This window comes from Heptranchias perlo, chromosome 20 (genome assembly GCF_035084215.1).
Source record: "Heptranchias perlo isolate sHepPer1 chromosome 20, sHepPer1.hap1, whole genome shotgun sequence".
Taxonomy (NCBI): domain Eukaryota; kingdom Metazoa; phylum Chordata; class Chondrichthyes; order Hexanchiformes; family Hexanchidae; genus Heptranchias; species Heptranchias perlo.
In genome coordinates this window covers 3,661,655-3,733,119 of record NC_090344.1, presented here as the reverse complement: position 1 = coordinate 3,733,119, position 71,465 = coordinate 3,661,655, and the positions used below count along the sequence as shown (strand labels likewise).

Below are 71,465 nucleotides of genomic sequence, written 5' to 3'. Positions count from 1 at the left end.
GGGCAGGATAAACACGTCTTTCTTTTCATTTGTCTTTCTCCAATTTGCAGATAAACGTTTAACTCGCGGCCTGTTCCCATTAATGATCATCAGCAGCAACAGACAGACAGAGCGGGTCTGACCGCCCCGAGATGTGGAAAACGGATCAGTTTCGGACAAATCAAATAGTCACCTGGCAGCGAGAGAGACAAAACCAAGAGAAAAAGGCAGCAGGTAACAGTGAAATAACAGCCAAATACAAACGATATAAATATTTCCCATCCTTGATGCCTCTCTATTCGATACCCAACCCTTCAGTGGCGGGAATTAAATTTCACTGGAAATAAATCCGAGAATCGAAGCAAGGAAGAAGAAAGGAAACAACCAAAAACTGCCGAAACTCGGGATCGAACCAAGGACCTCCAGATCTTCAGTCTAACGCTCTCCCAACTGAGCTATTTCGGCTCTACACCCATCAGTTACTTTGTGTTATTGTCGTGGAAGAAAATATAACCCGAGGAGGAATTGCCCCTCCTGTTCATTCCACACTTCATATATAAATATCACACTCATAGAGATACACCCACAGTTCATATATAAACATCGCACTCATAGAGATACACCCACAGTTCATATATAAACATCGCTGTCATACGTAAACTACCAAAGTTTACAAATCAACAGCGCACTCATGCATCCACACCCAGTTTATCGGAGGAAGATCGGTACCGACCGCCGAGAGAGCTCTCAGAGGCGGAAGCAGCAGCGACCGATCAAACTCTGGATCTCATCTCTCACACAGACCGGTAGATCCACCTGTGAAATTACACCGCACTTTGTTAGCAGGGACGGTAATGGGTTCTGAGAAGGCCTCAGGGCGTCTAATCGCTTCTCAGTGGCGATCCATTGGGGCAAGGGCATCTCAGAGAGGGGAAGGTACTATCAGAGGGCATCAGAGAGTGTAACGGGGCTCAGAGAGGGGAGCGGGCAGTCAGAGGGTATCAGAGAGTATATTGAGATCTCACAGAGTGGAAGGACTGCCAGAGGGTATCAGAGAGTGTAAGGTCTCTCAGGGCATATCAGTGGGTGAGGACTGCGGGTATCAGAGAGTGTAAAGGGCGCTGACAAGGTTCAAAGAGGATAACGGACTCTCTGAGGGTATCAGAGAAGATAAGGAGATCAGGGAGAATCAAAGAGGGTAAGTGGGTATCAGGAGGTATCAGAGAGGCGAATGGATCCAGAGTTGGCATCTTCTAAATATTACACTTCCTAATCATCAACATTTTTAATAACAGCAAAAATGAAACCTGTTGAAACGGTATCGGCCGTGTCCCATGTGGAGGGAATGGGAAGATAGTATCGGGAGGGACTGGGCATTTGGCAACGCTCACGGTTTTCTTTCACACAGCTCAGTGTTGTGTCTGTTAAAATAACTGGATTTCATGAACTGGAGATAAGAGGTTGAACTTTCAACCTTTCATCACCGTGAAAAATAGAACTCAAAACCCCCAATATGTGCTTTAAACCCAAGACCCTGAGGTTAGCAATTTCGTGCTTTACCGACTGAGCTAGCCGGGCCAGCGGCAGGGCTCCTTCTCATCCTATTATTGCAGAGAGGCAGGTGGTGACGTTGCTGTCGGAGTTCAGTTTGTTCGACAATCCCAAGGTGGCTGAATCTGAACACCCGATTTACATTCTGGAGTCAAGTCTGATGCCTCTTACCAGTCGTCCAGCCCCGCACTGAGCAGGAGTGTAACATCGGCACAGAAGAAGACCATTCAGCCCCTCGAGCCTGCTGTCCCATTCAATTAGATCATGAGGTGATCAGTAATTCATCTCTGTTTCCCCACCTTGGACTCATATCCCTTTGTAACCGAACCGGAAAAAGATCTATCAATATCAGACTTGAAAATTTGAATTGAGCCTCAATCCACATCCTTTGGGATGAGAGAGTTCCAGCTTCCGGCCGTATTTTGTTTGCGAAAGTGATTCCTGATTTCGTGCCTGATCAGTCCAGCTCCAATTTCATTTTGGATTCTGCCAACAGAGAGAGGTAACAAGGCCGCCTTAACCAGAGATTGATCCTTGAAAGATCTCTCACAAATCAACTGAAACCTGTCGGAATGTGAATGCCATTTTACTTTTCCAAAATAACGGGAGTGTCATTCATTGTGGAAACAAGAAGTAATCCGAATTCTTTCAAGCCAATCGCGTTTTTTTAAAATATTTTTCAGACAGCAGATTAAATGGTGGAAAATCAGACGCACTCAGCTGGCAATGTTCACGTTATGGGACCATAGAAGTTTACAACATGGAAACAGGCCCTTCGGCCCAACATGTCCATGTCGCCCAGTTTATACCAGGAAGCTCGTCCCAATTGCCTGCACTTGGCCCATATCCCTCTCTACCCATCTTACCCATGTAACTGTCCAAATGCTTTTTAAAAGACAAAATTGTACCCGCCTCTCCTACTGCCTCTGGCAGCTCGTTCCAGACACTCATCACACTTTGAGTGAAAATATTGCCCCTCTGGATCCTTTTGTATCTCTCCCCTCTCACCTTAAATCTATGCCCCCTCGTCATAGACTCCCCTACCTTTGGGAAAAGATTTTGACTATCGACCTTATCTATGCCCCTCATTATTTTATAGACTTCGATAAGATCACCCCTAAACCTCCTACTCTCCAGGGAAAAAAGTCTCAGTCTATCCAACCTCTCCCTATAAGTCAAACCATCAAGTCCCGGTAGCATCCTAGTAAATCTTTTCTGCACTCTTTCTAGTTTAATAATATCCTTTCTATAATAGGGTGACCAGAACTGTACACAGTATTCCAAGTGTGGCCTCACTAATGTCTTGTACAACTTCAACAAGACATCCCAACTCCTGTATTCAATGTTCTAACCAATGAAACCAAGCATGCTGAATGCCTTCTTCACCACCATATCCACCTGTGACTCCACTTTCAAGGAGCTATAAACATGTACTCCTAGATCTCTGTGTTCTATAACTCACCCCAACGCCCTACCATTAACAGAGTAGGTCCTGGCCCGATTCGATCTACCAAAATGCATCACCTCACATTTATCTAAATTAAACTCCATCTGCCATTCATCAGCCCACTGGCCCAATTTATCAAGATCCCGTTGCAATCCTAGATAACCTTCTTCACTGTCCACAATGCCACCAATCTTGGTGTCATCTGCAAACTTATTAACCATGCCTACTAAATTCTCATCCAAATCATTAATATAAATAACAAATAACAGCGGACCCAACACCGATCCCTGAGGCACACCGCTGGTCACAGGCCTCCAGTTTGAAACACAACCCTCAACAACCACCCTCTGTCTTCTGTCGTCAATCCAATTTTGTATCCAATTGGCTACCTCACCTTGGATCCCGTGAGATTTAACCTTATGTAACAACCTACCATGCGGTACCTTGTCAAAGGCTTTGCTAAAGTCCATGTAGACCACGTCTACTGCACAGCCCTCATCTATCTTCTTGGTTACCCCTTCAAAAAGCTCAATCAAATTCGTGAGACATGATTTTCCACTCACAAAACCATGCTGAATGTTCCCAATCAGTCCCTGCCTCTCCAAATGCCTGTAGATCCTGTCTGTCAGAATACCCTCTAACAACTTACCCACAGCAGATGTCAGGCTCACCGGTCTGTAGTTCCAGGCTTTTCCCTGCCGCCCTTCTTAAACAAAGGCACAACATTTGCTGCCCTCCAATCTTCAGGCACCTCACCTGTATATTTTCGTTCAGACAGGACACACATTCGAATGCTGGAAACGCGAGACATTGAATGTTCAGGTGAAAGTTACTACCCAGCGTCCACCGGTTGGAGCTTGAACCAACAACCTTTCAGTTAACAGCCGAACGCGCTAAACAATTGCGCCACAGAAACACAACTTTGTAGTTGCTGAAGGACTAATTCACCGAGCTAAAGCTGCAGCTTGCCGCGATTAATATAACAGCTGTCTGACTATCAGTTTACTTTTCCAAAATAAAGGGTGTGCAGCTTGCATGAGTGAAAATCTGTGCTGTATTATTTCTGCACATGAAGCCAACCTTGCCATTAACCACCGTATGTTGGAAGACTCAGTCCCCTCGTGGTAGAGAGGATTGACCTTTTGAGCTGTGATTCGCCATTCTCTATTCCAGTAATATTCAGGTTTGCTGAAAATGAGATGAGATGAAATGAGCAGGTCCGAGGAGCAGCTCTGTGACACGACACGGTGTCTACAAAGTTGTCTCTTGCACTTACAGTGAAGCGGACCGTAGTCTTCACTATTAAACCAGTAACTATGATGTTAAAAAAAATGTGTTCGAGAAATACTTGATTTCGGCGTGGCGATACTGGGCCGGAGTAAAGTTGTGATTGCCGAGTGGCGAGAGGGTGGATTTGGGACTCCTGTGCGGCTGCGCTGCTCATTGTCCAGATCTGTTTGGAGCGATATTCACTTCAATTCATCACTGACAGGGACAGTTTGATTCGATGTTTCTTTTCCCTGTTGCTTGTTGAGATTTCAAAAATAAAGACGACCCGTGCTCACCCCAAACTCGTCACTTACACGCTGACAGATACAAGGCGGTCACACTCTTCACTTCAGTGAGATGAAAGCCGAGAGGCGAACAAAACTCATTCAATGAAAGTGCAGGTCATTGAGGTGCCTTTAAAGTCCTGATTGTTTGAACTGAACTTCTTCCCAAAGCGTTTCAGATTCACGTGGAGCGATTTGGCGACTTATTTCCCTCTTTGCAAAAGTTTCAACTGCAGGTCAAGATCAAAAGTCAAGGGCAGAATGAGACGCCTTCCTGAAATTTGGGAACCAGGGAAGCAGACTTTAGAGCAAGGTTCTGTTTATTGAGAAAAAGCAGATGAAACATTCATTCAGAAACGATCCAGAATCCGATCAGCTCGAGAAGTAACGGTTACCCCGTGATTTGAACACGCAGCCTTCTGGTAGCGCAATAAGTCATGTGGATCGAAGCAGGACGTTGAAAAGTGGGAATTAATCGATTAAGTGAGTGGGCAAAACTGCGGCAAATAGAGTTCAATGTGGGGGAGAGCGAGGTGATCCTCTTTAAATCTAATAAAGATAAATCAGGCTATTTTCTAAATGGTGAGAAAAAAGGGAACTGTGGAGGAGCAGGGAGATTTCGGGGTCCAATACAGAAATCGCTACCAACCAGCATACAGGTACAACAATTAATTAAACAGCCGTTCGGACCGCCGGTTAGCTCATTTGCAAAGAATATGCCGTAATGTCATGATCACGGATTCCATTCTTGTAATTTACTTTATTTATTTCGGGTTTTTGTAACTTTTAAAATGCAAGCCTGACAAACAGGTCCACAGACAAATTCACGGCGACAGTGTTATTGAATAACATCCATTGTAACTTTGCCCCTGAGCCGGAGAAACACATCTTTCTTTTTATTTGTCTTTCTCCGGTTTGCAGAGAAACGTTTAACTCGCGGCCTGTTCCCATTAATGATCATCAGCAGCAACAGACAGACAGAGCGGGTCTGACCGCCCCGAGATGTGGAAAATGCATCGGTTTCGGACAAATGCATCAAATGAAATTGTCCCCCGGCACCGAGAGAGGGAAAAACAAGAGAAAAAGGCAGAAGGTAACAGAGAAATAAAAACTAAATCAAGACGAAAAAATATTTCCCATCCTTGATGTCTCTCCATTTCATCAGCAATCCTTCAGTGGCGGGTATCAAATTTCACTGTAATTAAATCCGAGAATCGAAGCAAGGAAGAAGAAACTAAACAACCAAAAACTGCCGAAACTCGGGATTAAACCAAGTACCCTTAAACCTTCAGTCCAATGCTTTCCCAACTGAGCGATTTCAGCCGCTTGTCAACACATCCCTTCACATCATTGTCTTAGAAGAAAACAGAAGCCCAGGAGGAATTGCAGCTCCTGTTTATTCCGCAATTCAAATAAAAACATCGCACTCATATATACACACCCGCAATTCAGACATAAACATCACACTCATATAGAAACACCCACAGTTCATATACAAACATCACACTCATATATACATACCCACAGTTCATATATAAATATCACACTCATATATACATACCCACAGTTCATATATAAATATCACACTCATATATACACTCCCACTGTTCATGTATAAATATCACCCTCATATATACACACCCACAGTTCATACATAAACATCGCACTCATATATACACACCCACAGTTCATACATAAACATCGCACTCATATATACACACCCACAGTTCATACATAAACATCGCACTCATATATACACACCCATTGTTCATATTTAAACATCACACTCATATATACACTCCCACTGTTGATGTATAAATATCACCCTCATATATACACACCCACAGTTCATATATAAATATCACACTCATATATAAACACCCACAGTTCATATATAAACATCGCACTCATATATACACACCCATTGTTCATATTTAAACATCACACTCAAAAATACACACCCACAGTTCATATGTGAACATCACACTCATATATGAACTCCCACACTTTATAAAACAACAGCGCACTCTCACTACACGTCCTGTTTTGTATTTTCAGCGTTAAATTTGCTCAAGTCTGGCAAAGGGGGCGAGATGTCGGTCCTGCCGGTGAATGCTACTTCGACGGATGTGTCAGTGTCCAGGGGGTTGGAAAGCTCCTGTGCCGCACGAAGTGTCTGAAAGGCCCGGATACACATGAAGATCATCAGCGCGGTGTCTACACCTCGTGCTGCAATGTTAGTGAGCCTGACATCAACTTAAAAGGCGGCTTGTTGCAAACACCGTGTGGTCTCAGTTTCTTTTTGCACAGAACTGAACCTCAATCGCTCAAAATGCAATGTTTTCTTTGCTGTTTCACAATAAACAATATCTTATAATAAAGTTTCGCTCATTGGTTACTCAGTGTCAGAGGGAGAATTGTCCAAAACTCCTCATTTAATACAATGTTTATTCAGAATCATCCCACGATTGACACAGAGAGATAAACACACCGAGAGATACAGAATATCGGTAAACACAGCAAAAGATACAGAGTATCGGTAAACACAGCGAGAGATACAGAGTATCGGTAAACACAGCGAGAGATACAGAGTATCGGTAAACACAGCGAGATACAGAGTATCGGTAAACACAGCGAGAGATCCATAGTATCGGTAAGCATAGCGAAATGGACAAAAGAAATAGAAAACGACAAACTGCCTCAAACGCTAACAGACAGTGAGAGGTAGCGATCAGGAAGAGGAGGTGGGGTCGTTGCAGCTTAATTTGTATCATCAATTAGCAAAAGCTGGGCAAATTGCCTTGTTCGTCACAAGAGGTCCTCGGTTCGATTCCCAGCAGTGCCTTTTTATTCTGTCTGATATTTACCCCATTTCTGAATTAAACAACAAAGTAACACAGGCCGTATTTGTATTAATTCCGGAGCCAACAAGGAAAGGACTGCTGAACTGTAACGCGGAAGTGCTCGTTCTTTGCACAGACGGACCTCTCACTGAAGTAGCAAACACTTTGAGCTTGACAAATCATAGAATCGTTGGAGTTTGGAAGGATGCCATTCGGCCCATTGAGTCTGTGCCTTCTTTTTGTAAGAGCAATCCAGTTAGTCCCATTCCCTCTCTCTTTCCCCGTAGACCTGCATTTTTTTCCCTTCTACTATTTATCCAATTCCCTTTTGAAAGCCACGATTGAATCTGTTTCCGCCATCCTTTCAGGCAGTGCCTTCCAGATTAGAATTTGTCGCTGCTTTTTTTTTCCTGATGTCGCCTTTGGTTTTTTGCCAATCACCTTAAATCTGTGCTCGCTGGTTCCCGATCCTTCCGCCAATGGGAACAGTTTCTCTCTATTTACTTTATCTAAACCCGTCATGATTTTGAACACTTCCATCAAATCTCCTCTCAAACTTTTCTGTTCTCAGGAGAACATCCCGAGTTTCTACAGTCTATTCGCGGAACTGAAGTCCCTCATCCCTGGATCCATTTCTGCACCTTCTTTTCTGCATCTTTTCTGCAACCTTTCTAAGGCCGTCACATCCTTCCGAAACTGCAGTGCCCCGAATTGGACATAATGCTCAAGTTGTGGCTGAACCAGTGTTTTATAAAGGTTTAACATAACTTCCTTGCTTTTGTGCTCTATGCCTCTATCTATAAAGCCCCAGATTCCGTATCCTTTTTAATCGCTTTCTCAATCTCTCCTGCCACCTTCAAAGATTTGTGCACAGATACCACCAGGTCGCTTTTCCTGCACCCCCTTTAGAATTGTACCATTTAGTTTATTTTACATCTCTTCGTTCTTCCTTCCAAAATGTATCATTTCGCATTTCTCTGCATTAAATGTTATCTGCTATGTGTCCGTCCATTCCACCAGACTGTCTATGTCATCTAGGAGTCTATTACTGTCCTCCTCACTGTTTACTGCGCTTCTAAGTTTTGTGTTATCTGCAATTTGAAATTGTGCCCTGCACACCCAAGTCCAATTCATTAATATATATCAAAAAAAGCAGCCATCCTAGTACCGACCCCTGGGGAATACCACTGTATACCTTCCTGCAGTCCAAAAAACAACCGTTTACCACTACACTCTGTTTCCCGCCAGTTAGCCAATTCGCATCCATGCTGCCACTGCCCCTGTTTGTTCCACTGGCTTCAATTTTGCTGACAAGCTTATTACTGGACTATTCCAATGGTCTCCTGGCTCATCTCCCATCTTCGACCCTCCATAAAACTGAGCTCATCCAAACCTCTGCTGCCCGTATCCTAACGCTCAACAAGTTCCGTTCTCCCACCTCCCCTGTGATCACTAACCTACATTGGCTCCCAGTCCGGGAAAGCCTCGATTTTAAAATGCTCATCCATGTTTTCAAATCCCTCCATCTCTTCGCCTATCCCTATCTCTGCAACCTCCTCCAGCCCTACAATTCTCATCCTTGTTTTCAAATGCCTCTATGGCCTCGCCCCTCCCTGTCTCTGTCACCTCCTCCAGCCCTGCAACCCTCCGAGATCTTAGCGCTCCTCCTATTCTTCCTTCTTTTGCATCCCCGATTTTAATTGCTCCGCCATTGGCGGCCGTGCCTTCAGCTGCCTCGGCCCTAAGCTCTGGAATTCCCTCCCTAAAGCTCTCCACCTCTTTACCTCTCTCTCCTCGTTTAAGATGCTCCTTAAAACCTACCTCTTTAACCAAGCTTTTGTTCATCTGTCCTCATACCTCCTTATGTGGCTCAGTGTGAAATTTTGTTTGATAATCTCACCTGTGAGTCGCCTTGGGTCGTTTCGCTACGTAAAAGGCCCGAAATAAAGTTGTTGTTGTTGTCGTCGTTGCCCTCATAGACACTCTCTATTACCTCACCAAAAAACTTGATCAAGTTCGTTAAACACGATTTTCCTTTAACAAGTCCATGCTGGCTTTCCTTTATTAATCCACACTTGCCCAAGTGACTATTCATTTTGGCCCGGATCATCGTTTATAAAAGCTTCCCCACCACCGAGTTTAATGTTACGAGCCTGCAGTTGTTGGGTTTATCCTTACACCCTTTCTGAACAAGGATCTAACATCTGTAATCATCCAGTCCTCTGGCATCACCCCCGCATCTAAGGCAGATTGGAAGATTATGAACAGGACCTCTGAAATTTCCACCCTTCCACTCCCTCAGCAACCTTGAAAGCATCCCATCCGGACCGGGTGACTTATCAACTTTAAGCATAGCCAGCCTTTCAAGTGCCTCCTCTGTATCAATTTTCACCACATCCAGTGTCTCAACTACCTCCCTTTTTTACTGTGACTTTGGCAGCATCTTTCTTCCTTGGTAGAGACAGATACAAAGTACTCTTTTAGTGCCTCAGTCACGCTTTCTGCCTCCATGCGGAGATCTCCTTTTTGGTCCCTAATCGGCCACACCCCTCCTCTTATGAACCTTTCATTATTTAAATGCCTGTCGAAGACTTTTGAATTAACTTTTATGTTAGCCGCCAAACTATGTACATACTCTCTCTTTGCCCCTCTTTCTTACTTTTTCACGGTACTTCCTATATTCAGTCTGGTTCTCACTTGTATTGTCAAACTGATATCTATCATAAACCCCCTTTATCTGCTTCATTTTACCCCTTATCGCTTTCGTCATCCAGCGATCTCAGGCACTACCTTCGCCCCTCTTGGGAATCTACCTAGTCTGTACCCGAAACATCTCCTCCACCCATTGTTCGATTCTATTTTAGCCTGCCAATCTTTGATTCCAATTTACACGGGCCAGGTACGTTCTCAACCCATTAAAATTGACGCTTCTCCTGTTAAGTACTTCACTCGAGATAGCTCCTTCTCCTTTTCCATAACCAATCTAAATCTTATGATACTATGATCACCGTTCCCTAAATATGACACTAACACTTTCTCCACTTGACCCACCTCATTCTCCAGAACCAGATGCACCAATGCCTCCTTCCTCGTATCATTATGTGTTAATCTTAACACCTGTGACGTATTTGTATATTTGTTATATTTAATGTAAGATATTTGAGCTGCGAATGTGTCCAAAACACGTTTTCAGGATAATGCACTCGTGGGCTTATTTTACAAACTCCTTTAACTGCAACCAGCAAACAATCTCCATTAAAGGTTGCGAAGCAAAGCTGGTTTCAGAGCAGTTTTCGGCGTTCAGCTTTTCTCCGCAATGTGTAATTAGTAGAAACTCATTTAAAGCACATCTTAGTATCAATGAGAATGTCAGGCACAGGACAGTTGGGTGGAACCGTCTCTTATAATAATTACAAAGTGTAATAGATTATAAAGTGAAAAAGCCAATCCAATCTCTCAGTTTCTCTCTGTCACTTTCTCGGTGAGAGAAAGTAAACCAGCAGAAGAAGCTAAAACAAAGAACTGAGCAGTTTTGTTTGTTTCCTTTTCCTTCGGGTGAGTACAGTTGAAGAGAATGATTTCTGTTTCCTGCTGGACAAATAACTGGAATGAGCAGTGTATCTGGTTCCCATGGTACCCAGTGAAACATCCACGTTTATATCTCACATTTACACTGATACCTTCCTTCCTCACTAATTATAGGAAACTTTTGGTAAGGTTCAATCACACTTCAGAAGTCCAGAAGCAAAAAGAAAGCTGGACACCTCATGCGGACGTAACCTGCAGGCGAGAGAGGTTTGCAGTTTTACCTGGAGCTGTAAATGTATAAACTCCTTCCGATGTACAAACTCCCCTCACCAACAGTAATTCAATTCTAACTGATCTGAGACTTTGGTCATTTATGGTGATTATACTTTGTCGAGTTAAAGCAGCAGTAAAATCCGTTGTGTGTTGTATACATAGTCGTTCAGTCAATATAAAACATTGTCATCCGACCTACCATGAGCAATGCCACACGGGGTATGTTAGGTTACGGACAGTTCTGCCTCCAGCAATTGTTCTCTCGGTCACACATCCGGCATCAACTCTCGGTCTCACATTTCAGAGTCACGCCTGAATATAAACACATTTGTGTTTCAGATTTTTACCTGAAGATCGACAAATCACAAGTCAAGAGGTAGGGAACAAACAAATCAAATATTTAAGAACGTTAACGGATAGAAAATTCACCATAAATGACTGAAAAAAATGAAGCAAACGGATCAAGATCAACAATTATCAAAAGGTAACAATTAAAGAAAGGAGAAGGGGAACCAATCAAATCGCTCCAAATAGTTTTTGAAAAATCCTTTTGATTTTCATCTTAGGTTCTCTGTTAAGTTGGGGACGGACATCTAGAAATATTTTTCGCACCATCATAAAGACAATTATAATACAAATTTCACAAAGTCAGCCTTAATCTTACTTATACGATCGCATGTTATGTGTTTGTAAAACCTGCAATTGTTTTACCATTCTTTAAGTTTAGAGAGATGCTCTGAATATATGTTTTACATTGAAACGTAAGTGGATTAATAAAATAAAATGAGGAAAGTTGTTTAAGAACATGAAGAGCTGCTTTTCCATGTTGGATATCGCGATATATTTATTTACACAACTGTCATTTGTGGAATGATGGAATGTATTTATTTCTATATCTGTACAGATAAGCAAATCCCCACTGATCATTTCCAGGAACCAGGCAAGTAAAAAGTTAGTTTGTCAAACCCAAAACACCCGTTGGGATTTGCTGATTGAAAATTTCAATTGAAACCGAGACCATCACAAAGCATTGGAACAAATATACCCGCTGAGCTTTCGGGGTTGTAACTGATTTATTTATATCACTGAGTAACCTATTTTAAACAGGGTGAAGCTACAAATCTAATGATAAGAGTCTGGGTTAGAGAAGGAACAGATGAAAGTATCAAATTTAATTACACTGATTCCACAAACACTGTACACCACATCCTTTAAACATTGTTAACTGTTTCTACATAAAACTGGAGAGGGTGTAAATAGAAAGTAACAGAAAAAAAGCTAATTAATGTATCAAACTTAATTTTGATATTGTTGCACAAACACTGAACATCCTATCACTAAAACACTGTCCCGATCAAAAATCTATCGGCAGGACCCTGAGCCACAGTGAAAATGCTGTGATTTCAAACTGGTTCAAAACACGCAGCCTTCTGATTTGGAGTCAGACGCGACTGTTCTTGCACCAGGCCCACAACAAGCGGCTGGAGCCGGATCCATTGGAGGGTGATCCGTGCAGACTGCCGCCGCGGCTCTGGGAATGTGAGAAGCGAAAGCAGGAGCAGCCTGACCGCCTCAACCACAGCACAAGATCCCCGCTCTCCCGCATACTACATAACTGACTCTGTGGCGCAATGGATAGCGTGTTGGACTTCTACTGAATGATTGGAGGAGGTATTCAAAGGTTGTGGGTTCGAGTCCCACCAGAGTTGAGTTTTAGTTTCGGGAGCTGGGAAGTGATATTTTGCAGCAAAACCGCAACAGGATCATTGATGTCCGTCAAGGACGGGAAACTGCTCCCTGCACTTCATCTTGCACAAGTGGCTCCAGTCAAACCAGAATTTATGATTCTAAATCCACTCTGAGCTGGATTGGAGAAACACTCTCAAGGAGGAGACTCAACATCATCTCAGACCGAAAGTCAATCTGCTGGACTTCCGGTTCTGTCAGACTGCATGATCCTTCAGACAGGTTTCTAACTGGACACATGCATCCTGCTGCCGTGCGAGCATTGGTGCTTGAGGGGTAGAATTCTTGCTTGTAGTAATTCTATTCCTGTAAAACTAGCTGCAGAAGTGTCGGATGGAAAGTATCCTGGCTGAGCGGTCTAAGGCGCTGATTTAAAGCTCTAGTTAAATCGCACGATTTGTCGATGGATCAAAATCATAGTTTGCGTCTCCAAAACCGCAGCCTCCCTCCGACAAACAAGTAATACTGAACATCTCATCTGCTAATGCAACAGCGTAGTCCGGAGGAACCACGTGGCAATACAAATGAATGGATGCATTTTGGAACACACCAATTGTCCCTTTAACTCCGGTCGAAATGTTCACAAGCAAAATGATTGTTTGATCTCGGTGAGACTGGAATTAACAACCTCGGTATTTCCCGATCCTGTGCTGTCATGTCAGGACCGCGCACTGACCGATTGCGCCGCTCGAACCTGGTCACTCTGATCACCTGTCCCACTCTGCTGGAAAGGATCTTAAGGTGAGAGGCCCTTACCTGTGGAAACGTGTCCAGTCACTGTTTTGAAACTAATATCTGCACTTCCATTTTAAGCTTCTTTCACATCCTCTGCTCCATCGCACTGCAATCGGGTTTTCTGCGAGCAGGTCAAAATGAACATTGCCAGAAATTCTATCAGTGATAGGATTTGAACCCAGCGCCCACGCAGCGATTGGATTTATTATCTTCAAGCAGTGACTTCCGTTCGGACAACGCCTTGCCTTTCTTTCACGTTTTGTTTAATGCCCAAATAAATAAATTGGAGCTGATTGACCGCATTTACGCCGTGCTGGGGTTGTACTCCTGAGAGCAGAGAAGGCTCAGAGGAGATTTGATAGAAGTGTTCAAAGTCACGAAGGGTTCAGATAAAGTTAATAAAGAGAAGCTGTTCCCATTGGCGGAAGTGTCGAGAACCAGAGGACACAGATTTGAGGTGATTGCAAAAGAACCAAAGACGACATGAGGAAAATCTTTTTTACGCAGCAAATGGTTATGATCTGGAATGCGCTGCCTGAAAAGGTGATGGAAGCAGATTCAATCGTGGCTTTCATAAAGGAATTTGATAAATACTTGAAGGGGAAAATGCAGGGCCACGGGGAAAGGGACGGGGAATGGGACCAATGGGATTGTTCTTACAAAAGGCAGGTAAGGAATTGATGGGTCGAATTGCCTCCTTCTGTGGTGTGTTCATTCTATGATCAATATTATTTTCCATGCAGTAAATGGAGCATCCCTGAAAGACTGTCCCGCGATAAAACAGAGTGACGCTGAAACGTGGCGAAAATGCAACAACCCCAACGTAATTCGAACACGCATTTTTTGGATTTAGAATCAGACGCGCTACCGTTGCGCCACGAGGTTCACAACGAACTCTTGGAGCCGGATCCATAAGAGTGAAATCAGTACCGGCCGCCGCAGGGACTCACAGAGGCGGAAGCAGTCGCAGCAACAGCGCAGGAGCCCCGCTCTCTCATCGAGCCGCTGCCCGGTCCCGGCCTGAACCCTGTCTGGGAGCCGCCTGCCGGTCTCTTTTACTGAACGGGACCGATCCAGTTTCAGCTCACACACAGGCTTAGGAATCCAACTCCTGAAAGATTCACTTATTTAAACCTTGTTTCGATTCAGTGAATTGGGATTTAATTAAATCCTCATCTGCACTCCCCTCTGTCAGTTCAGGACTTTATTTAAACCGATACTTGGAGCTCTGTTTTACAGGGTGCAGGCGGTTTAAGCATTTCTCAGTCCCAATACTCACAAAGTTATTGTCACTGCTGCTGCACAGGATTAAAGGAAGAGACGGATACAGAAGCTGTTTAAAATTATTACTGACAAATCAGGATAAAAGGCAAAGGATACGGTCTGCTTCTCTGCCTGTCTGTCTGTCTATCTGCCTGTCTACCTGTATATCCGTCTGAATGCGTCTCTGCCTTATTGTCAGGCTTTTTGATTGTTGGCTGCAGGCATCCTTACCCGACTGAATGACCAAGTACCGGATCATGTTTCAGAATGAATGACTTTGACTAACTGTCTGCCTTTTTATGGACCTGAATGGCCACATTTCTGAGTTCATGTATTCGCTCTGTGTCACAATCCTGTCTCTGCCTCTCAGGAAGACAATACACACACGACATTCACACACCGACTTTGACTGAACGCAACTTTAATCTGCTGCAGTGTGTACCATCCACAAGATGCACTGCACCAACTCGCCAAGGCTTCTTCGACAGCACCTCCCAAGCCTGCGACCTCCAACACCTAGAAAGACAACGGCTGCAGAAACATGGGAAGAGCACGTTCACCTCCAAGTCACACACCATCCCGACTTGGAATGGTGTCATTCGTCATTCATTCATCGTCGCTGGGTCAAAATCCTGAAAGTCCTTATCTAACAGCATTGTGGGAGAACCTTCACCGCACCGACTGCAGCGGTTCAAGAAGGCGGCTCACCACCACATTCTCAAGGGCAATTCGGGATGGGCAATTAATGCTGGCCTTGCCAGCGATGCCTAAATCCCATGAATTAACATCTTAGTTCCTTCTGGAGTTGAATGATTTTGAAATTTTGAAGATTTTTTCCTGTGTAACTTGTGAAGTTTTGATCATTGAGATGCTTGTGAGGGAAAGCGGAAGAGGATTGGCGGCGTTTAGTGTGGGACAGAAGTGATGTTGTCTAACGGAGAAGCGAAACAGTGCTATGAACTGAGCAAAGGTTTCTCCAGTTTAGCGGTCGTCAGGTTCGCCTCACATCCGGTTAGATCCCAGGCGGAAAAGTTATTTGGGAAGTTACTCCTGATGACCCTTCAGGGCTGAGCTTCACCTGTAAAAAGGCGCCGCTAATTGTTTGTTCCTGTTAAATATAACAACGGCTCTATCACAGTCCTGGTGTCATAAACACTGAACATTTTAAACAGACTCTTAAATTATTGTCTGGGAAATGAGAACGGATGAAAGTTCGTAACATGCAAAGCACAAAGTTTCGCTGTCACTCGTTAACTACGTCAGAATTTCCACCGGTCTGCAGCAGAAAGTTATTGGTTCATTAATGACGATTACAATTATTCATCTTTCACAGAGAATCATCGGTTTCGAGTATTAAATTCGTAATGTTCACAATTGGTTTGTTAAAATTATTTCCTTGACCGAGAATCGAACCCTCAGCACAAAGGTGAAACCATTCTCTCGTGAACACCAGCTGCCAGCCAGAAGATCAGTAAAAAATCAGTTAACGCAAAGATTATTGGAGATGGACCCCTGAATTTCTCCGCTCATCGACAGTTCCGAACTTCACTCCATTTAGAAAATACTGTGATCTATTTTCGTTTCTCAGTGGATGATATCACACTTCCCCACATTGAACTCCATCTGTCACAGTTTTGTTCTCTAATTTAATCATCAATGGCCCTTTGCGACTTTCTGCTCCAATCTGCACTATTTACCGTGTCACCTATCTTGCTGGTTTAGTGGTGAAAACTGCCCTCCGCTTCACTGTAAGTGTAAAGAGGCAACTTTGTAGATGCCGTGTAGTGTCACAGAACGGCAGGATGGACCTGCTCGTTTCATCTCATCTCATTTTCTGGTAACGGGAATATTACTGAAATGGAGCCTGGTCAAATAACAGCTCAAGAAACCAATCGTCTCCACCACCAAGAGCTGATCCTTCAAACATACAGGTATTTATGGGGCAAGTTGAGTCTGATGCTCAGAAATAATACAGCACAGATCTTCACTCGTGCAAGCTGCACACCCTTTATTTTATAAAAGTAAAGCGATTGGAGACAGCTGCTGCATTGGTCACTGCAACCACAAGCTTTCGCGCGGTGAATTAATGGTTTAGTATAAAGCACATGGTGTCTCTGTGGTGTAATCGGTCAGCGCGTTCGGCTTTTAATTGTAAGGTTGGTGGTTTAAGCCCGCCCAGGATAACTTTTACCTCAGGATTCATTGACTCACTGCGCCAGGTTTCCAATGTGTGTTTTGTCTGCAAGAAAATGCACGGTCAAAATTGCCAGCGGAGCACGGCTGATATTCCACCGTATTTCGGTCCGATAGCAGGCACATGAAAAATATTTAAAAATCCGAGATTGGCTACACGGCACTCAGAATTCTTTTTCACAGACAGGGTCCGAAGGGAGGACTCAATGGTTGCCGGAGAGCTGGTTCATTCAGATATGGATACTTGTGCAGTGAGCGAGACCAGACTGCTACCGTGTTTTCACAATGAATGTCACTCCTTTATTTTGGAAAAGCAACATGGTTTGCACATTCCGACCGTGTTCAGCTGATTTGTGAGAGATCATTAAAGGCTCCTGCAGCGCTGTCTCGGCGAATAACAACAGTTCTAAGCCGCATTTCAGATGCGACAACAAAGCCATCAGTTTTCCGCTGTTCCCCAGCTCCCGGATTGAGAGAGGCTGCGACAGCAGGATTTATGGAGGACCGGAGAGAGTGAAACTTTATTTGGGCTTTCGTGGGAAATCCAGTCAATGTGAATAAGAGCTCCTGGATTTGAACCAGTGAAACTGCCTGAGCGGGAATCAGATCCAAAGGCAACAGCGCCGTGCAGCCACTGTAAAATTTCGCTGCCACGCAGCCGATCGGTCATCCTTTCGGAACACTGTGCCCATCCAAACTTGCTTTCTTGTACAATGCACGATATACAGCAATATCAGATTCAACACTAATTATTTCAAGTGAACAATATTATCCTCTGTTCACCAATTCGTTTTGAATGCACGACTTGAATTATCATAATCAGTTTGCAGAATAGATTGCTCTGAAGCTCCATAAATGTGGAGACATTGGCTACGAACTCATCAGCTGGGCTGTAACTTTACTTTTTCTACCGTCTCAGCCTGCTGGTGTTGCCGGTTAGATCAGCTTTCACCATTCAAGGAAGCCTGAGAATTCTATCAGGGGACAAAACAGAGAGACAAGAGACAGAGTCAGGGACAAATACAGAGATGCAAGAAAATAAACAAAGGATATAAATGCCAGGTTCTGCACACTAGCAGAATTTAAGATGCTGATTGGGAGATATTCCTTCTCATGTCTTGAAATCTTGAAAGAGAATATTGGGCGCCCGCCACGGTGGAATGTCTCTATTGCTTTGAAAAAGGGAAACCCGGTCAATTAGAGCTAGTTTATTCATTTGTACATTGAACAGATCGTTAAACAGTAACTCACCGAGTAAAATTCAAACCGGTGCAAGAAAACCCCAGTGGGGTATGAGTCTCACGCTTCAAACACTGGGCCATCGCAGCTGCACACAGCAGTTCTTGCACAGCTGTCGGTCATACTGCTTAGGGTTATCACAGTGCCTCCGCCAGACTGCATGTGGTTTCAAACAAGATTCCAAACGGACACATGCAGCAAATGGCCATGCGAGGACTGGTGCAATTGGCGTTGAATTCTCGCCTGTTTATCATGCGACCCGGGTTTGATACCTGGCCAATGCAGGATCGTTTTACATTCTGCACCAATGAGGAACACGGGAACAGGAGTCGGCCATTTCGCCCATCGAGCCTGTTCCGCTATTCAGTCCACAAAAAGCAGGACAATTCGAATCCGGCCAATCGCCGCGCCATTAGTCTGCTCTCAATCATCAGCAAAGTGATGGAAGATGTCGTCGACGGTGCTATCAAGCAGCACGAGCTCACCAATTAATCGATGCTCATTTTGGGTTCCATCAGGACAAATAGGCTCCAGATCTCATGACAGCCTTGGTCCAAACATGGACAAAAGAGCTGAATTCCAGAGGTGAGGTGAGAGTGACTGCCCTTGACATCAAGACAGCATTTGACCGAGTGTGACATCAAGAAGCCCGAGTAAATTTGAAGTCAATGGGAATCAGAGAGAAAACTCTACAGTGGTTGGAGTCATACCGAGCACAAAGGAAGATGGTAGTGGTTGTTGGAGGCCAATCACCTCAGCCCCTGGACATTGCTGGAGGAGTTCCTCAGGGCAGTGTCCTAGGCCCAACTATCTTCAGCTGCTTCATCAATGAACTTCCCTCCATCATAAGGTCAGAAATGGGGATGTTCGCTGATGATCGCACAGTGTTGAGTTCCATTCGCAACCACTCACATAATGAAGCAGTCCGTGCCTGCACACAGCAAGACCTGGACAACATCCAGGATTGGGCTGATGAGTGGCAAGCAACATTCGAGCCAGACAAGTGCCAGTCTGGATACTTTCTAACCAACTCCCCTTGACATTCAACGGCATTACCACTCACTTAATCGAGTAATATCTCTCTGTAATCTTATTCTTCCATCTACACTGCTTACAATTCTGTCTATCTTTGTGTCATCGACAAACTTGGATATGTGGTTCTCGATCCCGTCATCGAATATCAATGAGCCCGCCTAAATTGGGGTAAATTCACATTCAGCTTCAATCTCCCCATCATCTTGAGCCATTTTATTTACACCGCGTGTGTTGCGCCGAGGAAAATACTGCACTCTGTCGTCTGGAGCTCAAATATAATTCAATTCTCACAACTGCAAAGATGTCAGAATCCAATTGGTGACTTTTCACTAAAAAGCACTGAAATGACAGGGCTCGTCCGGGATTTGAACCCGGGACATCTCGCATATTCAATTGGTGAACCACCCAAAGCGAGAATCATCCCCCTGGACCAACGAGCCAGTGACCAAACGATCGTGCAGCCAGTCTAAAATTTCACCACCGTCTTCAGCCGATCGGCCATCCTTTCAAACCGCTTCTGTCCATCCAATCTCGTTTTCTCCCCCAATGCACAGCAATTTGTGGACAAACTATTTCCAGTCCCCAATATTAGCCTCTCTTTACCAAATTCGTTTCCAATGTACGGCTTGTTTTTTTAAAATTAGAATTTTCAGAATTAGTTAATCTGAAGCTACATTGGCATCTGTCTCAGCATCGTCAGAGTATACAAGCTGCCATAAGTATATTTTACTCCCATTGCTGTTTTCTTTCACTGTGAGGGCGAAGAGACAAAAATGTGGAGACATTAGCTACGAATTTATCATCTGGGTTGCACCTTTACTTTTCCTATCGTCTCAGTCTTTTTTTCTTTACCTTTCCCTGCTGATGTTGCAGGTTCGATCAGGCTTTACCGTTCCATGGAAGCCTGAGAAGTCCATCAGGGGACAACATAGAGACAAGAGGCAGGGAAAGATAGAGAGATTCATGTAAATAAAGTCGAGTATAAATGGGTGGTTCTGCAAAGTAGCAGAATTTTAGTTGCAGATTGGGCAAGATTCTTTCTTGTGTATTTGAATTTTGCAAGAGTACATTGGGCACCCAATTAAAAGCGCCGACCGCGCTCGAGTATCTCTCATGCTCTGAGAGAGATAAATGAATTGAATTAGATCCAGTTCATTCATTTGAGCATGGAACGGATCTTTAAACAATAATTCAGTGGGCAGAATTCGAACCTGCGAAGGAAAATTCCATTTGATCTTGAATTTAACGCTTCAACCACTCGGGGATCGTAGCGGCACATGGCCGTTCTTGCATGGCTGTCGATCAGACTGAGTTGGGTTATCACCGGAGCTCTGTCCGACTGCATGTTCTTTCAGATAAGATTCCAAAAGGACACATGCATTTACTGATCATGTAAGTATTGGTGGTTCAGGGGTTGAATTCTCGCTCACCACCTGAAAGGTTTGATTTCCGACCAATGCAGGATCCTTTTGCATTTCAACAGCATCCACCGAAAACCGGACCACGTGAAACTTTCTTGGCGCCTCATTGGGCAAATCAGGGTCAGTAAATCACAGTTTCGGAGTTTGGATCGCCTCGCGGGTCGAAGGCGTTGCTTTTAGGTCTCCACCTCTCCTGGAGGCGTGGGTTGAATTCTGAATTCCGGCATTTAATCCTTTACAATTACGTAGATATTTTTTGTTCCTTTGGCTTTGGTTGATTTTTCTGAGCTGTTGATTTGATCCGTCCAGAAAATCAACCCGATATCCGTCCACGGCAGGTTTATTTTTAAGTAAACCAGCAAGAAATATAAGAACGAATTGTCCTTCACAGCAGCTGCTTCGCACTCGCCTCCAAGTCGCTCCACGACCAGCAGAGAAATCTTGCCTTGGGTTGGCCCGCTCCCTGAATACATTAATTACTTTGCTACAATCGACGGTATCAAATATCAGCAAGTGAACAACAGCAGAACGGGAAACCACAGTAATCATGAATGATGCTGAGAAGAGCCCGAACCTGTGGAAGACAGACCAGGTTACGGGAAAGAAACAGCCGCCCCGAGCTTCAGGAAGCAGGGAAAGTCTGTCTGTCTGTCTGACTGGGAGAAGATTTTTTGCATGAAAGTGAGTGCGGTTTGAAGTGTTGCAGCTCGAAGGCGCTCTCTTCTGGTGAGGAGAGGCAAATGCTCCAGCAAAACAGCCGTGTTCGAGCAGACACAGAAAGCCTTAAGATTTCAGAAAGGAAAAGAGGCGTCCTGATCCACAGCGCCAAAATTTTGAGCTGTCAACTTCCGAGAGCGGCCTTGAGCTAATTGCTGCTTGATCGCTCCTGTGAGACGGAATTGAACCAACGATCGTAAAGATCGACTCCTTTGAAGTGTTCTGTTCGACCAGCAAAGCTGTCGGAGGCCGACGAAAAACGTACTTCTCTTTGGTAATTGTTTAGTGAGCGCCTTTTGATGCTCTCAGACTCGTGGTGTCCCGTGCTCATGACCGAGGCTGACTCGGGACCTGTTCACCTCGCAGCGCTGTGAGAGTGTGAGCTGCTGCTTACTCTCTGCAATCTGATGTGGAGATGCCGGTGATGGACTGGGGTTGACAATTGTAAACAATTTTACAACACCAAGTTATAGTCCAGCAATTTTATTTTAAATTCACAAGCTTTCGGAGATTTTCTCCTTCCTCAGAAAACATTTGCCTGAGGAAGGAGAAAATCTGCAATCTGAGCCAGAGGTGCAGTAAATAACGTATCTTCTAATAGATTTAAAATATTATAGGTTCGACTCTTACTCGGTTTAAAGGCTTCTGATTTTTTTGTATTACTTTATGACTTACAATGTGTAAAATGATAAAAATTCATCACATGCAAAGAGCAAAAATCATATTAAAGTTTTGACTGTCTCCTGATGACCATGTCAGTATCTCCTTCAGTCTGAAATAAAAAGTTACCTGTTGATTAATGCTGATTCAAACAATGATGCAACGATGAACTGCGATTAATTTGCTTCATGCAGTTAATTCAAAAGGTTCTGAATTCTTGTGTAACGTTTATTCCCTGACTGGGAATCGAACCACGTGGCGGTGAAAACACCGAATTCAAACCACCAGCCCACCGGGGAGTTCTCAACATTCCGCACCAAACACTGTGGAACTGATAACATTTATTTCTCTTTCACTCTTTCGTGATTCATTCAGCTCTGTGTTTATTCTCAGGCCTCTGATCTCTCCATTTCTTTCAGCATTTAATTCCGGATATTCTTGTAGTTAAATATGAATAAGATACCATATCTCACAGCCCCGGTATATTTGCTGTTTCTCTCTGCAGTTCTGTACAAAATCAAACTGTTCGCAGATACCGACAGTGTCTCTCTCTCACTCACTCCCCACAGAAGCAGCAGGAGATGCCACTTTAAACTGCCAGTTGCTTCAAACGATGCCCGATAGACCTGCGTTGTCTTGTAGCTTTCCCAGGAGCGACATTTGATTCGGTGCGTCAATTTAGGGAAATTGAATGATTTTCACCGGCAGCTTGTGGTAGTATATTACCTCACTTTCTATTTCGTGTATATGGCTACTTGCACTTGGTGCTGTCATTGCCTGAACATCACCTTTTGTCCCGATCGTAGTTCAAATAGAAAATGCGATTTTGTGCGAGCAGCTTGCCTGGCCCGAAAATGACAAGTGGGAAAGGCCGCGTTGGTCTGCTTGTTCACAGCAAAGAATGTTCAGCGTTACCTTGTGATCTATTGTTTAGCATTGGGCGCTTTCATCGCCACGACAACAGTTCGATTGGTGTCTGTCTCAACATCTGCCGATTATACACTCTACCAAAAGTATACTGGAATCAAATTGCTGATTTTTTCACTGTGAGGGCGAAGAGACATTAGTGAACATGAGTTATGAATTCATCAGCTGGGTTGCAACTTTGCTTTTCCCACCGTCTCAGTCTTCCTATCTTTACACTTCTCTACAGATTCGATCATCCTTGGCCGTTTAATAAAGCCTGAGAAGTCCATGAGGTGAAAACACAGAGAGTCAAGAGACAGATTAAAGTATAGAAACAAATATCAAGTTCTGCGAACGAGCAATAATTTAACATGGAGCTCGGGAGAGATTCCTTCAAATGTTTTGTAAGAGACTGTTGGACACTTGTCTGCTGAAATATCTGTTCGAAGGAGAGAAATATGGTTTGGTAAAATCTGGTTCATATTTATTTGAGCTTCAAACAACATTGAGAAACTGGACCTCGCTCAGAATCAATCGTCAAATATTCGAAAGCGAGAATCACATCCCAAGGCTAACAAGCCACCGGTAACAAACCACGGGTAATAAACCACTGCAGCCACTGCACAATTAAGTACCAGCCGCAGCCGATCGGTTATCCTTTAAGATCTCTTCGATCCATCCAATCACGTTTTCAATTCCGATGAAGAGAAATGTCGAGTTGCACACTAACTATTTCCTCCGTTGTCTTTCGCAAACATATCACTGAACAAAACTTCACAAGTCACCCAGGAAAAATAATTCAGTTCAAAATCATGAGCTTCCGAAGGATCTGCGAGGACAGGCTGAACAAACCTGCGTTCAGTCGTGAAGCTTGTGGGTGTTTTGTCACCCGAAGGGACAGAGGCAGGCCTGTGACAAAGGGCGAAGGCAGGAACTCAGAAATGTGGCCATAAATGGGCAGACAGTCAGTCACAGTCACTGATTCCGACGCACAGCCCGGTAGTTGTTCAGTCAGTCGGGGAGCGAGGCCTGCAGCCAGCAAACAAAAAGACTGGCCTGAGAATAAGTCAGAGGCCCAATCAGACGGATAAACAGATAAACAGATGGACAGACAGACATCTGACTCAACGTCAAAACGCAGCGTGATCGAATAACGTTGCGGTGATATCATTTTCACAGCAGCTCAAGGTCCTGCCCACAGGTTTTATGGCGGGGCAGTGTTTTATGGATGGGCTGTTCATTGTTAGTAAAATAATATTGATCGGAATTTAATTTGTTACATTAAAGTGCTCTTTGTTTGTTAATTTTGATCTACATCCTCGACAATGTATACAGAAACAAGTAACAATGTTTAAGGGATGTGGTTTATTCAATATTCGTTCAAAAACCCTGTCAGCCGGTGTAAAAATAAACACAAACTACCCAACACGCGGGTAAGCCCATAAAGCTAAGATGTCTACATGGCCGGTTAGCTCAGTTGGTTGGAGCGTGGTGCTAATAACGCCAAGGTCGTGGGTTCGATCCCCGTACGGGCCATACGGTTCCTATTGCAATACTTTGGTAACTTTTAAAGTTTGGCAGACTTCAGAAACAAGCGAATCCACACAAAATGTCATAAGGTTAATTTTTTGGAGTAACATCCATTAATATGTTTTCTGATCTATCTTTTTGAGGTCCAAAGTGGACGGCCTCACACTTGCTTACGTTGAAATCCATTTGCCCATTCACTTAATCTAGCAATATCACTCTGTAATCTCATTCTTCCATCGACACTGCCGATAATTCTGTCCATCTTTGTGTCATCGGCAAACTTGGATATGTGGTTCTCGATCCCGTCATCTAATATCAATGAGACCGCCTAAATTGGGGTAAATTCACATTCAGCTTCAATCTCCACATCATCTTGATACATTTTATTTACTCCGTGTGTGTTGCGCCTTGGAAACTTCTGCACTTTGTCCTCTGGAGCTCAAATATAATTCAATTCGAACAACTGCAAAGATGTCAGAATCCAATTGGTGACTTTCAACTAAAAAGCAGTGACATATGAGGGCTCGTCCGGGATTTGAACCCGGGACCTCTCGCATATATCCATGAGATAAACGCCCAAAGCGAGAATCATACCCCTAGACCAACGAGCCGCTTGCTAAAAAGCCATGCAGACGGTCTAAAATTTCACCATAGTCTTCAGCCGATCGGCTATCCTTTCCAACCGCTTCTGTCCACCCAATCTCGTTTTCGATTCCAGTGTCCAGCAATATGAAGTTGTGCACTCACTATTTGCAGTCACCAATATTAGCCTCACTTTACTAAATTCGTTTACAAAGTACGACTTGTTTTTTCAAATAATACTTTTCAGAATTAGTTAATCTGAAGCTGCATTGGCATTTGTCTCGGCATCGTCAGAGTATGCAAGCTACCATAAGGATATTTTACTCACATTGCTGTTTTCTTTCACTGTGAGGGCGAAGAGCCAAAAATGTGGAGATATTAGGTACGAATTTATCAGCTGGGTTGCACCTTTACTTTTCCGACCGTCTCAGTCTTTATTTTCTTTACCTTTCCCTGCTGGTGTTGCAGGTTAGATCAGCCTTTACCGTTCCAGGAAGCCTGAGAAGTCCATCAGGGGACAACATAGAGACAAGAGATAGGGAGAGATAGAGAGATTCATGTAAATAAAGTCGAGTATAAATGGGTGGTTCTGCAAAGTAGCAGAATTTTAGTTGCAGATTGGGCAAGATTCTTTCTTGTGTATTTGAATTTTGCAAGAGGACATTGGGCACCCAATTAAAAGCGCCGGCCACGTTCGAGTATCTCTCATGCTCTGAGAGAGATAAATTAAGTGAGTTCGATCCAGTTCATTCATTTGAGCATTGAACGGATCTTTAAACAATAATTCAGCGAGCAGAAATCAAACCTGCGAAGGAAAACTCCATTTCATCTTGAATTTAACGCTTCAACCACTCCGCGATCGCAGCGGCACATGGCAGTACTTGCATGGCTGTAGATGCTACTTTAAACTGCCAGTTGCTTCAAACGATGCCTGATAGACCGGCGTTGTCTTGTAGCTTTCCCAGGAGCTTCATTTGATTCGGTGGGTCAAGTTTGGGAAATTGAATGATTTGCACCGGCAGCTTGTGGTGGTATATTACCTCATTTTCATTACCGGCAATGAACCACTGCAGCCACTGCAGAATTCGGTGCCACCCACAGCCGATCGGCCATCCTTTCAGACCTCTTCTATCCATCCAATCACGTTTTCTATTCCGATGTCGAGAAATGGCGAATTGCACACTAACTGTTTCCTCCGTTCTCTTTCGCAAACATATCACTGAACAAAACTTCACAAGACACTCAGGAAAAATAATTCAGTTCAAAATCATTAGCTTCCGAAGGACCTGCGAGGACAGACTGACCAAACCTGCGTTCAGTGGTGAAGCTTGTGGGTGTGTTGTGATCCTAAGGGACAGAGACAGGCCTGCGACACAGAGCGAAGGCAGGAACTCAGAAATGTGGCCATAAATGGGCAGACAGTCAGTCACAGTCATTGATTCTGACACACGGCCCGGTCGTTGTTCAGTCAGTCGGGGAGCGAGGCCTGCAGCCAGCAAAGAAAAAGCCTGGCCTGAGAATAAGGCAGAGACCCAATCAGACGGATAAACAGACAGACAGATAGACAGACAGACATCTGACTGAACGCCAAGACGCAGCGTGATCGAATCACGTTGCGGTGATATCATTTTCACAGCAGCTCAGGGTCCTGCCCACAGGTTTTATAGCGGGGCAGTGTTTTATGGATGGGCTGTTCATTGTTAGTAAAATAATATTGATCGGAATTTAATTTGTTACATTAAAGTGCTCTTTGTTTGTTAATTTTGATCTACATCATCGACAATGTATACAGAAACAAGTAACAATGTTTAAGGGATGTGGTTTATTCAATATTCGTTGTAAAACCCTGTCAGCTGGTGTAAAAATAAACACAAACTACCCAACACGTGGGTAAGCCCATAAAGCTAAGATGTATAAATGGCCGGTTAGCTCAGTTGGCTAGAGCGTGGTACTAATAACGATAAGGTCGCGGGTTCGATCCCCATACTGGCCATAAGGTTCCTATTGCAATATTTTGGTAACTTTTAAAAGTTTGGCAGACTTCAGAAACAAGCGAATCCACACAAAATGTCATAAGGTTAATTTTTTGGAGTGACACCCATTAATATGTTTTCTGATCTATCTTTTTGAGGTCCAAAGTGGACGGCCTCACACTTGCTTACGTTGAAATCCATTTGCCGCAGTTTTGCCCATTCACTTAATCTCGTAATATCTCTCTGTAATCTCATTCTTCCATCTACACTGCTTATAATTCTGTCCATCTTTGTGTCATCGGCAAACTTGGATATGTGGTTCTCGATCCCGTCATCTAATATCAATGAGACCGCCTAAATTGGGGTAAATTCACATTCAGCTTCAATCTCCACATCATCTTGAGACATTTTATTTACTCCGTGTGTGTTGCGCCTTGGAAACTTCTGCACTTTGTCCTCTGGAGCTCAAATATAATTCAATTCGAACAACTGCAAAGATGTCAGAATCCAATTGGTGACTTTTCACTAAAAAGCAGTGCGATAACAGTGCTCGTCCGGGATTTGAACCCGGGACCTCTCGCATATTCCATTGGAAAAACGCCCAAAGCGAGAATCATACCCCTAGACCAACGAGCCGCTTGCTAAAAAGTCGTGCAGACGATCTAAAATTTCATCATAGTCTTCAGCCGATCGGCTATCCTTTCCAACCGCTTCTGTCCACCCAATCTCGTTTTCTATTTCAGTGTCCAGCAATATGAAGTTGTGCACTCACTATTTGCAGTCACCAATATTAGCCTCACTTTACTAAATTCGTTTACAAAGTACGACTTGTTTTTTCAAATAATACTTTTCAGAATTAGTTAATCTGAAGCTGCATTGGCATTTGTCTCGGCATCGTCAGAGTATGCAAGCTACCATAAGGATATTTTACTCACATTGCTGTTTTCTTTCACTGTGAGGGCGAAGAGCCAAAAATGTGGAGATATTAGGTACGAATTTATCAGCTGGGTTGCACCTTTACTTTTCCGACCGTCTCAGTCTTTATTTTCTTTACCTTTCCCTGCTGGTGTTGCAGGTTAGATCAGCCTTTACCGTTCCAGGAAGCCTGAGAAGTCCATCAGGGGACAACATAGAGACAAGAGACAGGGAGAGATAGAGAGATTCATGTAAATAAAGTCGAGTATAAATGGGTGGTTCTGCAAAGTAGCAGAATTTTAGTTGCAGATTGGGCAAGATTCCTTCTTGTGTATTTGAATTTTGCAAGAGTACATTGGGCACCCAATTAAAAGCGCCGGCCACGTTCGAGTATCTCTCATGCTCTGAGAGAGATAAATGAAGTGAGTTCGATCCAGTTCATTCATTTGAGCATTGAACGGATCTTTAAACAATAATTCAGCGAGCAGAAATCAAACCTGCGAAGGAAAACTCCATTTCATCTTGAATTTAACGCTTCAACCACTCCGCGATCGCAGCGGCACATGGCAGTACTTGCATGGCTGTAGATGCCACTTTAAACTGCCAGTTGCTTCAAACGATGCCTGATAGACCGGCGTTGTCTTGTAGCTTTCCCAGGAGCTTCATTTGATTCGGTGGGTCAAGTTTGGGAAATTGAATGATTTGCACCGGCAGCTTGTGGTGGTATATTACCTCATTTTCATTACCGGCAATGAACCACTGCAGCCACTGCAGAATTCGGTGCCACCCACAGCCGATCGGCCATCCTTTCAGACCTCTTCTATCCATCCAATCACGTTTTCTATTCCGATGTCGAGAAATGGCGAATTGCACACTAACTGTTTCCTCCGTTCTCTTTCGCAAACATATCACTGAACAAAACTTCACAAGACACTCAGGAAAAATAATTCAGTTCAAAATCATTAGCTTCCGAAGGACCTGCGAGGACAGACTGACCAAACCTGCGTTCAGTGGTGAAGCTTGTGGGTGTGTTGTGATCCTAAGGGACAGAGACAGGCCTGCGACACAGAGCGAAGGCAGGAACTCAGAAATGTGGCCATAAATGGGCAGACAGTCAGTCACAGTCATTGATTCTGACACACGGCCCGGTCGTTGTTCAGTCAGTCGGGGAGCGAGGCCTGCAGCCAGCAAAGAAAAAGCTTGGCCTGAGAATAAGGCAGAGACCTAATCAGACGGATAAACTGACAGACAGACATCTGACTGAACGCCAAGACGCAGCGTGATCGAATCACGTTGCGGTGATATCATTTTCACAGCAGCTCAGGGTCCTGCCCACAGGTTTTATAGCGGGGCAGTGTTTTATGGATGGGCTGTTCATTGTTAGTAAAATAATATTGATCGGAATTTAATTTGTTACATTAAAGTGCTCTTTGTTTGTTAATTTTGATCTACATCATCGACAATGTAGACAGAAACAAGTAACAATGTTTAAGGGATGTGGTGTAATCAACATTCGTCCAAAAACCCTGTCAGCCCGTGTAACAATAAACACAAACTACCCAACACGTGGGTAAGCCCATAAAGCTAAGATGTATAAATGGCCGGTTAGCTCAGTTGGCTAGAGCGTGGTGCTAATAACGACAAGGTCGCGGGTTCGATCCCCATACTGGCCATAAAGTTCCTATTGCAATATTTTGGTAACTTTTAAAAGTTTGGCAGACTTCAGAAACAAGCGAATCCACACAAAATGTCATAAGGTTAATTTTTTGGAGTGACATCCATTAATATGTTTTCTGATCTATCTTTTTGAGGTCCAAAGTGGACGGCCTCACACTTGCTTACGTTGAAATCCATTTGCCGCAGTTTTGCCCATTCACTTAATCTAGTGATATCTCTCTGTAATCTCATTCTTCCATCCACACTGCTTATAATTCTGTCTATCTTTGTGTCATCGGCAAACTTGGATATGTGGTTCTCGATCCCGTCATCTAATATCAATGAGACCGCCTAAATTGGGGTAAATTCACATTCAGCTTCAATCTCCACATCATCTTGAGACATTTTATTTACTCCTTGTGTGTTGCGCCTTGGAAACTTCTGCACTTTGTCCTCTGGAGCTCAAAGAAAATTCAATTCGAACAACTGCAAAGATGTCAGAATCCAATTGGTGACTTTTCACTAAAAAGCAGTGCAATAACAGGGCTCGTCCGGGATTTGAACCCGGGACCTCTCGCATATTCCATTAGAAAAACGACCAAAGCGAGAATCATACCCCTAGACCAACGAGCCGCTTGCTTAAAAGTCGTGCAGCCGGTCTAAAATTTCACCATAGTCTTCAGCCGATCGGCTATCCTTTCCAACCGCTTCTGTCCACCCAATCTCGTTTTCTATTCCGATATGCAGCAATATCAAGTTGTGCACTACCTATTTCCAGTCACCAATATTAGCCTCTCTTTACTAAATTCGTTTACAATGTACGACTTGTTTTTTCAAATAATACTTTTCAGAATTAGTTAATCTGAAGCTGCATTGGCATCTGTCTCGGCATCGTCAGAGTATACAAGCTACCATAAGTATATTTTACTCACATTGCTGTTTTCTTTCACTGTGAGGGCGAAGAGACAAAAATGTGGAGATATTAGCTACGAATTTATTAGCTGGGTTTCACCTTTACTTTTCCGACCGTCTCAGTCTTTATTTTCTTTACATTTCCCTGCTGGTGTTGCAGGTTCGATCAGCCTTTACCGTTCCAGGAAGCCTGAGAAGTCCATCAGGGGACAACATGGAGACAAGAGACAGGGAGAGATCGAGAGATTCATGTGAATAAAGTCGAGTACAAATGGGTGGTTCTGCAAAGTAGCAGAATTTTAGTTGCAGATTGGGCAAGATTCTTTCTTGTGTAATTGAATTTTGCAAATTACATTGGGCACCGAATTAAAAGCGCCGGCCACGCTCGAGTATCTCTCATGCTCTGAGAGAGATAAATGAAGTGAGTTAGATCCAGTTCATTCATTTGAGCATTGAACGGATCTTTAAACAATAATTCAGCGAGCAGAAATCAAACCTGCGAAGGAAAACTCCATTTGATCTTGAATTTAACGCTTCAACCACTCGGCGATCGCAGCGGCACATGGCAGTACTTGCATGGCTGTAGATGCCACTTTAAACTGCCAGTTGCTTCAAACAATGCCCGATAGACCGGTGTTGTCTTGTAGATTTCCCAGGAGCTTAATTTGATTCGGTGGGTCAAGTTTGGGAAATTGAATGATTTTCACCGGCAGCTTGTGGTAGTATTTTACCTCATTTTCATTACCGGTAATGAACCACTGCAGCCACTGCAGAATTCGGTGCCACCCACGGCCGATCGGCCAGCCTTTCAGACCTCTTCTATCCATCCAATCACGTTTTCTATTCCGATGTCGAGAAATGTCGAGTTGCACACGAACTGTTTCCTACGTTCTCTTTCGCAAACATATCACTGAACAAAACTTCACAAGTCACTCAGGAAAAATAATTCAGTTCAAAATCATTAGCTTCCGAAGGACCTGCGAGGACAGACTGACCAAACCTGCGTTCAGTCGTGAAGCTTGTGGGTGTGTTGTCATCCTAAGGGACAGAGACAGGTCTGCGACACAGAGCGAAGGCAGGAACTCAGAAATGTGGCCATAAATGGGCAGTCAGTCACAGTCATTGATTCTGACACACGGCCCGGTAGTTGTTCAGTCAGTCGGGGAGCGAGGCCTGCATCCAGCAAACAAAAAGCCTGGCCTGAGAATAAGGCAGAGACCCAATCAGACGGATAAACAGACAGACAGATAGACAGACAGACATCTGACTCAACGTCAAAACGCAGCGTGATCGAATCACGTTGCGGTGATATAATTTTCACAGTAGCTCAGGGTCCTGCCCACAGGTTTTATAGCGGGGCAGTGTTTTGTGGATGGGCTGTTCATTGTTAGTAAAATAATATTGATCGGAATTTAATTTGTTACATTAAAGTGCTCTTTGTTTGTTAATTTTGATCTACATCCTCGACAATGTATACAGAAACAAGTAACAATGTTTGAGGGATGTGGTTTATTCAATATTAGTTGAAAAACCCTGTCAGCTGGTGTAAAAATAAACACAAACTACCCAACACGTGGGTAAGCCCATAAAGCTAAAACGGTTAAATGGCCGGTTAGCTCAGTTGGTTAGAGCGTGGTGCTAATAACGCCAAGGTCGCGGGTTCGATGCCATAAAGTGCCCATTGCAATATTTTGGTAACTTTTAAAAGTTTGCCAGACTTTCGAAACAAGCGAATCCGCACAAAATGTCAAGAGGTAAATTTTTTGGAGTGACATCCATTAATATGTTTTCTGATCTATCTTTTTGAGGTCCAAAGTGGACGGCCTCACACTTGCTTACGTTGAAATCCATTTGCCGCAGTTTTGCCCATTCACTTAATCTAGTAATATCTCTCTGTCATCTCATTTTTCCATCTACACTGCTTATAATTCTGTCTATCTTTGTGTCATCTCTCTCTATGTTGGCGGAATCCATAATGAGGGGTTTTAATCTTGAAATTGAAGACAGACCAATCAGGCAAGAAATCAGGAATTACTTTAGCAAACAAAATACGGCCGAAAGCTGGAACTCTCTCGGCCAAAAGGATGTGGATTTTGGCTCAATTCAAATTTTCAAGACTGATATTGATCGATCATTTCTCGGTTTGGGTTCCAAGGGATATGTGTCCAAGGCGGGGAAGGAGAGTTGAGTTGCAGATCACGTCATGATCGAATTGAATGGCACAGCAGGAAGAGGGGCTGAATGGCCCTCTCCTGTTCCGATGTTCCTTTTCAGCTCAGCGTGGTGCTGAATGACGTGCAAAAGGCATCAGACTGACTCCAGAATGAAAATCAGGTGCACAGAAGGAGAAACCCTGAGATTGCAGAACGAACTGAACCCCTGCAGCAAAGCCAACAGCTGTCTCTCTACAATAATAGAATGGGAAGAACTTTAGCAACCAGCCCGGCTAGCTCAGTCGGTAGATTATGAGACTCTTAATCTCAGGGTTGTGGGTTCGAGCCCCACGTTGGGCGCATTTGTGTTCTATTTTTCACAATGGGTAATAAAATTTTCAAATTGCAACCTCTTTTCTCGAGTTCATGAAATCCAGTTAAAAAACAGACACAACACTGAGCTGTGTGAAATGAAACCTTGAGCGTTGCCAAATATCCAGTCCCTCCCGATTCTACCTTCTCATTCCCTCCAGATGGGACACGGCAGATTATCGGTTCAATCGGCTTCATTTATTGCTGTTATCAAAAATGTTGAAGGTTTGAAATTGTAATGTTTAGAAGATGACATCTCTGGATCCATTCGCCTCTCTGATACATCCTGAGCCCCCCTTACCCTCTTTGATTCTCGCTGAGCTCCTTAACTTCTCTGATACACTCTGTCTCTGACCTCAGAGAGTCCATGATCATCTTTGAACCTTGTCAGCGTTCTTTACCTTCTCTCATACCCACTGAGTGCCCCTTACACAGACCTGCCCTGAGCCCCCTTACACTCTCTCAGACACGGCAGTCCTTCCCCTCTCTCAGTTCTTAATGTACTCTCCGATGCCCTCTGACAATCCCTTCCATTCTCTGAGCCCCCTGACACTTTCTGATGACATCTGACTTTTCCTTCCCCGCTCTGAGATCCCCTTACACTCTCTGATACCCTCTGACAGTCCCTTCCCCTCTCTGAGATCCCCTTGCCCCGATGGATCGCCACTAAGAAGCCATTAGGCTCCCTGATACATTCTCAGAAACCATTACCCTCCCTGATATCCAAGTGCGATGTAATTTTACAGGTGGATCGACCGGTCTGTGTTGAGGATGAGATTCAGAATTTGTTCGGTCGCTGCTCCTTCGGACACTCGGAATCTGAGAGCTCTATCGGCGATCGGTACCGATCTGCTACTATAAACTGGGTGTGGGTGTATGAGCGCGCTGTTGCTTTATAAACCGAATGAGTTTATATATGAGAGCGATGTTTATATATGAACTGTGGTTGTGTATATATATGAGTGCGATGTTTATATATGAACTGTGGGTGAGTATATATGAATGCGATGTTTATATGTGAACTGTGAGTGAGTATAAATGAGCCACAGCAATGTGGTTGATTCTTAATTGCCCTCTGAAAAGGCCAAGCAAGCCACTCAGTTGTAAAATCTCGCTAATAAAAGTCATAATAAGAATAAAACCGGACGGACCACCCGGCATCGGACCACAAGGCACCGGACACGACAAAGGCAAACCAAGCCCAGTCGACCCTGCAAAGTCCTCCTCACTAACATCTGGGGACTTGTGCCAAAATTGGGAGAGCTGTCCCACTGACTAGTCAAGCAACAGCCTGACATAGCCATACTTACAGAATCATACCTTTCAGCCAACGTCCAAGATTCTTCCATCACCATCCCTGTGCATGTCCTGTCCCACCGGCAGGACAGACCGACCAGAGGTGGCGGTGCAGTGATATACAGTCAGGAGGGAGTGGCCCTGGGAGTCCTCAACATTCACTCTGGACCCCATGAAATCTCATGGCATCAGGTCAAACAAGTGCAAGAAAAGCTCCTGCAGATTACCACCAACCGCCCACCCTCAGCTGATGTATCAATCCTCCTCCATGTTGAACACCACTTGGGGGAAGCACTGAGGGTAGCAAGGGCACAGGATGTACTCTAGATGGAGGACTTCAATGTCCATCACCAAGAGTGGCTCGGTCGTATCACTGCTGACTGAGCTGGCCGAGGCCCGAAGGACATAGCTGCCAGACTGGAACTGCGGCAGATGGTGAGAGAACCAACACGAGGGAAAAAGTTACTTGACCTCGTCGTCACCAATCTACCTGTCGCAAATGCATCTGTCCATGACAGTATTGGTAGGAGTGACCACCGCACCGTCCTCGTGGAGATGAAGTCCTGTCTTCGCACTGAGGATACCATCCAACGTGTTGTGTGACACTACCACCGTGCTAAATGGGATAGATTCAGAACAGGTCTAGCAGCTCAAAACTGGGCATCCATGAGGTGTTGCGGGCCATCAACAGCAGCAGAATCGTATTCCAGCATAATCTGTAATATCTTGGCCCGGCATATTCCTCACTCTACCATTAATAAACAAGCCAGGGGATCAACCCTGGTTCAATGTGGAGTGCATAAGAGCATGCCAGGAACAGCACCAGGCGTACCTAAAAATTAGGTTCCAAACTAGTGAAGCTACAATTCAGGACTACATGCATGCTAAACAGCGGAAGCAACATGCCATAGACAGAGCTCAGCGAATCCACAACCAACGGATCACATTAAAGCTCTGCAGTCCTGCCACATCCAGTCGTGAATGGTGGTAGACAATTAAACAACTAACGGGAGGAGGAGGCTGTGTAAACATCCCCATCCTCAATGATGGCAGAATCCAGCACGTAAGTGCAAAAGACAAGGCTGAAGCGTTTGCAACCATCTTCAGGAAGAAGTGCCGAGTGGATGATCCATCTCAGCTTCCTCCCGATATCTCCACCATCACAGAAGCCAGTCTTCAGCCAATTCGAATCACTCCACGTGATATCAAGAAACGGCTGAGTGCACTGGATACAGCAAAGGCTATGGGCCCCAACAACATCCCAGCTGTAGTGCTGAAGACTTGTGCTCCAGAACGAGCTGCGCCTCTAGCCAAACTGTTCCAGTACAGCTACAACACTGGCATCTACCCGACAACGAGGAAAATTGCCCAGGTATGTCCTGTCCACAAAAAGCAGGACAAATCAAATCCGGCCAATTACCGCCCCATCAGTCTACTATCAATCATCAGCAAAGTGATGGAACGTGTCGTCGACAGTGCTATCAAGCGGCACTTACTCACCAATAACCTGCTCACCGATGCTCTGTTTGGGTTCCGCCAGCACCACTCGGCTGCAGACCTCATTCCAGCCTTGGTCCAAACATGGACAAAAGAGCTGAATTCCAGAGGTGAGGTGAGAGTGACTGCCCTTCATTTCAAGGCAGCATTTGACCGAGTGTGGCACCAAGTAGCTCCAGTAAAATTGAAATCAATGGGAATCAGGGGGTAAACTCTCCAGTGGCTGGTGTCATACTTAGCAAAAAGGAAGATTGTAGTGGTTGTTGGAGGCCAAACATCTCAGCCCCAGGACATTGCTGCAGGAGTTCCTCAGGGCAGTGTCCTCGGCCCAACCATCTTCAGCTGCTTCATCAATGACCTCCCCTCCATCATAAGTTCAGAAATGGGGATGTTCGCTGATGATTGCAAAGTGTTCAGTTCCATTCGAAACCCCTCAAATAACGAAGCAGTCCGAGCCGGCATGCAGCAAGACCTGGACAACACCCAGGCTTGGGCTCATCAGTGGCATGTAACATTGGCGCCAGACAAGGGCCAGGCAATGACCATCTCCTACAAGCGACAGTCTAACCACCTGCCCTTGACATTCAACGGCATTACCATCGCCGAATCACCCACCATCAACATCCTGGGGCTCACCATTGACCAGAAACTTAACTGGACCATCCATATAAATACTGTGGCTGCAAGAGCAGGTCAGAGGCTAGATATTCTGCGGCGAGTGACTCACCTCCTGACCCCCAAAGCCTTTCTACCATCTGCAAGTCACAAGTCAGGAGTGTGATGGAATATTCTCCACTCGCCTGGATGAGTGCAGCTCAACAACACATAAGAAGCTCGACACCATCCAGGACAAAGCAGCCCGCTTGATTGGCACCCCATCCACCACCCTAAACATTCACTCCCTTCACCACCAGCGCACAGTGGCTGCACTGTTTACCATCCACAGGATGCAGTGCAGCAACTCGCCAAGGCTTCTTCGACAGCACCTCCCAAACCCGCGACCTCTACCACCTAGCAGGACAAGGGCAGCAGGCACATGGGAACAAGACCACCTGCACGTTCCCCGCCAAGTCACACACCATCCCGACTTGGAAATATATCGCCGTTCCTTCATCGTCGCTGGTTCAAAATCCTGGAACTCCCTTCCTAACAGCACTGTGGGAGAAGCTTCTCCTCACGGACTGCAGCAGTTCTGGAAGGCCAATTAGGGATGGGCAATAAATGCTGGCCTCGCCAGCGACGCCCACATCGCATGCACGAATAAAAAAAATGCGATTTTAATATATAAGCTGTAGGTGACTATCAATGAATGCGCTATTTATATATGAGCTGTGGGTGAGTGTATATGAATGCAATGTTTAGATATGAACTGTGGGTGTTTATATGTGCGTGCGATGTTTATATATGAAATGTGTGTATGTATATATGAGTGCGATGTTGATCTATGGACTGTGGATTTGTATATGCGGGTGCGATGTTTATATATGAACTGTCGTTGTATATATAGGTGTGCGATGTTTAAATATGAACTGTGGGTGAGTGTATTTGAGTGAGATGTTTATATACGAACAGTGGATGTGTATATATGAGTGCAGTATTGACATATGAACTGTGGGTGTGCATATATGAGTGCGATGTTTATATATGAACTGTGGGTATGTATATATGAGTGCGATGTTTATATATGAACTGTGGGTATGTATATATGAGTGCGATGTTTATATATGAACTGTGGGTGTGTCTATATGAGTGCGATGTTTATATATGAACTGTGGGTGTGTATATATGAGTGCGATGTTTATATATGAACTGTGGGTATGTATATATGAGTGCGATGTTTATATATGAACTGTGGGTGTGTACATATGAGTGCGATGTTTGTATATGAACTGTGGGTATGTATATATGAGTGCGATGTTTAAATATGAACTGTGGGTGAGTGTATTTGAGTGAGATGTTTATATACGAACAGTGGATGTGTATATATGAGTGCAGTATTGACATATGAACTGTGGGAGTGTATATATGAGTGTGATGTTTATCTATGAACTGTGGGTGTGTATATATGAGTGCGATGTTTATATATGAACTGTGGGTATGGATATATGAGTGCGATGTTTATATATGAACTGTGGGTGTGTCTATATGAGTGTGATGTTTATATATGAACTGTGGGAGTGTATATATGAGTGCGATGTTTGTATATGAACTGTGGGTATGTATATATGAGTGCGATGTTTATATATGAACTGTGGGTGTGTACATATGAGTGCGATGTTTATATATGAACTGTGGATGTATATATATGAGTGCAGTATTGACATATGAACTGTGGGTGTGTTTTATGAGTGTGATGTTTATATATGAACTGTGGGAGTGTATATATGAGTGCGATGTTTATATATGAGCTGTGGGACTGTATATATGAGTGTGATGTTTATATATGAACTGTGAGTGTGTATATATAAGTTCGATGTTTATATATGAACTGTTGTGTGTCTGTGAGTGCGGTCTTTATATCTTGAACAGTGGATGTGTAGATATGAGTGTGGTGCTTATCTATGGACTGTGGTTGGTTATTTAGTTTCTTCTTCTTTGGGTCGATTCTCGCATTTATTTGCAGTGAAATTTTATCCCCGCCACTGAAGGATTGGGGATGGAACAGAGAGACATCAAGGATGGGAAATATTTATATCGTCTGCATTTGGTTTTTATTTCTCTGTTACCTTCTGCCTTTTCCTCTTGGTTTTTCCTCTCTCGGTGCCGGGTGACCATTTGATTTGATGCATTTGTTCTAAACTGATCCTTTTTCCACATCTCGGGGCGGTCAGACCCGCTCTGTCTTTCTGTTGTTGCTGATGATCATTAATCGGAACAGGCCGCGAGTTAAACGTTTCTCTGCAAACCGGAGAAAGAAAAAGAAAAAGAAAGACTTGTTTCTCCGGCCCAGGGGTAAAGTTACAATGGATGTTATTCAATAAAATTGTCCCGTGAATTTGTCTGTGGATCTGATTGTAACGCTTGGATTTTAAAATTACGAATACCCAAAACAAAGCCCCTTATCAACCCATACAGGAATCAAACCCGCGATCACGACATTGTGGCATGTTTTACTTTAGCAAGCTGTACAACCAGTCTCCTAAAATGCAGTCTGAAAAGCGTTTCACATACAAAACAAATCATTATTAAACTTGTGACTGTCACTCGGTAACCACGTTGGCGTCCCTTTCAGTCTGCAACAGAATGTTATAGGTTGGTTAATGGTGTTTACAGAAATATTCCTCTTTTCGTCGAGTTTATTTGGTTTCATGTAATTAATTCTATAGGTGTGAACGCCGAATCATAACCACGAGCCCACCAGGCACCTGTACGGACAGTTCACCCAATCCGGTTACTTTGATGATCTGCCCTACTCTGCTAGAAAAACAATAGGATGAACAGCCCTTGTCTGTGAAAAGGTGTCCTCTCCCCTTGATCAAACTAATGTGTGCAATTGATGAACTGGAGTGAATTGCGCTCGAAGCAGATCTGGAAAATGCGCAATGTAGCCGCACAGGAATTCCAAATCCACTCTCCGTGGAGGAAAAGGAGTGACAGAAACAGAAGGAGATGCCACGTGAAAGATTTGGACCCGGACCTGCTGCATGAGACTTTAAATGTTGTCAGCCTTTAACTGCAGCTCACAGTGTGAGAACAGTCATTGTTATCATTTGCCTTTAAGGTATCTTCTTGTAATGCATCTCTTCAATATCCCCGGGTTGTTACAGCACTGCTTTCTTCAAATTAAATCCCATTGTGAAAACATACACGATTTCAAACCAAAGCGATGTGTGTGAGATTGGAAGGAGAGTGTGCGTGGGGATCATGGGCCCGTGCTTGCGTGCATTTTGGAAATGGAAACAGAGACATCCGCTGCTTGTTGGAGTATTTCACCTCACTTTTCCATTTCACGCTCAGGCCTACCCGCACTCGGTACTGTCATGGCCTGAACAAGTCTTTCGTGTTCTCACATAAAATGCCACTTTGTGCGAGCAGTCTGTCCGGACTGGGCTGCAATGAGGTAGGACACTGGGAGCATTCAATTAATGAAATCAGTACTTCAAACAGAAAACATTCTTCACTCACTCATCCTGATACATTAGGGTCTCCATACTTGAATTATTGTTCCATTCATTGGAACTTGGGAACATGAGTAGGCCATTCAGCCCCTCGAGCATCCTTCCTGAGGTGGGTGCCCGGAACTGAATGCAATCCTCCAGATGGGGTCTCACCAGAGCTCTGTGCAGCTGTAACATAACATCCACCCCTTGTTTTCCAGCCCTCTTGAGATAAACGGGGAGAGTCAGAGCTCAAGAGAGAAAGCGAGAGTGAGCAAATGGGAGCGAGAGAGAGGACTATGCATTGCACAAACCGTCCCTGTGTCGATTTCTCAGGAGCGCTGTGAATCCCCACTGAGCTTTTCAATCAGTTGCTGCACCGCAGCAAAAGTTCCAAAGCAGCATATGGGTAACGTCAAATAACCTAATCGACAGCCGATTTGTGGTGCCATGGATAGCACGTGGGACTTCTTCAAATCACTGCAAAGGTTGTGTGTCCGAATCTCACCATCGTTGAATTTTAGTTCAGGGTTCGGTGATTTCGGCGCTGGGAAGTGAAATTTTGCAGCAAAACCGCAAAAGGATCATTAATGCTCGTCAAGGAAGGGAAATAACCCCTACACTTCATCTGATACAAGTGGCTCCAGTCCCACCCGAATTTATAATGCTTAATCCTCTCTGAGCTGGATTGGCGAAACACTCTCAAGATGGAGGCACATCATCTGCTCACCGCAAAAGTCAATCTGCTGGACCTCCGGCTCTGTCAGACTGCATGTTCCTTCAGTCAGGTTTCCAACTGGACACATGCATCCTGCTGTCTGCGAGCATTGGTGCTTGAGGGGTAGAATTCTTGCTTGCAGTCATTCTATTCCTGTGAAAGTAGCTCCTGAAGATCGCAAGATGGAAAGTATCGTGACTGAGCGGTCTAACTCGCTAGTTTAAAGCTCAGGCTAAATTCCATAATTTGTAGATGGATCAAAATCATAGTTTGCGGCTCCAATACCGCAGCCTCCCTCCTGTAAACTAATAACACTAAATATCTCATCTGATATTGCAACAAGAGGAACCACGTGGCGATACAAATAATTGATGCATTTTGGAACACTCAATTATACGTTCAGCTCCGTTCGAAATGTTCACAAGGAAAAGGATTTGTTGACCTAGGTGAGACTCAACTAACAACCTCGCCATTTCCCGACCTTGTACGTTCATATAAGGACCGCGCACTGACTGATTGCGCTGCTCTGGCCCGGTCACTTTGATCACCTGTCCAACTCTGCTGCAAAGAATCTTAAGGTGAGAGACGTGTCCTGTCCCCGTGATGAAAATAATATCTGCACGTTCACTTTCAGCTTCTTTCACATCCTCTGCTCCATCGCACGACAATCGGGTTTTCTGTGAACAGGTCAAAATAAACACTGGCAGAAATTCTAACAGCAATGGGATTCAAACCCACGCCTCTATAGAAATTAAATTTAACACCTTCGACCGCGAGGCCGCGCTACCATAATGTCACAGTAATGTTTAAAGAGCTGTTTAATGCTCCAATAAATGAATTGAAGCTAATTGACCGCATTTAGCCGGTGCTGGGGTTGTTCTCCTTCGAGCAGAGAACGTTAAGAGGAGATTTGATCGAAGTGTTCAAAATCATGAAGGGTTGAGATAAATAAATAAAGAGAAACTGTTCCCATTGGCGGAAGGGTCGAGAACCAGAGGACACAGATTTAAGGTGATTGGCAAAAGAACCAAAGGCGATATGAGGAAACACTTCTTTACCCATCGAGTAGTTATAATCTGGAATGCGCTGATTGAAAGGTGGCTTTCAAAAAGGAATTGGATAAATACTTGAAGGGAAATAAATTCAGGGCAAACGGGAAGGAGCGGGGGAATGGGACTATCTTGATTGCTTTAACAACGAGCCGGTACGAGCTCGATGGGACGAATGGCCTCCTTCTCTGCTGTAACCATTTTATGATTCTATGATTCTGTTTATACTCTTTATTTTCTTTGCATGCATTTCTCTATCTCTCCCTGTCTCTGTCTCTTGTGTTGTCCTCTGATAGACTTCTCAGGCTTCCTTGAACGGCGTTGGCTGATCGATCCTGCAACACCAGCAGAGAAGGTTAAAGAAAGGTTGAGACGGTAGGAAAAGTAAAGGTGCAACCCAGCTGCTGCAGTCAATGTCTAAACATTAGATCTCTTCGCTCTCACAGTGAAACAAAGCACCAATTTGATTGAAGTATACTTATGGGAGAGTGTATATTATCACCATGCCGAGACAGACGGCAATTATATCATAGAATCATAGATTCATTAAAATTTACGTTAGCGGAGGCCATTCGGCCCATCATGTTTGTACCGGTCAGAAAAGAGATATCCAGCATCACCCAACTTACCAGCGTTTAGTCCGTAGTCTTGTCGATTACGGCTCTTCAAGTGCATATTGATGTGCTTTTTAAACCCGATGAGTGTTTCTGCTTCTCCCACCCTCTCAGGCAGTGAGTTCCAGACCCTCACCACCCGCTGGGTGGAAAAAAATTCCCCTCTGCACCACTCTAATCCTTCTACCAATTACCTTAAATCTATGCCCCCTTTTTATTGAACTCTCTGCTCCGTGAATCAGGTCCTTCCTATCCACTCTATCGAGGCCCGTGATAATTTTATACACCTCAATTAAATCTCGCCTCAGCCTCGTCGGTTCCAGAGAAAACAACCTCAGCCTATCCAATCTATCCTCATAGCCAAAATTCTCCACTCTTCGCAACATCGTCTTAAATCTCTGTACCATTTCTAGTGTAGTCCCATCTTTCCTGTAATGTGGTGACCAAAACTGTACGCAATACTCCAGCTGTAGCCGAACTAGTGTTTTATTCAGTTCCAGAATAACCTCCCTGCTCTTACATTCTATGCCTCGGCTAATAAAGCAAAGTATCCTTTATACCTTTTTAACCACCTTAACCACCTCTCCTCTTCCCTTCAGGGATCTGTGGACATGCACTCCAAGGTCTCTCTTTTTAACGACACCTCTCAGTATCCTCCAAAGCAATGTAGTTTCCGAGCAACTAATTCTGAAACATCTTACTTGATAATATAAGTCGTAGAGACGAAACCAATTTAGTAAAGGGAAACTAATATTGGTGACTGGAAATAGTTAGTGTACAACTTGATATTGCTGTATACCGGAATAGAAAACGAGATTGGATGGACAGAAGAGGTCTGAAAGGGTAGCCGATCGGCTATGGGAGACAGCGAAACTTTAAACTGGCTGCATGATGTCAGTAACAGCGTCTGATTGGTCGAGATGTATGATTCTTGTTTCGGGGGCTTTGGTTGATTAATATCTGAGAGTCCCGGGGTAAAATCCCGAATAAGCTCTTGCTGTTCAGCTACGTTGAGTGTAAAATTCACCAATTGGCTTCTGACATCTTTTCAGTGTTCCTGTTGGTCGGATTAAAGTGCATGTTTGAGCTCCAGAGGACAGAGTGCTGAAGTTTCCAAAGTGCAACACATGTGAAGTAAATAAAATGTTTCAAGATGATGCAGAGATTGATGCTGAATGTGAATCTCCCCCTATTCAGGTGGTCTCATTTATATTGGATGACGGGACAGGGAACGACATATGGAAGTTTGCCGATGACACCAAAATGGGCAGCGTTATTAGCAGTGCAGATTATATAGGAAGAGGAACACAGGAACAGGAGGAGACCATTCATCCCCTCGTGCCTGCTCCGCCATTTGATAAGATCATGGCTGATCTGTGATCTAACTCCATATACCTGCCTTTGGCCCATATCCCTTAATACCTTTGGTTGCCAAAAAGCTATCTATCTCAGATTTAAATTTATAAATTGAGCTAGTATCAATTGCCATTTGCGGAAGAGAGTTCCAAACTTCTACAACCTTTTGTGTGTAGAAATGTTTTCTAATCTCGCTCCTGAAAGGTCTGGCTCTAATTTTTAGACATTGCCCCCTACTTCCAAAACCCCCAACCAGCGGAAATAGTTTATCTCTATCCACCCTATCTGTTCTCCTTGATATCTTATAAACTTCGATCAGATCACCCCTTAACCTTCGAAACTCTGGAGAATGCAACCCCAATTTGTGTAATCTCTCTTCGTAACTTAACCCTTGAAGTCCGGGTATCATTCTGGTAAATTCCAGAGAGACATTAATATAATGAATGAATGGGCAAAACTGTGGCAAATGGATTTCAATTTAGGCAAGTGTGAGGTCATCCACTTTGGACCTCAAAAGGATAGATCAGAATACTTTATAAAAGGTGAAAAATTCGAAACTGTGGAGTTCCAAAGGAACTTAGGTGTCCATGGACAGAGATCAATTACATGTCATGGACACGAACAGAATATAATCCAAAAGGCTAATGGAATGGTGGCCTATATGTTTAGAGGATGAGAATAGACATTATGCTACAGCTACACAAAGCTCTGGTTGGACCACACCTGGAGTACTGTGTTCAGTTTTGGGCACCGCACCTTAGGAAGGATATATTGGCCTTGGAGGGAGTGCAGTGTGATTTACTAGAAAGACAACTGGACGCTAGGCAATAAATTATGAGGAGAGATTGCACAAACTACAGTTGTATTCCCTTCAATTTAGTAGATTAAGGGTTGATGTGATCGAAATGTTCAAGATATTAAGAGGAACTGATGGGGTAGATGGACAGAAACTATTTCCGCTCGTTGTGGTGTCTGGGACTTGGGGACATAGGCTAAACATTAGAGTCAGACTTTCAGGAGTGAAGTTAGGAAACACTTCTGCAAGCAAAGTGTTGGAGAAGTTTGGAACTCTCTTCCATAAACAGCAGTTGATGCGAGCTCAATTGTTAATTTCAAACCCGTGATTTATCGATTTTTGTCAACCAAAGATATTTCGAGATATGGGACTAAGGCGGGTACAGGGATTTCGGTCATAACTCAGCCATGATCGTATTGAGTTGCGGAACAGACTCGACGGACCAAATACCACAATCCTGTTCCGAGGTTCCTCATTGGTGCAAATTGCAAAACTATCTTGCATTTGCCGGGAATCGAACCCGGGTCTCCCGCGTGGCAGGCGAGAATTCTACCCCTGAACCACCAATGCTGGCATTTGCAGAAGTTACATGCTCCTATATGGAATGCTGTCTAAATGAACATGCCGTTGACTTGCGATGGCCGAGTGGTTCAAGCGTTGGTCTCAAAACTCCATTGGGGTTTTCCTGCCTTGGTTTGAATTCTGCTCGCAACCCCCAACTGTTTAAAGATCTCTTCAATGCTCAAATAGATTAATTGGAGTTAATTGACTGCATTTACCGCTCTCCCAGCATCAGAGATACTTCAACGTGGCTGGTGCTTTCAATTGAGCGTCCAATCTTCTCTTGCAAGATTTCAAGACCCGAGAAGGAATCTCTCCCAATCTGTAACTTAAATTCTGGTCGTTTGCAAAACTTGACATTTATACTCTTTATTTTCTTTGCATGCATCTCTCTATCTTTCCCTGTCTCTGTCTCTTCTCTCTCTGTTGTGCCCGACGGGCTTCTCAGGCTTCCTTGAACGGCGAAGGCTGATCTCACCTGCAACAGCAGCAGAGAAAGGTAAAAAAAAGGCACTAAGACGGTTGGAAAAGTAACGGTGCAACCCAGCTGCTGCAGCTAATGTCTACACACTTATGTCTCTTCACTCTCACAGTGAAACAAAGCATCAATTTGATTAAATTATACTTCTGGTCGAGTGTATATTATAGCGATGCCGAGACAGACGGCAATTATATCATAGAATCCGAGAAAGTTATGCCAAAGAAGGAAGCCATTCTGCACATCGTGCCTGTGCCGGCCGAAAAATCGGTACCGAGCCTCATCTCACTTTCCAGCGTTTAGTCCCTAATCTTGTCGGTTATGGATCTTCACGTGCATATTGAAGTTTTTATTTTTCAATGCGATGAGGGTTTCCGCCTCTCCCACCCTTTCCGGCAGTGATTTTCCGACCCCCACACCCACCACCCTCTGGATGGAAAAAGAAATTCACTCCCCTCGAATCATTCTACCGATTACCTAAGATTGATGTATCCTGATTATTGACCTCCCTACGAAGGGAAATAGGTCCTTACTATACACTCGATCGAGGCCCGTCATAATGTTATACACCTCAATTAAATCTCCCAACAACCTCCTCAGTTCCAAAGCAAACAACCCCAGCTGATCCAATCTAATCTCATAGCTAAAATTCTCCAGTTCTGGCAACATTGTCTTAAATCTCCTTTGTACCCTTTCTCGTGCAATCACATCTTTCCTGTAATGTGGTGACCACAACTGTATGCAGTATTCTTGCTGTGGCCTAACTATTGTTTTATAAATTTCTACCAGAACCTCCCCTGCTCTTATATTCTATGCCTCGGCTAATAAAGGAGAATATTCCTTATGGCTTTTTAACCACCTTATCTAGCTGTTCTGCTACCTTCTGGGATATGTGGACATACACTCCAAGGTTTTGCTGTTCATCTATATCTCTCAGTCTCCTCCCAAGCAATGTAGTTTCAGAGCAACTAATTCTGAAACGTCTTACTTCATAATTCAAGTCGTACAGTCGAAACCAATTTGTTAAAGGGAGACTAATATTGGTGACTGGAAGTAGTTAATGTACAACTTGATATTGCTGTGCACCGGAACAGAAAACGAGATTGGATGGACAGAAGAGGTCTGAAAGGATGGCCGATCGGCTGTGGGAGGCAGCGCACCTTTCAACTGACTCCACGACTTCAGCATCAGCGGTTTGTTGGTCTCGGGGTATGATTTTCGCTTCGAGGGTTGTGTTATGTGATATGCGCGCGATCTCAGCTTCAAATCCCGCATGACCCCTCCTGTTTCTGTGCTTTTAGTGAAAAGTCACCAATGTGCTTCCGATATCTTTTCAGTGTTGCTGTTGGTAGAATTGAATTATATCCAGAGAATATTTGAGCTCCAGAGGACAGAGTGCGGAAATTTCCAAGGCACAACACAGGTGAAAAAATAAATGTCTCAATATGATGAGGAGATTGAAGCTGAATGTGAATTTACCCCAGTGCAGTCGGTCTCATTGATATAAGATGACGGGATAGAGAGCGACATGTGCAGATGACGCCAAGATGGGCAGCACTGCAAGCAAAGTAGATGGAAGCAGAACATTACAGAGAGTATTTAATATAATAAATGAATGGGCAAAACTGTGGCAAATGGATTTCAATTTAGGTAAGTGTGAGGTCATCCAACTTGGACCTATAGAGCATTGATCAGAATACGTTCTAACTGGTGAAATGCTCGAAACCGTGGAGTTCCAAAGGGACTTAGCGGTCCATATACATAGATCATTAAAATGTCATGGACAGGTACAGAAAATAATCAAAAAGGCTAATGGAAAACTAGCTTTTATATCTAAAGGACCAGAATACAAGGTGATAGACATTATGCTACAGCTATACAAAGCTCTGGTTCGACCACACCTGGAGTACTGTGTTCAATTCTGGGCACCGCACCTTAGGAAGGATATTTTGGCCGTGGACGTAGTGCAGTGTAATTTTTCTGGATTGATACCTGGAATCCAAGGGTTAAATTACGAGGGGAGATTACACAAACTACGGTTGTATTCCCTGGAATTTAGTAGAATAAGGGCTGATTTGATTGAAGTTTTCAAGATATTACGGGGAACTTTTGGTGTTGATGGAGAGAAACTCTTCCCGCTCGTTCGGATGTCCAGGACTCGGGAACCTGGCCTAAAAATTAGAGTCAGGAATTTCAGGAGTGAAATTAGTTAACACTTCAACAAGCAAAGGGGGGTAGAAGTTTGGAACTCTCTTCTGCAAGCGACAGTGTTAGCTTAATTGTTAATTTTAATCCTGAGACTGATAGATTTTTTTCGTTAACCAGTGGTATTGAGGGATACGGAGCGAAGGCGGTTATATGGAATTAGGTCACAGATCAGCCATGATCTCACTGAATTGCGGAACGGGCTCGAGTAGCTCAATGGCTTACTCATCTTCCTAATATGGTGCAAAACACGAAACGTTCATGCATTGTCCGCGAATCGAATCCGTGTCAGAGGCGAGAAATCCATCCCAGAGCCACCAATACTCGTACGTACACGCACTGCATATGTCCATTTATGTTACTCTCATAGTGATTGAAAGCAGCAATTTGAGTAAACTATACTGATGGTAGAATGTAAACTATGCCGATGTCGAGACAGACGATTATGTCGTTTCAGAGCAATTCATTCTGCAAAGTGTTACTTGATTATTCAAGTCTTACATTCAAAGCAATTTTGATAAAGAGCGAGAAATATTGTTGATATGAAATGATCAGTGTAGAACCTGATATTGCTCTACATCGTGCATCGGAGAAGAAAGCGGGATTGTATGGACAGAGCCTTCTGAAAGGATGGCGGAACGGCTGCATGGCAGCGAAATTTTACAGCGGCTGCACGGCTCTGTTGCTTGTTGGTCTTTGGGTCTGAATGTCGCTCAGGAAGTTCGAATCGTTCAAAATTCCGAATGAGCCCTGTTATGTCCCCATTTTTAGCCAAAAATCACCAATTGGCTTCTTACATCTTTTCAGCGGTGTGGAAGGCAGTTTTGACTTATCTCCAGCAGAGCATGTTTGAGCACCAGAGGAAAGAATGCAGAGGGTTTGTCCATGCAACACAAGTAGACGAAATGAAGATAATCTTTCAAGAAGTTGTAGATTGAAGCCGGCACATGAATTTATCCCAATTCAGACAATCTCATGGGTACAGAACAAAAAAGGTAAAGGATGCTGCATTGGCCTGGAAACAAACCCCTGGTTTCCCACCAGCAGGCGAGGGTTCCACCACTGAACCACCAATGGACACACGGCTGCAGGCAGCACGTGTAGCTTTGGATACATGTCTAGAACATGCACTCTGGCAGAGTTCCTGTGATTACCCTGCGCAATCGACTCTGCAGCCGCGCGATGCCTTTGTGTTAACTTATAGATTAATCATGGTCGTGAAATTCACTGGGGGTTCGAAACCAGCTTACACGACGATTGTGAAACAGTCAAATAAATAAGAGCTGTAATTACCAGGCAGTGTTTACTTCTCTCAGAGGTTAAGGGATAATCCAGCCCAATGTTCACCTATCAGATTTCACGACTTGAGACAGAATTTCAAAAAAACTGTACCTTAAATTCTGCTCAATCACAGAATTTGGAGATTTATACTATTTTATTTCTTTGCATGCATCTCTCTATCGCTGTCGACGTTTCTTCTCTCTCTTATCAGGCTTCCTTGAACGGCCAGGTCTGGAAACCGGGGATGGAAAAGACTGTCGGTTCTTCAGTCCAATTGTTGGATTTCGACGGGATGAGCTTTGCTATTTTCCGTCTCCGTTTTCGGAAAATATAAACCCAGATGGGATTTCACCTCCTCAGTCCCGTCACCTCCGGGTAATGGGAATGAACCCAATCTATCGCTCGGTCGGAACATCCGTATTCTTATTGCTTAAGTATAAAATTACGGGGTTACAGCTATTTTCAGGACGCATTTTAGAAATTATAACGTAACAGACTTATGCGAAAACTAGAAGCACGTGGAATTAAAGGAACTGTGGTAACGTGGGCACCTAATTGGCTCAGGAATGGGAGGCAGAGAGTACTGGTGAACGGATACCCTTATACATTAGGGTCTCTATACTTGAATTATGTTTTCATTTATTGGAGCATAGGAACAGGAATCGGCCATTCAGCCCCTCGAGCCTCCAGGTTAACACATCCTTCCTGAGGTGGAGTGCCCAGAACTGAATGATGTCCTCCAGATGAGGTCTCACCAGAGCTCTGTGCAGCTGTAACATAGCTTCCACCCCTTTGTATTCCAGCCTTCTTGAAATAAACGGGGAGAGTAAGAGCTCAAGAATGAAAGCGAGAGAGAGCAAGACGAATAGAGAGAGACAGACAGACAGACAGATCACTCGGCATTGGAGAAACCGTCGCTGTGTAGATTTCTCAGGAGCTGCTGTGAATCCCCACTGAGCTTTCGAACCACTTGCTCCACCGCAGCAAAAAGTTATAAGCAGCAAATGGGTAATGTGAAATCGATTTGTGGCGCAATGGGTCGAACGTTGGACTTCAAATCACCAGCTCCAAAGTTGTGGATTCCAATTTGACTACCGTTGAAGTTGAGGGCTCAATTTTGGTGGTGGGAATTAGAACTTTGCAGCAAAACCACAACAGGATCACGAATGTTCATCAAAGAAGGGAAACAGCCCCCTTGTCGCTCTTGAAAATCTCAAGAATTCAAGTATCGTGACTGAGCGGTCTAACCCGCTGGTTTAAAGCTCCAGTTAAATCCCATAATTTGTAGATGGATCAAAATCACGGTTTGTGGCTCCAATTCCGCAGCCTCCTTCCTGTAAACTAATAAAACTAAACATCTCATCTGTTTTTGCAACAGCGTAGGCCGGAGGAACCACATGGCTGAACAAATAACTAGATATATTTGTAACACACCAATTGCACATTCTACTCCGTTCGAAATGTTCACAAAGAAAAGGATTGGTTGATCTCGATGAGAGTCAACTAACAACCTCGCCATTTCCCGACCCTGGACTGTCATATAAGGACCGCCCACTGACTGATCGCGCCGCAAGAGCCCGGTCACTTTGATCACCCGTCCCACTCAGCTGGAAGGAATATTAAGGTGAGCGGCCCTCACCTGTGGGAACGTGTCCTGTCCCCGTGATGAAAATAATATCTGCACTTTCACTTTCAGCTTCTTTCACATCCTCTGCTCCATCGCACTAAATTCGGGTTTTCTGTGAACAGGTCAAAATAAACATTGGCAGAAATTCTAAGAGCATTGGGATTCAAACCCACGCCTCCATAGAAATTAAATGTAACACCTTAGACCGCGTGGCCGCGCTACCATAATGTCACAGTAATGTTTAAAGAGCTGTTTAATGCACAAATATATGAATTGAAGCTAATTGACCGCATTTACCCCGTGCTGGGGCTGTTCTCATTCGAGCAGAGAAGGTTAAGAGGAGATTTGATAGAAGTGTTCAAAATCATGAAGGGTTTAGATAAAGTAAATAAAGAGAAACTGTTCCCATTGACAGAAGGATCGAGAACCAGAGGACACAGATTTAAGGTGATTGGCAAAAGAAACAAAGGCGACATAAGGAAACATTTTTTTTTACCCAGTGAGTATTTATAATCTGGAATGCGCTTCCTGAAAGGGTGGTGGAAGCAGATTCAGTCGTGACTTTCAAAAAGGAATTGGATAAATACTTGAAGGGAAATAAATGCAGGGCTGCCGGGAAGTGGCGGGTGAATAGGACGAACTGGATCGGTCTTGCAATGAGCCAGCGCGGGCTCGATGGACTGAATAGCCTTCTATGCTGTAACCATTTTATGATTGTATGATTCTATTGATAATCCTTATTTTCTTTGCATGTATTTCTCTATCTCTCCCTGTCTCTGTCTCTTGTGTTGTCCCCTGATGGACTTCTCAGGCTTCCTTGAACGGCGTTGGCTGATCGATCCTGCAACACCAGCAGAGAAAGTTAAAGAAAGATTGAGACAGGAGGAAAAGTAAAGGGGCAACCCAGCTGCCGCAGCCAATGTCTACACATTAATGTCTCTTCGCTCTCAATTAAGTCACTCTCTTTTCATTCCTCTTATTTCGTTCTTTTTCTTTCTGCCTCCAGCACCTTTATCTGTATCCTGTTTTTATTCCCTCATGTGTCTCTGCTGGATGATCCAAAATTCAGACCCGCCGCTTCTTCCAGCTTTTTCTTCCTTCCACAATAATGGTCCATTTCATTGAGACTTTACTGCGGCCTTGCTACTCTAACATTCACCTTCATATTCTTACGCCTTTATGTTTGCTCCATATCGACCCCTGTTCCTCGGGGGCACATGGCCCGTTCATTTGTGCCTTGAAACATTTCCACCTGCGTGACTGTTCCAGAGACAAGCACAAAGAAAGCAGGTCTGGCATTCCGAAGGACAGCGGCATAGTTTTCCGTGGAATTTCTATGGGGTATCTTGTGACACGGGGGATGTTAACTGAAGAACTGGGATTTGTTTTCATGGTCGTTGGAGCTTTTCCCCGAGCAGTTGATGTGCGGGAGAGACGGGCGGCACTGCATTGCTACGAATGACGGCTGAAAGGTGCGCTTTTGGCAATCTGGGCGGTGCAGTAAAGTCGGAAATGTTCCGCTTGATCTTAATAGGTCTGTGGAAATATCTGATTCAACAGGAATGAGGAGAAATGAAAAGAGCGGCAATGGTGAAAAGGTGTCGATTACAGGAGATTGGCCGTGAGCGAAAGGTCCTTTGAAAGCTCGGCGAAGATGGGAATTTTGTTCGGAAACGGCAGACTTTAAGCGCGTGAGGAAAGTGAAGTGCGAGCTGCGTTCTTGGGTCAAATTGGGTGTTTTCAGGCAAACAGTCATTGTGAAATCACGAAAATGAAAACAGAAAATGCTGAAAACGCTGAACAGGTCAGGCAGCACCTGTGGTGAAAGAACCAGAGGAAACGTTCCAGCTGCATGACCTTTGCAATCAGAACTAAAAGGTTTGTCATGTGTTTGAGCAACTTGACTGTCGAAGATGCGAGCTTCCAACTCTGAATTATTTGGGTTCGAATCTTACTGCTGCCAGAATTTGTAGAGTTTTTCATTTTGGCCGCCACACCAAAAACCCTTCTTTAATAAGAAGTGTTTTTCCGCATTGCTGGTTTACACCTGTTTGTAAAATTCAGCAAAGTCTGGATTGCCACCCAACTGTTTCTTAGACGGAGGTGTTGGGACTGTAAGGTGTGATCTCGGTGAAGTATCAATCAATGTGCACAATGGCGCCCTGGTGAACCGAGTACCTCTTATAGTCAGTATAATATAAAAGATATGGACCATAATTATGAATTTCTTCTTTACATCACACTAGGATTTATTATCAGGGAATGGACATGAGCAGGTCGATTTACGTCACGCTCCGGTCGCTTTGCATCGCCCCCGACACATAGAATAGAATCATAGAAAGGTCACAGCACGAAAAGAGGCCATTCGGCACATCGAGTCCGTGCCGACAATCTGCCAGTGCAATCCAGATAGACCCACTCCCCCACCCTATCCGTGTAGCCCTGTATTTTCTTTCGTTTCAAATACTTATCCAGTTCCTTATTGAAGACCATGATTGAATCTGCCTCCACCACCCCCTCGGGCGGTGTATTCCAGATCCTAAACACTCGCTGTGCAGAAAAGTTTTTCCTCATGTCACCTTTGGTTCTTTTGCCAAACACCTTAAATCTATGTTCTTTGGTTTTTGATAGGAACAGTTTCTCTCTATCGACTCTGTCTCGATCCTTCATGATTTTGAATACCTCTATTAAATCTCCTCGTAACCGTCTCTGTTCCAAGCAGAACAACCCCAGCTTCTCCAATCTATCCATGAAACTTATGCCCCTCATCTCTGGAATCTTTACAGTAAATCTCTTCTGTGGGGATTCGGTATTAACATCGCCGAATCCCCCACCATCAACATACTGGTGGTCACCATTAACCAGAAACATAACTGGACCAGCCACAGAGGCTGGATATTCTGCGCCAAGTGACTCACCTTCGAATTCCCTAAAGCCGTTCAACCATCGACAAGGCGCAAGTTGAGTGAGTTCGAATACCCATGTGATGGTCATCGACCTAAAACGTTAATTCTGTTTCCATGTCTAAAGATTCTGCCTGACCTGCTGAGGACACGCACATTTCCAGTTTCTGTTTCAGGTTGGCAACAGAGTCAGTATTTTCATTTTGAATAAAGGGGCTTTCACGCATTACTCCATGCGACGAGGTGGTTGAGAGGTTAAGGCGATGACCTGCTAATCTGTTGTGCTCTGCAAGCGTGGGTTCAAATCCCATCTTCGTTGTTATTGTGTTTAAGTTTTGTTCCTCTCATTCGTGAAAGAATGTCTGGTTCAAGTCCCATCCTTCTCGAAACGGCAGACGGAGGGTTGTGCATTGTTTGCTGAAATCAGCTGCAGTTCCTTCCAGGAAGGTGTTGAGATTGTATGGTCGCGAAGTATCAGATTGAAGATTGGTGTCATTGTAAAAAGAGTAAATCTTATGGTCATCGGAAGAGAAACGTATGTCCCATAATTATGATTTATGTCCAGATCATTGCGTGTCTGTGTCTGTTAAAAATGGATGTGCTGTAAGTCCCGGATCATTCTCTGTGCGTTTTACCCGATTTTCTTGATACCTTTTTCCTTCTGAACTGAAATGACGATCCTCTCTCGAGAAAACGGTTCACCGCCTGCTTCAGGCAACTGGTCGGAAAAATAACAAAAACTGATGAGACCAAGTTCATTCTGCTCGGATTAAATTCCAATCTCCGCACTCTATCCCCCATTCAGACCCACCCCCGCCTGGACATTATAATCTGCGATATTCATAAGGGAATGGAGAAGCAGAATATCACGGTTATAATTTTCTTCGTTGCTCAACACTGAACAGCTTCAATTGCAATGATTCAGAAGGTAATCATAGAATCATAGAATCTTACAGCACAGAAGGAGGCCATTCGGCCGTCGTGCCAGTGCCGGCTTTTTCGAAGACCTGTCCAAATTAAACTCACACCCCAGATTTTTCCCAATAATCCTGCAAATTCGTCCTCTTCAATTATGTCCAATTGCCTTTTGAATGATCCTATGGAATCGGCTTCCACCACCCTTTCAGGAAGTGCGTTTCTGATCTTAACAAACCCTCTGTGTGAAAATAATTCTCCTCAATTCCCCTCTAGTTCTTTTGCCAATTATTTTAAATCTGTGACCTCTGTTTACCGACCCACTTGCCAGAGGAAACAGTTTCTCCCTACTTGCTCTTTCAAAACCCCTCATTATTTTGAATATCTCTGTTAGGTCTCCCGTTAATCATCTCTGCTGTAAGGAGAATAATCCCAGCTTCTCCAATCTCTCCATATAACTGAAGTCCCTCATCCCTGGTAACATCCAGGTCAACCTGCTCTGAATCCTCTTCAATGCCTTTTTATCCTAAAGTGTGGTGCCCAGATCTGTACAATATACTCCAGCTGAGGCCTAACCACTGATTGTAAGGATTAGTATAATTTCCTTTTTTTTTGTATTCAATGCCCCTGTTTCAAAGCCAAGTATCCCATACGCTTTCTTAACCACCTTATCAACTTGCCTTGTTTTATGAATATGAACCCCCAGGTCCCTCTGCTCTTGGAACCCCCCATAATTTGTTCCATTGAGATTATACTGTCTCTCCATGTTCTTCTTCTAAAAGTGCATCACTTCACACTGATCGGCGTTAAATCTGTCACGTGACCGCCAATTTCACCAGTCCATCCATCTCATCCTGAAGTCTGCTATTATCTTGCTCACGATTTACTTCGTTGCCAAGTTATGTATCATCCGCAAACTTCGAAATTGTACTCCCAATTCCCACATCCCAGTCATTTATATATAACAAGAAAAGCAATAGCCCTAATACCGACCCCTGGGGGATTCCACTGCATATTTCTCCCCAGTCAGAAAAACATCCGTTCACCACTAATCTCTGCCTCCTGTCCCTCAGCCAATTACTTGCCCACGTGACCACCGGCCCTTTAATCCCACGTGCTTCTAGTTTTCGAATAAGTCTGTTATGTGTTAATTTCTAAAATGTGTCCTGAAAATAACTGTAACCCCGTAATTTTATTGTTAAACAATGAGAATACAGATATTAAGGCCGAACGATGGATCGGGTTCATTCCCATTACCCGAAGGTGTCGGGACCCGAGGAGGTGAAAACCATCTGGGTTTATATTTCCCGAAAACGGAGACTGAAAATAGCAAAACTCATCCCATCGAAATCCAACAATTGGACGAAGAACCGACAGCCTTTTCCCATCCCGGGTTTCCAGACCTGGCCGTTGAAGGAAGCCTGATAAGTCCATTAGGGAGCAACACCGAAAGTGAAGAAACGCATACAGAGATAGAGAGATACATGCAAAGAAAAATAGTACAAATCTCCAATTCTGTGATTGAGCAGAATTTAAGCTGCAGCTTAAAGGAAATTCGTCTCATGTCGTGAGATGCACATAGGGCTGGATTATAACTTTATTTCTGAGAGAAGTAAACATTGCTTGGAAACTACAGCTGTTATTTATTTAACCATTTTACAGTGGCGGTGTGAAGTGATTTCGAATCTCAGTCAATTTCAAGACCATGCTTGATCCACTCGTTTGGTCACCCACAGGTTGCACGCGGCTGTAGAGCAGACTGCGCAGGCTTATCACAGGAACTCTGCCAGACTGCATGTTCCCGACTTTTATCCAACGCTACACGTGCAAACTGCAGCCATGCGTGCATTGGTGGTTCAGTGTCGAACCCTCGCCTGCCGGTGGGAAACCAGGGGTTTGGTTCCAGGCCAATGCAGCATCCTTTACCTTTTTTATCTGTACCCATGAGATCGCCTGAATTGGGATAAATTCATGTGCCGGCTTCAATCTGTACAACTTCTTGAAAGATTATCTTCATTTCATCCACGTGTCTTTCGTGGACAAACCCTCTGCATTCTGTCCTCTGGTGCTCAAACATGCTCTGCTGGAGATAAGTCAAATCTGCCTTCTGCACCGCTGAAAGGAAATGAGAAGCCAATTGGTGATCTTTGACTAAAAATGGGGACACAACGGGGCTCATTCGGGATTTGAACCAATGAAACGCCTTGAGCGAAAATCAGACCCAAAGACCAACTCGGAACAGAGACGTGCAGCCACTGTAAAATTTCGCTGCCACGCAGCCGATCCGCCATCCTTTCAGAACACCATGTCCATACAATTCCGCTTTCTTGTACGATATAGAACAATGTCAGTTTCTGCACTAACTATATCATTTCAACAATATCAAATTTGTTTTGAATGTACGACTTGTATTATCAAGTAACACTTTACAGAATGAATTACTCTGAAACGTCATTGTCGTCTGTCTCGGCATCGTCATAGTTTACACTCCACCATAAGTACACTTTACTCAAATTGCTGCTTTCATTCACAATGAGAGCGAAGATCCATGAATGTGGAAACATTAGCTACGAATATATCAGCTGGGTTGCACCTTCACTTTTCCTACTGTCTCCGTCTATTTTCTTTCACATTCTCTGATATTATTGCCGGTTAGATCAGCTCTCGCCGTTCAACGAAGCCTGAGAAGTCCATCGGGGACAACACAGAGAGACAAAAGACAGAGACAGGGCGAGATAGAGAGATGCAGGCAAAGAAAATGAAGAGTAGAAATGTCAGGTTTTGCAAACTAGCAGAATTTAAGTTCCTGATTGGGAGAGATTCCTTCTCGGGTCTTGAAATCTTGCAAGAGAAGATCTGACACTAATTAAAAGCACCGGCCACGCTGTCGAATCTCTCATTCTGGGCGAGAGATAAATGCGGTCAATTAACTCCAAGTTAATCTATTTCAGCACTGAAGTGCTCTTTAAACAGTTGCTCTGCGAGCAGAATTCAAACCTGCGCAGGAAAACCTCAATTGAATTTTGAGTCCAACGCTTTAAACACTCTGCCACCGCAGCTGTAAACGGCATGTTCGTTCAGATAGGATTCCAAATGGACACTTGCCGCTATTAAGAACGCGCGCATTGGTTGTGCAGGGGTCGAATTCTCAATTCTTATGCGGGAGACTTTGGTTCGATTTCCGGCCAATGCAGAATCATTCTCACCAATGAGGAGCTGAGGAATATAAGTATGCCATTTCGCCCCTCGAGCCTGTTCCGCAATTCAAACAGATCATGGCTGATATGTGACCGAACTCCAGATAATCGCTTTAGCCCCGTATCGCTTAATAAATTCAGTTAACAAAAATCGATCAATCTCAGGTTTAAAATTAACAATTCAGTTCGCATCAACTGCCGTTTGCGGAAGAGAGTTCCAAACTTCTACCTCCCTTTGCTTGCAGAGGTGTTTCCCAACTTCACTCCTGAAAGTCCTGACCCTAATGTTTAGGCGATGTCCCCAAGTCCTAGACATCCCAACCGGCGGAAATAGTTTTTCTCTATCTACTCCATCAGTTTCCCTTAATATTTTGAAAAGTTCGATCAAATCAGCTCTAAATCTACTAAATTCGAGGTAAACCCGAGTTTATGTAATCTCTCCGCGTAATTTAACCCTTGGGGTCCAGGTAACATTCCAGTAAACCGAAGCTGCACTCGCTCCACAGCCAATATATCCTTCCGAAGGTGCGTTGCCCAGAACTGAATACAGTACTTCATGTGTGGTCTAACCAGGGCTTTGTATAGCTGTATCATAATGCCTATCCCCTTGTATTCTCGTCCTCGAGATATAAAGACCAACATTCCATTAACATTTTTGATTATTTTTTGTACCTGTCAATGATATTTTAATGATGTATGTAGATGGACACATCAGTCTTTTTGGACCTCCACTGTTTCGAGCTTTTCACCATTTACAAAGTATTCTGATCTATCAGTTTTGGTCCAAAGTGGATGACCTCATACTTGACTAAATTGATATCGATTTGCCACAATTTTACCCATTCATTTATTGTATTAATGCCTCTCTGTAATTTTATGTTTCCATCTGCACTGCTTACAATGCTGCCCATCTTGGTGTCATCGGCAAACTTGGATATGTGGCTTTCTATCCCGTCATCTAAGATCCGCCTGAATTGGAAAACAATCCAAATTTAGCTTCAAACTCCTCATCATCTTGAGACATTTTATTTCCTTCACGTGTGTTGCGCCGACGATACTCCGGCATTGAGTCCACTGGAGCTCAAACATCCTGTGGAGAAAATTCAGTTCCACCAACAGCAACACTGAAAACATGTCAGAAGCCAATTGGTGACTTTTCACTAAAAGGAGGGCTCGTCCGGGATTTGAACCCGGGACCTCTCGCATATCACTCAATGAAACGTCCTAAGCGAGAATCATACCCCTAGACCAACGAGCCGCTGTTATTTCAACTTTGCAGCCAGTGTAAAAGTTCGGTGCCTCCCACAGCCGATCGGCCATCCTTTCAGACCAGGTCTGTGCATCCAATCTCGTTTTCTGCTCCGGTGTCCAGCAATATCAAGCTGCACACCAAATATTTCCAATCACCAATATTAGTCTCCCTTTACCAAATTGGTTTCGAGTGTACGACTTGAGTTGTCAAGTGAGACGTTTCAGAATTATTTGCTCTTAAACTACATTGCTTGGGAGGATACTGAGAGGTGTGTCGATTTGCGGCACGCTCTGTTCCCTTTGCATCGCCTCATGCACATTGAGTTGAATCATGGAAAGGCGACAGCACGGAAAGAGGCCATTCGGCCCATCGAGTCCGTGCTCGCTCTCTGCAAGAGCAATCCAGCTAGAAACACTCCCCCGCCTTTCCCCGAAGCCCTGCATTTTTTTTTCCTTTCAAGTACTTATCCAGTTCCCTTTTGAAGGCCATGATTGAATCTGCCTCCATCACACCCTCGGGCAGTGCATTCCAGATCCGAGCCTCTTGCTGTGTGAAGAAGTTTTTCCTCATGTCACCTTTGGTTATTTTGCCAATCACCTGAAACCGATGTCCTCTGGTTCTTGACCCTTCCGCCAATGGGAACAGTTTCTCTCCATCTTCTATGTCGAGATCCTTCATGATTTTGAATACCTCTATCAAATCTCTACAAAACCGTCTCTTTTCCGAGGAGAACAACCTCAGATTCTCCAGTCTATCCACGGAACTAAAGTCCCTCATCCCTGCAATTATGCTGGTAATTTTTTTCTGCTCCCCCTCCAAGGCCTTCACATCTTTCCTGAAGTGCAGCGTCCCGAACCGGACACAATACTTCAGATGTGTTCGAACCAGTGTGTTATAATGTTTCATCCTGACTTCTATACTTTTGCACTCTATGCATCTATTTATAAAGCCCAGGATCCCGAATGCTTTTTAACCGCTTTCTCAACCTGCCCTGCCACATTCAACTATTTGTACACATACACCTCTCTTTGTTCCTGTACCGCTTTCACATTTGTGCCCTGGAGTTTATATTGCCTCTCCTCGTTCTTCCAACCGAAATGTATCACTTCGCATTTTTCAGCGTTAAATTTCATCTGCCACGTCTCCGCCCATGCCACCAGCCTGTCTATGTCATTTGAAGTCTATCACTGTCCTGAACACTGTTTACTACCCTTCCAAGGTTTGTTTCATCTGCAAATTTTGAAATTGTGCCCTGTGCACTAAAGTCCAAGTCATTGATATATATCAAGAAAAGCAGTGGTCCGAGCACTGATCTCTGGGGAACACCACTGGACAACTCTCTCCAGTTCGAAAAAGAAACGTTCCCCAGTAATCTCTGTTTCCTGTCCCTTTCTTGATGATCAGCCTACCATGCAGCACTTTATCAAACACCTTTTGAAAGTCTATATACACCGCATCAACTGAATTGCCTTCATCTATCCTCTCTGTTACCTCATCAAAAACTCTTACAGGTTAGTTAAGCACGATTTGTATTTAACAAATCCGTGCTGGCTTTCCCTAATCAATTCACCCTCGACCAAGTGACTGTTAATTCTGTCCCGGATTATCGTTTCTAAAGGTTTCCCCACCACTGTGGTTAAACTGACTGGCCTATAGTTGCTGGGTTTATCCGTGTACCCATTTCTGAACAAGGGTGCAACCTTTGCAATTCTCCAGTCCTCTGGCACCACCCACATATCTAAGGATGTTGATAGATTATGGCCAGTACCTCTGCAATTTCCACCCTTACTTCCCTCAGCAACCTAGCATGTATCCCATCCGGAACAGGTGATTTACCTACTTTAAGTACAGCCAGCCGTTCAAGTGCCTCTTCTTTATCAATTTTTAGACCATCCCGTATCTCAACTATAAGTTCCTTTGCTGAGACTCTGGCAGCATCTTCTTCCTTGGTAAAGACAGATGCAAAGTACTCATTTGGTACCTCGGCCATCCCCTCTGCCTCCATGAGTTGATCTCCTTGATCGGGCCGAATCCGCCTCTCGCCTCCGCTTACTACCCGTTTACTGTTTACATGCCTGCAGAAGACTTTTGGATTCCCTTTTATGTTGGCCGTCAGTCCATAGTCATATTTCTCTTTGCCTCTCATTTCCTTTTTCTCTTCCCCTCTGAACTCTCTAATTTCGGCCTGGTGAATGAGCGCATAAAAAAGTTAGCATTTCATTCAGTCGGAAACAGAAAGTTACTGGTTGATTAATGGCGATTTGAACAAGCATTCGTCTTTTTTACAGAGTTTAATGAGTGTTGCGAAATTAATATAGTGAACTAGAATTCCTGATGGGGAACCGCTTCAAACATCACATTACTGCCCACACTGGGAAAAAGGATACTTCCGAAACTTTGACAACACATAGCAGGTCCCGCTGCAAAGTGACAGCTTGCCAGCTATTCCGAAATTTGGAGCCTGGACAGGGAGTTAAACGCTGGACCTTCAGCTCACTGCCCACTTTAAAAGTCTGATACTCTACCGACTGAGCTACCCAGGCTCGATACAACATAAGCTCCCATCGTGCATATTCATGGGAGGTCTCTGAATCATCCCTGCAGCCGGCAAGCAAGGGTGAGGTCCGTTTTATAAAATTCTCAGCAACGTGTTGAGGAGAATCCTTGTTCCTGTTGAACATGATGTAAGAAACATGGACAGTGAACTCGTGAGTTTACAATTCTTCTTGTTTGTGCCAAATGTCTTGACATTCGTTAGCACCAATTAAAATAACACTTTACCCAGCGGCACAAAAGCTGAACTTGTCCCACACGGGAGCTGGAAAAGGCCTCTCGACCTTTCAGCGTATTAACATCTGTGAGCTGAATAATTTCACCCGTGACACAGTGAAACCAGGCAGCATATTTCCCTTCCAAATTTTGCCAGCACGAAACTTCCAACCGATGAATATCGGCTTAATGAAAAGAAGAATTGTTTGTTTGGTTCTTTAGATTTAAAGATCTCGTACCGGCCCCTTTGCCATATGAGCTGCCGCAAAAAGTCCCCTCTCCCCCTATGAACAAGTAAACTGGCACCTGCTATTGCAAGACGGCAGGCCGGAGGAACCCAAGAGCTCCCATGGGAACACTAAGAAGTAGACGCGTTATGGAACATACCAGTTGTACCTTGAACTCCAGTCAAAATGTTCGGAGTAAAAGGTTTGATTGTTTTAGAAGACGCTCGAACTCACAACCTGGTCATTTCTGGAGCCCATACTGCTATAAATAAGTAACGCACGCTCAATAATTATGCAACACGAGAGCAGCGAACAACCGACAGCATCAGCGCTCCTGCCAAACAGCTTCATTTTCGGTCTCTCAATTATCACTTCGAGATCTTTCTCAAACAGAAGCCTCCAATCAAGATGCGCTTCATTAAATAACAATTCTTAAATCAAGAGAGTTTTGATCGATCATGACGAAAGCATGTACAATTTCCTCACTTGTTCCTTTCAATCCCCTGGGATGGTAAACATCAGGTCGTGGAGATTTGTCTATATTTAGCCTAATTATTTTCTCCATTGCCATTATTTTACTAAAAGGAAACCCCTTGATTTATTAACAGTTTTCCTAGTGTCTCTGCTTTTAGCCTCATCCATTTCTGTGACGACCGATGCAAAGTAAAAATTTAGCAACTCTGCCATTTCCTGATTTTCAATTACAATATCACCTCCATCTGTCTTCAAGCGGCCCACATTAATCCAAGCCTCCCTTCGTTCTCTTAATATATTTGGAAAAACCTTGAGAGTTGTCCTAAATTTCCCTCACAAGTTTTTCTCCTTTTCCCTTTTTGCTCCTCTTACGCTTTTTTTTTAGTTTCAGCACCACAATAAACAACACTTCGCTGTAAAGTTCGGCTCAATAGTTCTCCAATGTCAGAGCGAGAATTGTCTGATCCCCGAATTTATTTAATGTAACAAATACAATCACACATAATCATCCGTGTAATAACGCACTGATGGATGCACAAAGATAAACACAGCGAGAAATTCAGTTAGTGTCGGAATGCACAGGTGAACGGACAAGCGAAACAGACAAAGATCAAACGGCCTGAACCCCCAACAGTGAAGTGTCGCTGATAGATATTAATGAGAGGAGGTGGAGATAAAGTGTCATCAATTGGCGCTGTGGCTTAGTTGGTTAAAGCGTCTGTCCAGTAAACAGAAGATCCTGGGTTCAACTCCCAGCAGTGCCTTGTGCAGCTGGTTATTTTACCTAATTTGTGGAATTGAGCGACAAAATAACACTGTGGTGTTTGTTCAGGAGGAAACGGATAACCGAATGAGTGTTCAAAAACGCCCTTTCATTGCACAGACAGACCTCTCAGAGAATGTGTCTGCAATACGTTAATTGAAAGACACGTTCTTGTTTCTGGGCTCGTTGGGGTCGTGGTTTAATTCACGATTTCAGGTTCAAACCCGGAAGTAGTCCTAATTTGGACCTGGACTTGTGATCTTGACCTGCGGTGCAAACGTTTGCAAAGAGGGAAAGGAAGTCCCCAAATCACTCCACCTGAATCGCCAGGCCCGGATGAAATACATCCCAAGCAGTTAACAGAAGCAAGGAAGGAAATAGCGGAGGCTCTGACCATCATTTCCCAATCCTCCCTGGCTGCAGGTGTGATGCCGGAGGATTGGAGGACTGCTGAAGTTGTACCGTTGTTTAAAAAGGGAGAAAGGAATAGATCGAATTATTGCAGGCCAGTCAGCCTAACCTCGGTATTGAGCACAATTCTGGGGGAAAGTATTAATCTTCATTTAGAAAGGGACGGATTAATGAAGGGCAGTCAGCATGGATTTGTTAAGGGAAGGTCGTTTGAATTGAATTTTTTTGGAGGTATCAAGGAAGGTGGATGAGGGTAGTGCGTTTATCGTAGTCGACCTAGATTTTCGCGAGGCTTTTGACAAAGTCCGACATGGCAGATTGGTCAAAAGTGTGAAAGCCCATTGGATCCAAGGGAAATTGGCAAGTTGATCCAAAATTGACTTAGTGGCAGGAAGCAATGGTCGACGGGTGTTTTTGTGACTGCAAGGCTGTCTCGAGTGAGGTTCCGCAGGGATCCGTACTAGGTCGCTGCTTTTCGTAGCACAGATCATTGATTTGGATTTAAATGTACGGGGTATTATTAACAATTTTGCAGAAGATGCAAAAATTGGTCGTGTGGTTGATGGTGAGGAGGGAAGCTGTGGACTGCAGGAAGATATCAGTGGAATGGACAGGTGGATAGAATAGTGGCAAATGCAATTCAATCTGGAGAATGAGGTAATGCATTTAGGGAGGGCAAACAAGGCAAGGGAATACACAATAAATATTGAAACTAATTTGCCATTTACACGCCCATTTTGCAAGTTTACTGACGTCTTCCTGTATTTTTCGCATTTTTCCTTTGCATTAACTACAGCTCCCAATTATGTGCTGTCTGTCAATTTTGAAATTGTATTTCCGATTCCTATGACTAAATCATTAATGTAAATTGTGAACAACAGTGGTTCCATCACCGATAAATTGTGAACAACAGTGGTCCCAGCACCGATAAATTGTGAACAACAGTTGTCCCAGCACCGATAAATTGTGAACAACAGTGGCCCCAGCACCGATAAATTGTGAACAACAGTTGTCCCAGCACCGATAAATTGTGAACAACAGTTGTCCCAGCACCGATAAATTGTGAACAACAGTGGCCCCAGCGCCGATAAATTGTGAACAACAGTTGTCCCAGCACCGATAAATTGTGAACAACAGTGGCCCCAGCGCCGATAAACTGTGAACAACAGTGGACCCAGCACCGATAAATTGTGAACAACAGTTGTCCCAGCACGGATAAATTGTGAACAACAGTGGTCCCAGCACCGATAAATTGTGAACAACAGTTGTCCCAGCACCGATAAATTGTGAACAACAGTGGCCCCAGCGCCGATAAACTGTGAACAACAGTGGACCCAGCACCGATAAACTGTGAACAACAATGGTCCCAGCACCGATAAATTGTGAACAACAGTTGTCCCAGCACGGATAAATTGTGAACAACAGTGGTCCCAGCGCCGATAAACTGTGAACAACAGTGGACCCAGCACCGATAAATTGTGAACAACAGTTGTCCCAGCACCGATAAATTGTGAACAACAGTGGCCCCAGCGCCGATAAACTGTGAACAACAGTGGACCCAGCACCGATAAATTGTGAACAACAGTTGTCCCAGCACGGATAAATTGTGAACAACAGTGGCGCCAGCACCGATAAACTGTGAACAACAGTGGACCCAGCACCGATAAATTGTGAACAACAGTTGTCCCAGCACGGATAAATTGTGAACAACAGTGGCGCCAGCACCGATAAACTGTGAACAACAGTGGACCCAGCACCGACAAATTGAGAACAACAGTGGTCCCAGCACCGATAAATTGTGAACAACTGTGAACCCAGCACCGATAAATTGTCAACAACCGTGAACCTGACGATACCGGATTTCTTTACCCTTAGTCTGGTTCAGCAACAACTGATGAGAATAACACTTGAAAGTTTAACACAATTTATTAGCTGCAGCTGACCTTATCTATAGAATTGATTTCAACTCTTGACAGAGTCTGGTCAATCTCATAGAGCAGAGGCTGGGTATTCTGCAGTGAGTGACTCACCTCCTGACTCCCCAAAGCCATTCCACCATTTACAAGGCACAAGTCATGAGTATGATGGAATACTCTCCCCTTGCCTGGATGAGTGCAGCTCCAACATCACTCAAGAGGATCGACGCCATCCAGGACAAAGCAGCCCACTTGATTGGCTCCCCATCCATCACACTAAACATTCACTCCGTTCACCACCGCCGCAATGTGACTGTAGTGTGTACCATCCACAGGATGCACTGCAGCAACTCGCCAAGGCTTCATCGATAGCACCTCCCAAACCCGCGATCTCCACCACCAAGAAAGATATGGGCAGCAGGTTCATGGGAACAACACCACCTGCATGTTCCCCTCCAAGTCAAACACTATCCCGATTTGGAAATATATCGCCGTTCCTTCATCGTCGCAGGGTCAAAATCCTGGAACTCCCTTCCGAACAGCAGTGTGGGAGAACCTTCACCACACGGACTGCAGTGGTTCAAGAGGCGGCTCACCACCACCTTCTCAAGGACAATTATGGATGGGCAATAATTGCTGGCCTTGCCAGCGACGCCCACATCACATGAACGAATGAAAAGAAACTGCGACTTCAAATACAAATTTATAAACTTACACATGAAATCATGTGAACACCATTGTACTATTTCACCTTGTGCATTAATTCAGTGCCTGTCACTCGTGTGCCTTTACCTATCCTCGTGCTCCTTCATGGTACATCCTTGTGACTGGAGCATGGTGGTGAGAGGCTGCTGACCTTCAATGGAGGAGAGTGCAGATGGCCGTGGCGGTCGACCTCGAGCATTTCTGGGTGACAGGGTCTGGCTGCAGACTGCATCATCTCGGCATGGGCTGCAGCAGTCTGGCCTGGTTGGCTGACAGGCAACGGCAATGGCACTGGCAGAGTGGCAGGGGTGGGAGCAGGAATGATGTCGCCCGGAGAGAGGACAGCAGGTTCGACTGACATGGCACCATTGCCACACTCTCGGAGCAGCGCGTCAGCACTTCTCGTTGGAGAACAGATTGCTGGGGAGTGATCTAACGTCCTGGAAGTCCCGTTTCACGGTGGTCCCCAGAGCCACGATAACAGCAGTCTGGAGCGCTGCAGTCTGGGCTTCCAAAACAGCAGTCTGAGCTCCAGTGCAGACCTCCAGCACCGCCAGTGGCCATGGCCGCAGCGTTGGCCCATCCAATGATGGCCAGCACTGGCTCCTCCATGGGGGTAAGGACTTGTCGGCCTTGTCCTCCTCCAGTTCTTTCTTGCTACCTCCCGAAATGCGCCACCTTCTCCTGCAAGATAGAGGGAAGTGTGTCAGTGAGTGCCCTGCAAAATGTTTGGATGATGTGGCTGTTATGGTTGAATTGCTGGTAAGTGTGTGTGACTTGTGAGTTGGGGGTGTGCGGCTTGCACCAGTGGTAATGCATAAGAGTGAGAGGAAGATTGGACGAGTTGAGTGCGGCTTGAAAGAATTTGTCGGTATGTGGGTTATGGGGGATTTCGTGCGTGGAACAGTGGATGAGGCGAATGGTACAGTTCATAGAATCATAGAAAGTTCTGGCACAGAAGGAGGCCATTCGACCCATCGTGTTGGTAGCTGAAGTTGGATGAAATGATAGGCAGTTCCTTGTCTTGCCTATATTTCAATGTTACTGTGCGATAAGCAGGATAGAGTCAAGCCTAGGCACGAGCTCTTTCGACAGTACCCCCCACAACAGCAAAAGCGTGGTACTGGTCCCTTTATGCTACCTTTGCTCACACCTTGGACACGCCCACCGAACCCATCTTAATATACACAGACTGGGTATCTTTGTCTGTCACTCAAACACCACTTAAAACCAACTGGCTTTGGAACAGTCATTTCCCCCACAAAGACCAGTGTGTCTTTGTTCACCACAATTAAGTGTGAGTTTTCTCCCATCAAGCTCAATCTTGCCCCGATTGCTGTGTCCTATTTAGAGTAACGTGTGGCTTCCCTGTATTTGACTGGTCTTTGTTTCCGAGACTGGTTGTCTCCGTTCATCGTTCACCAGGCAGCAAGTTCAATCTTATGTATATTTTCCCCGGGCTTTGAGTAATACCCAATTTACATCGGTACAACAGGAAATCAATTGTTAGGCATGGACATGGTCTCGACATGACTTTGGTTGTGTGGCTGTTCAACCCTCTCAGCCTTCATTGTTTCTCTTTCCCTCATTCATGTCTCAACAGAAGGAGACGCCACTTGACAGTTGACGTCACTCACCTTGACTGGTCGTGTCAAATCATTGAACTTCTTCCTGCAATGCTTCCATGTTCTTGGTGCTGCACTCCTTGCATTGAACTCGTTCACTACTTCCTCCCACTGCCATTTGAGTATATGCCTGGAGGGCCTCTTGCCCAACACCCCCGACCAGAGGATAAAGGATGCCCCTCCTCCTCTCCACATCTTCCACCAGAGAACCTTGGTGAACGCTCTCACAGGCGCAGCCATTCATAGTATCAGCTGGGACTCAGTGGGTCGCCCGCTCATCAGATTCAGAAGGTCGTGGGTTCAAGACCCACTCCAGAAACTTCAACACAATATCTCGGATGACACTCCATTGCAGTACTGTGGGAGTGCAGCATTGTTGGAGGAGCCGTCTTTCGGATGAGAGGTGAAATGGAGGCCCCGTTCTGCCCTCTCAGGTGCACATAAACGATCCCATGGCATTATTTCAAAGAAGAGCAGGGGGTGTTCTCCTCGGTGTCCTGGGGCCAATATTAATCCCTCAACAAACTTCACTGAAGCACAGATTATCTGCTCATTATCAAACTGCTGTTTGTGGGAGCTTGCTGTGATAAATTGGCTGCCAGGTTACCTAAATTACAATATTGACTGCACTTCATTGGCTGGAAAGCGCTTTGGGATGTCCTGAGGTTGTGAAACGCGGTATATAAATGCAAATCTTTCGTTTTGTTTCCTTCAATATATTCCAACATAGATTTACTTCCCAATCGGCTTCCACCAATTCCTGCAGCCACATTGCACCTCCCCTTTAAGAGGTGCAGGCTGCATTTAAGGAGAACTCGCCACTCCCGATATTGGGAAACCCTGCTGGTGCCTGAAGCTTATCAACAGCGGAGGTAGCACAGGCTGAAGGCAGCAATCATTGAAATCATTAGGCAGCAAGTATGTTAGGTGCCGCCTGTATCGCAACCAACCGGTGCAGATAAATTGCGCACCACAATCCCAGCGAATGTTTTCTGTGGTTATACAATTAAAGCACCTCTGTGTTTAGAATCACCTGTATATATTTCACCCAGTGTCCAGAACTGTGAGGTCTCACCCGATGTGACAGCTTTCTCTGTTTATATAAACACCTCAATATATTTCACCCAGTGTCCAGATCTGTGAGGTCTCACCCGATGTGACAGCTTTCTCTGTTTATAAACACCTCAATATATTTCACCCAGTGTCCAGAACTGTGAGGTCTCCCCCGATGTGACAGCTTTCTCTGTTTATAAACACAATATATTTCACCCAGTGTCCAGAACTGTGAGGTCTCCCCCGATGTGACAGCTTTCTGTGTTTATAAACACCTCAATATATTTCACCCAGTGTCCAGAACTGTGAGGTCTCCCCCGATGTGACAGCTTTCTGTGTTTATGAACAATTCTGTAGTAATGGCTGGGCCTCCTTGCAACAAGTTTCTCAGAACACGCACTGGAAGCCTTGGTGCAGGAGATGGACGCACAGAGGGGCATCCTGTATCCGCGGAGGGTGGGGGGCAAGAGGCCCAACAGTCATATTCTGCGCGAGGATTCAATGCCAGGAGCATTGCACCAGACACATGGATGCAGTGCACGAAAATGTTCAACAATTTGACACGAGTGGTCAAGGTGAGTGAATTCAACTGTCAAGTGGCGTCTCCTACCAACTGCACCATTAACGACAATCATGACAGCCACATCTCCCAAACATCTTGCAGGACACTCACTGGAGGAGGCAGTGCTGGCCATTATTGAGCGGGCCGTCGCTGCGGCCGTGGCCACTGGGGGTGCTGGAGGCATCGACGAAGGGGGTCCCGACAATGCATATCTCATGCTTCTTCTCGCTTCCCATTTCTCCCTCACCCCACAAGCTGTTCTGGCTCACGTGCTGCAGAAGATGTAAGCACGCACATCTTACTGTCTCCTCTCCCCGCACCACAACTCAACCCGTGTCCAGTTGTCATTGCAGATACCCGAGAACCGGAACCTGCCCAGTCGGAGGAGGCAGAGGAAGATGAGAGTGATGTTATAGACACACCGTCACTCGATCTTATATTCCCAGCCACCAACTCAGAGACTCACACTGCGCGTAGTTTAGAGGACGCTTCGGCGCATGGTGAGACACCGGGCACAAGTGCACAGGAGCTGGGGCAGGGGGAGCAGGTCCCACAGGTGCCAGATCGCAAGAGGGCACTTGTTCTGCTGCCGAGGACTCAGATGGGCCAGGCTGCAGAAGGCGGCTGATGGGCGTACAAAACCGATAGCTTGGTGCACTGGAAAGCCTGAACACAATATCAAGGGGCATGGAGGAGTCCACTGGGAACTTGTCACAGGGCTTTGCACAGAGCTTGGAGCCCATCCCTTCCTACACAGAACGGGTGGTCACCTCCAACAGCACACCTGTGGAACCAACCATGATGCAGAGCCTGTTGACCAATGTCGCAGCTTCCATTGCAGCAGAAACCGATGTCAAATGTGTGTATGCTTCATTTGGAAGCTCAGACTGTTGCGTTACACGCTCCATTCTCCAGCAGATCTCTAGGATTGCTGAGCGGCTTCCAGCCTTTTGTGCGCCGGACGCCATCTTGGTAAAGGGTTTCGCGTTCCCGCAGATAACGAACGCCGGCAACATGTAAAGTTGGGAGAAGATGCGTTAGATCAGTATGCAACGCTGATTTAAAGTGATAGACACCATTTTGAGAATAACGCACAACTCAACGCACAGTCTTAACCCCAACCATCTGAACGTGTCTTAGAGTGACTGAACGACCCCCAACGGCGCTATTTAAAGGGACCATGAAGGATTTACAGATTAGTTGCTGGATTATTGCTTCTGGCTACTGATGCATTTGTCCCATTTTTTGGAGGTCTCCTATAATTGAATACTCGGACATGGGGACATAGCCGTACGTTTAGAGCCAGGACATGCAGGAGTGAAGTTAGGAAACGCTTCTACACGCAAAGTGTGGGAGAAGTTTGGAACGCTCTTCTGCAAACAGCAGTTGAAGCTAGCTCAATTGTGAATTGTAAATCTGAGATTGATAGATTTCTGTGAACCATAGATATTAAGGAATAAGGGGCTAAGAGTTCGATCACAGGTCCACCATGAACTCATTGAATGGCGGAACAGGCTCGAGGGGCCAAATGTCACTGACACTCGCTATCTCCTGTTATGCACCACCTGCTCCAGCAAGAAAGCGAACATTGTGTCGGTGATCGTCTACCGGAATGTCTGGGTGATGTGCCTTTCAAGGTTGAGTAGCTGCCAGTTTGTGTGGCCTTGCAGCAGTGGTAATGTGTGAAGGTGAGGGGAAGCATCTGATAGCAAGAGTTGAGTACTGCTTGAAAGAGTTTGTTGGTAAGTGAGTGATGGCGGGTGTAGAGCGTGGAACAGTGGATGAGGCGAGTGATGCATTTGGTAGGAGATGCCACTTGACAGTTGACCTCACTCACCTTGAACACTCAGGTCAATTCATTGAAATTCTTTGTGCACTGAATCAATGTTCGTGTTGCTATGCTCCTGTCTTCCATTGCCTACCACTGCCTTGGCAG

The 71,465-nt window shown here is 44.5% G+C and overlaps 11 non-coding genes across 11 annotated transcripts; 5 read left to right on the top strand and 6 right to left on the bottom strand.

Moving 5' to 3' along the window:
- Positions 1–371: 371 nt before the first annotated feature.
- Positions 372–444, bottom strand: trnaf-gaa (transfer RNA phenylalanine (anticodon GAA)). Its single transcript has one exon. It is a non-coding gene; the product is annotated as a tRNA-Phe (tRNA).
- Positions 445–12,791: 12,347 nt separating this feature from the next.
- Positions 12,792–12,883, top strand: trnar-ucu (transfer RNA arginine (anticodon UCU)). The gene is given in 2 exon segments: positions 12,792–12,828; positions 12,848–12,883. It is a non-coding gene; the product is annotated as a tRNA-Arg (tRNA).
- An 11,668-nt stretch (positions 12,884–24,551) lies between these two features.
- trnai-aau (transfer RNA isoleucine (anticodon AAU)) lies at positions 24,552–24,625 on the top strand. The gene has a single exon. It is a non-coding gene; the product is annotated as a tRNA-Ile (tRNA).
- A 514-nt stretch (positions 24,626–25,139) lies between these two features.
- trnap-ugg (transfer RNA proline (anticodon UGG)) lies at positions 25,140–25,230 on the bottom strand. The gene is given in 2 exon segments: positions 25,140–25,175; positions 25,195–25,230. It is a non-coding gene; the product is annotated as a tRNA-Pro (tRNA).
- A 2,489-nt stretch (positions 25,231–27,719) lies between these two features.
- Positions 27,720–27,810, bottom strand: trnap-ugg (transfer RNA proline (anticodon UGG)). The gene is given in 2 exon segments: positions 27,720–27,756; positions 27,775–27,810. It is a non-coding gene; the product is annotated as a tRNA-Pro (tRNA).
- A 1,878-nt stretch (positions 27,811–29,688) lies between these two features.
- Positions 29,689–29,762, top strand: trnai-aau (transfer RNA isoleucine (anticodon AAU)). Its single transcript has one exon. It is a non-coding gene; the product is annotated as a tRNA-Ile (tRNA).
- Positions 29,763–30,288: 526 nt separating this feature from the next.
- On the bottom strand, positions 30,289–30,378 carry trnap-ugg (transfer RNA proline (anticodon UGG)). The gene is given in 2 exon segments: positions 30,289–30,324; positions 30,343–30,378. It is a non-coding gene; the product is annotated as a tRNA-Pro (tRNA).
- Positions 30,379–33,097: 2,719 nt separating this feature from the next.
- trnak-cuu (transfer RNA lysine (anticodon CUU)) lies at positions 33,098–33,170 on the top strand. Its single transcript has one exon. It is a non-coding gene; the product is annotated as a tRNA-Lys (tRNA).
- Positions 33,171–45,104: 11,934 nt separating this feature from the next.
- Positions 45,105–45,175, bottom strand: trnag-gcc (transfer RNA glycine (anticodon GCC)). Its single transcript has one exon. It is a non-coding gene; the product is annotated as a tRNA-Gly (tRNA).
- A 13,766-nt stretch (positions 45,176–58,941) lies between these two features.
- trnap-agg (transfer RNA proline (anticodon AGG)) lies at positions 58,942–59,030 on the bottom strand. The gene is given in 2 exon segments: positions 58,942–58,977; positions 58,995–59,030. It is a non-coding gene; the product is annotated as a tRNA-Pro (tRNA).
- Positions 59,031–63,184: 4,154 nt separating this feature from the next.
- On the top strand, positions 63,185–63,258 carry trnat-agu (transfer RNA threonine (anticodon AGU)). The gene has a single exon. It is a non-coding gene; the product is annotated as a tRNA-Thr (tRNA).
- Positions 63,259–71,465: the final 8,207 nt, after the last annotated feature.